The 65975-nt window shown below is 49.1% G+C and overlaps 1 long non-coding RNA gene across 1 annotated transcript; it reads left to right on the top strand.

The window, feature by feature from the left end:
- Positions 1-21462: 21462 nt before the first annotated feature.
- Positions 21463-38438, top strand: LOC142828940 (uncharacterized). The gene is made up of 3 exons (XR_012903112.2): positions 21463-21522; positions 36120-36225; positions 38330-38438. It is a non-coding gene; the product is annotated as an uncharacterized LOC142828940 (long non-coding RNA).
- Positions 38439-65975: the final 27537 nt, after the last annotated feature.

Below are 65975 nucleotides of genomic sequence, written 5' to 3'. Positions count from 1 at the left end.
AGGTTCCAGAAATCAAAGGCAGTCTTTCCACTGATTTTGGGGGGCTCAGATCTTCTGTAAATGCTGGTCAATTATTTGTGGGTGAATGGTTATTTATTTGAACAGGGACAATTTTTCCTCTGCTCCTCTCTGTGAGTACGGAGGGCCATGCCTGCCAGGACACGAATGGGATTCCCTTGAATGTGGTAGGGATCCTAGGAGCCGGGACTCAGGGTCCCTGTATCCCAGGCAGCCTGCAACAAAGAGCAGAGCCTTTGGGTCTTTGCCTGAATTGCTGGCTCCTACAGCCAAGTATTGCAGCTGCGTGGCACTGGGGGAAGTAGAAAGAAAATCATAACACCAGCGCTGGTTCTAACCAATCGGCAGCCCTGGGCCAAGCAAACAAAAAACAGAAAACCCCACCGAGCAAAAAAAAAAAAAAGGGCCCGGCTGAAATGCGGTCGGGCCTGCTGGTAAGACCGGCTCTGTTGGCTGCCCCTTGAAAACGGTGGCCCTGGGCAGCCGCCCGGCTCACCTGCCCATAAGACCGTCTCTGCATAACACATTTTTAGGGTCATAAGACAGACTTTACAAGGGCTGTAATTATTTTGGGTCTGGCAGTGCCGGGGGGGAAAATCGGTGATGTAGAAACTTTGCGGTTGAGGCCCACTTCTAATCTTTGCCTTCTAAGCAGCTACAAAGTTGTAAAGTGCAACATTCAGGGGAATTAACTTGTTAAAAATGACTTTTAAATCCAAACCAACCATTCCCAGCCTTTTTAGCTCCATGGGACCGCCTTGTTCTCTGCCCACGGAATGTCTCTCTTCCGCTCTAGCTACACAGCAGACACAGAAAGGTCTCCTAACATCTACAGGGAATAAAATAGATTGATTTATGATTTTAACAAGCATGACTGAGTAGGGAATCATGCCTATATAGTTTCAAAGTCACGAAAAGATATTAATCATAATTAAAGCGGCTCAAAAAGGCATCTGAACTAGTGGTCCGATGCTGGGCTAATTGATTACACAACGAAAGCGTAGTGGTCCCTACAGAGACGGGCAAAGGACAGTTTGGATGTGGCTTCTAAATATTTAATGCCAGATGGGAAGCACAGAATTGGAACAAAGGGCGTAATGAGGAATAATAGAAATCAGTTAGAAGGACTATGGACTTGTCCCCATTGATTATGTGGTGTGTAAAGAGAGAAAGTGATTAATAGAAACAAGTAAATGAGAATCAGCGGTGACATTTTTCGAGCTGCTGGCTGAAGTCATGCATCTGCAAAGGTCAGAGCTGCTCAGCTAGAAATAAAATATGCAGCAGAGAGGAGTAACGTCGCTTACACTAAAGCACAGGGCGAGAGGCCTTGTATGGCCACTGATTCCAAATGGTTGAGGAGGAAACAAGGCTAAGAAGCGATGTTCAGTGTAAAGGAGAGGGAGCCAATCTGCGAACCTGGTCCTTATCAGAATCTGCAGCTAGGAGCAACCGATTTTTCGTTTTCTTGGTGGTTAGGTGTTGGAGCGTCTGCCTTTCCCAGCAAGCGGAATTCAGTTAGCAGCAGCACTGCAAAAGCAGAGTCACTTCTCAGACTGGAGGACAGGTACTTTGGACTGTTGTTAACAGCTGGTCATCCAGGATGTCTTGCCCTGGGTAGGCATCCATTCCTTAGCCAGATGTTACAGAGGCAAAGTATCTCTGCCCGTTAAAGAGCCTTGCCGTACACATTCAGCATGCGCCTACCTCTGCTTACGACTCATTACAAATGGATCCATTGACTTTTCTCCTTTGTCAACTGCAAAGTGAAATACAATCAACAGTTACATTCCTGATGGGAATGATTTTTCCTGGGGCACCCACTTTATATACATGGCTTATTCATCAGGAACTGAGAAAGGAATGAATTCCTAAGTTGCAAAATACTTTTAGGCTACGTCTACACTACCGGTTTTGCTGAAAGAGACAATGCAAATGCAGTGCCGATTAGCATTTTCTTGCACTTCATTTGCATAATCTCTTCCGATCCGTTTTTGTGCAAAAACAAGCAGTGTGGACAACCCGTTTTTGGGCAAGATCCTTCTGTCTCTCCCAGAGATTTTGCGCAAAAAAAGGGGGTTTTGCACAAAAAGGAAAGGTCCACACTGCATGGTTTTGTGCAAAAATGGATCGGAAGAGATTATGCAAATGAAGCATGAGAAAATGCTAATCAGTGCTTCATTTGCATTGCCTCTTCCAGCAAAACCCATAGGCTATGTCTAGACTGCATCCCTTTTCTGTAAAAGGGATGCAAATTAGACACATCGCAATTGCAAATCTAAATCTCCCCGCTTCATTTGCATAAACATGGCTGCCGCTTTTTTCTGGCTCGGGGCTTTGCTGGCAAAACGCGCCAGTCTAGACGGGGATCTTTTGGAAAATAAAGCCTTTTCCAAAAGATCCCTTATTCCTCTTAAAATCAGGAATAAGGGATCTTTCGGAAAAGGCTTTATTTTCCGAAAGATTCCCATCTAGACTGGCGCTTTTTGCCGGCAAAGCCCCCAGGCAGAAAAAAGCAGCAGCCATGTTTATGCAAATGAAGCGGGGAAGATTTAAATCCCCGCTTCATTTGCAATTGCGATGTGTCTAATCTGCATCCCTTTTACGGAAAAGGGATGCAGCCTAGACACAGCCGTAGTGTATTGGTAGCCTTAATGTATTGTGACAGAGTCAAGCCAGCGGGCTACAGGAGAGTAGCGGAGGGGTAATCCATTAGCCCCAGATTAACTAGGTCTCTGTTCCCAGGATAGACTAACAAGGGCTAATCCAGAACCAGCCGGAACCTGCTAGAATCAATCAGGACAATCAGCCCAGCTAAAACCCGTGGAACCAATGAGAAGGCTTCCAGACTCAAGGGAGCCAGACTAATTAATACACTTGGGAGCCAATTAAAAACCAGCTGAGACTGGTTTAAAAAGGCTTCCCTTCGGTGTGTGAGGAAGGAGCAGAGGAGAGTGAGTGTGTGGTGGAGAGTCTGGGAGAAGAAAGTGCAAGCAGGTACCAGGGGGACGAACCTGTGGAAAGTCTGTGGGGAAGGGGCTTGGTGATTTGTAGCTGTCCTGTAGTTGTTACTAGAAGCGTGTATTTAAAGCAACTGCTGGCATGGCTTACATTAATACTACGCAGATGGTTCACCATGGCCACGAAGATATTTTCTGTCCGTATCCAAGCTCCAGGGTCTCCCGAGTATCCATCTCAGGGTTCTCTCAACTGTGCGCCTCATCCGTAATGACGGAGGAGTTCAGTTGGTAGAGCCTCGCGTTAGGGAAGCGCTGCAGCCTGTTCTGAGGAGAGGGGCTCTCCAGAGCCTGGGGTTAGGTAGACTCAGCTCTGGAGCGGTTAAACCAGCAACATTTCCCCAGCCTGTAACTCAGCATCATGCAGCCTTCACACGTCTTGGTTTCTACAGGGAGATCCTTTTACCCAGCCCACATCTTCCAGTCCACAATACCCTAATTTCCCCCTCATTCGGTCCTGCCTTCAGGAATGTCTCACAGGGTGAACTTAACCATACTAATCAGGCATGCCTAGGCCTGCAATTTAAAAACAGAGTCCGTCCATTTTCCCCTGAGAGTCCAGTGCAGGATAATTCATGTCGGTAGCTCCTTTCACAGGAATTGTTCAATGCCTTTCCTCTGCTCAAACATCTAAAACCTGCCTCAATGCTTATCCCCCTGCAGGGCAATAAGAAGCGAGTTAACACCGTCAGCCCATTTCTACTTTTTGAGCGTCCCAAAGACAAGAAAGGGAAATGTTGAAGGTTTTAGCAGCTGAGTGTGGAATAGATGGGAGAACTTTACTACTCGTCCAAAAGCCATTCAATCAGGTACGTATCAGGCCACGTCTATACTTACCCGCAGATCGATGCTCTAGAGTCGATCTTCTGGCGTTTGATTTAGCAGGTCTAGTAAGGACCCGCTAAGTCAAATGCAGAGGGAGCTCCCATTGGCGCTAGTACGCCTACATCTCATGAGGAGTAAAGGAAGTTGATGGCACCAAAGTTTGAATCAAGGAATGTCAACTCCAGCTATGCAATTAACACAGCTGGAGTTGTATTTCTTCATTTGGACTTTCCTCTAGTGTAGACCTGGCCTCAAGGTGTGGACATGCTAAGGTGAGCAGCTGCTTGGCTATGTTTGTATTAATCTGCTCACTGCAAAAGTACTAACTACTGGTGGACTGCGTTGGTGTGCGAGCTGGGAAGATACTCCCAGCTCCTAATTCTCATGCTCTCCTACATCCTGCAAGAGTTTAACCACCTGTCAAAGGCAGAGAAATAATTCCTCTGATTAGAATAAATGAGGAGGATCACAGCCGGCTGCTCGGTTAATGCTAAATTACCGGGAGAAGAGACTGACCACTTCAGTTCTCTCTGACCTTGAAAGCCGAGCTGGCTAACGCAACCCTCCGTTTCTTATTGCTCTCTGGGATTAGTGCGATGAGGTCAGCATCTCTCATTAATTCACTCTTTTCTATAACTCATTTTATTACATTATAAGAGAACATTGAACTTGGAAAGTGTAATCTGCAATGCTATTCTCCTCTTGTCTTTGCCTTGGTAATAAATTAAATAAGGCACTGTCTTTTTCCAGCTATAAAGATTGATTTTTTTGGTGAGGACTACAGAGGGGCATGTGGTGATAACTTATGTCTTAAAAGCTGCCCGTTTCTTGGTCTCCCTGGCAAGACAGCTGGTTTGTATGGCCCTGGAGCCGGCGGTCTTTTGAAGAACGTAAGTTCTGAAGGGGCAAACTGGTTTAACGCCTTTAGTTCTATCACCAAATGGGTCTAGAAGGAAAAGAGGCACAGGGTGGGTCAGCTCATTGGCTCTGTGGCGCTCTGAAAACTAACGTCGCATCGAAGGAGCTGTCCAGAAGACTTGCTCAAACGGGACAATATATGCATCGGTGGCACTTTCCAGACCCTTAGACGCCATCCTGGGACAAAGAGACCTGCCCCCTACAGGCTGGCAGGTGGTACTGTCCTGCTCAGCACTCAGACTAAGCTAAATGTCGAAGACCAGTATATGTGACACAGAAAGAGCTTCCCTTTCCCCCTGTGGGCACATTAGCCACAAAACCTGAGCCACTTCCAGCAGCCTGGCCCAGCCACACCGGTTGCTCCTCCGGCCTTTGTCCTGCTTCCCGGGCAAAAGGTGCCACCTGGTCGGATCCCCCACGTCGGGCTGAGAGTATGAAGGACATTGGCCGTTGTTGACATGCAGGAGGCTGGGCAACCTCACCGGCTCCAGGGGCCACACACCCAGTTCTCGTCACCGTCCGGGCATTGGTGCAATACCCGGGGAAACTGAGGCACACATCAAGTGAGTCTAGAACAGTAAGACTCACATGCAACATAACTAGGCAAATAACACCCCTCTTTGTCACATTGCGTCTGGTGCTCAGACGCCCCCAGTCTCTTGTTTGTTGTGGCCTATTCTACATGCCCTGATATTTTCACTTTTAAAAGTCCCGTGCCAGATAGGCAGGGTGGCCATAAGCAGGAGAGTCAGGAAGCCGGAGGCTGTCCAGCGCCCACCAGGAATGGATTCAAGCTATTTTCATCATTACAGCCCATCAAAGATCGTTTGTCGGTGATTCGTAACGTGCCAACCTCTGGTGGGGGGGCATGGCTCAGCGGTCACCTTGCACTCCTCGTCAGTACCCAGCCCAAGCCGGGGCAGCTAATGGGCCCTCCACTGGACTCAATTCGGTGATGAGTCCTGGTCACGTGCCAGCTAAAGCAGCGGTTCCTAACTGCTGGGCCACGGATCGGTGCTGGGCCGCACATTGCTGGCTGCCCAGCCGTGATGGCTGCCAGAGCTGAACCTGGCTGTTCGCAGTGGCTCAAGGGGCTGGGGAACATATTTTGGCAGACCCATAACACTTCATTTGCATATTGAAGGGGGGAGGGATAGCTCAGTGGTTTGAGTATTGTCCTGCTAAACCCAGGGTTGTGAGTTCAATCCTTGCAGAGGCCATTTGGGGCAAAAATTTGTCAGGGATAGTACTTAGTCCTGCTGTGAAGGCAGGGGACTGGACTCAATGACCTTTTAAGGTCTGTTCTAGGAGATAGGCAATCTCCATTAATTTTTTTTATTAATATGCAAATAAAATGTTGTCGTTCTGCCAAAGGTTTGTGAATGGATTTGCCGGTCCACGGCACAAAAGCGGTTGGGAGCCACTGGCCTAAGGCACGTGGCACACGCACTCAGAAGAAGAGCTGGTCAGAGGCCAGGGTGCTATTCATTCTTGGTGCAAGTTCCCTTGCACACAACAACAGACGGCCCATGGGTGATCCAGGGAAGGGTGGATAAAGGACCCTCCCATGGCTGAGGAGGACCCGTGGTGTGAGAAAACTGCAGAATGCAAGGCCCAGGAACCTCTGCTCACAAAAGCTACGTCTACATTGCATCCCTCTTGCGCAAAAGCTTATGCAAATGAAGCACGGATTAGCATATTGCCACACTTCATTTGCATAGTTAATTAGGGGCCGTTTCTGTGCAAAAAGGAGCCGTCTACACAGCTCCTTTTTGCACACAACCCCCCTCTTGCACAAGAGCCGTTCTTCCTGAAAAAACAAGGTGTGTAGACAGCTCCTTTTTGTGCAAAAGCCTCTTGCGCAAAAACGGTCCCTAATGTATTATGCAAATGAAGCACAGCAATATGCTAATCCGTGCTTCATTTGCATAGGCTTTTGCGCAAGAGGCATGCAAAGTAGACGTAGCCAGAGAGACAATGGGAGTTTCTTGGGGATGACTGAGAGAGCCACCATACCTCTTGGCGCTCCTTGGGCGAGGTTCCTCCCCACTCTTGCACAGCTGTTCAAGTAAGGGAGGGGCCAAGAGGCCCGTTTTCTTGTGCACACCTTGGCACGTCCCGCCCGCCAAGCCCACTCAAACAACGAGGAAGATTGTTAACTGCAGGCTGACGGGCAAAGTAGAGCGCCCTCTATGGCAGGTAGCGTGGCGGGTTGTAACGCAGCTCAGAGCAGCTGCTTTCTTTCGGTCCGGGCTACGTTTTCCTTTAAAAGCTAGATGGGAATTGCCGTTTCATGAAGTCCTGAATATAGACCAGGTAGGATCCTGCAGTGACCCACACAGGCAAAACGCCTAAGGTCTGTACTCAGCGTTCCCATGTCACAAAGGCTCCAGCCTCTTTAGATCTTGCAGGGAGGAAAGGACACGCCCCTCACAGACCTCTGCTTTCAGAGCCTGACCCCTTGCTCCCTACATAGGCAAAACTCCCATTAATTTCAATTTGTATTTGCTTAGCTCCACCATGATGCAAGCCGGTGCTGAGACTTGCCTTCCTGGGCTGGGTTTGACGAGAAAGCATACCTCTTGCCGCAGCCCACTAACAGATTCTTGCGCACGCCTGGCTGGCAGGGCGTAGGCGGGTATCCATGCTGTGGAATCCGTATGGATTAGCGCAGGGGTGGGGAACCTTTGTTGGGTTGGGGGCCCCTGACCCACAGAAAAATCAGTCGGGGGCCACACACAAGTGAGGAGCAAGCCCCCCCAAGCCCGCCCTGACGCGGCCCCCGACTGAGAAGGAGAAAGACACTCCGCACATTCCCCTTGCACACCAGAGCCTAGTAGACTTTCTGTGCTCCAGCCCCGTGAGGAGATGGGGGGAGGGGGGAGGGAACCAGGGAAACCGAGGCACAATTTAGTCCTTGGTCTGTTTCCAGGGCAGTGCAACTCCCTGCTAGCCCTTCCATGGGGCTGGTGGTACGTCCGCTGTCCCACACTTGCAGTGCCAGCATGAACGTTGCCCCGGGGGCGTGGATTGCCTGTGGCTCTGCCACGTGGATGCTCCCTGAGGGAGTCCACACCCCTGGGTTCCTATGTCTAGGAACTCAGATGCAGGCACACTCTGCCGGGTAGTCAGACCCTTAGTACCACGGTGCTATGGGGGCGTCTGGGATGACAGTCAGAATCAAGCCCACGTTACTGTACGGGTTGCTTGGTTACCTCTTTCCGTCCGTAACTGACCCTTTCTTGGAAGGGACCAGAGCCGTGGACGGGACTAGCTATTGTCTTTTATGAGTCCTAAAAGAGCTGTGAAAGAGGAGGGCTAGAGGACCAGCACATGGTCTATGCCCCACAAGGGGCCTTAATAGGGCTGTCAGGTTCATTGGTCCTGCCTGGATACAAATCTCTACTCTCGGATGCAGATATCCCTGGATAGACATCAGGATTTGCCAGGCTCTATTCCCAAGAGACACTGCGGCCAATGGAGAGGAGCGTGGTCCCTTGTCCTTTGGAGCCAGCACCCGCACTAGCAGCTTCTCCTGGGCATGCAGCTGATTGATCCCAGCGCTGCCACCAGCGGGGCTGTACAATCCCAGATACGAGACGTTGTGCTAGGGACAGGCCTGGGGATGGTACAACGGTGCTGCTGGCGTGGAGTGCTGGCTCCAAGGCACAACAGGACCACACTTCTGTTCGTGGGCTGTTGTGTCTCTTGGGAGCAGATCTGTAGACAGGGATGATTATCCATGGATATCCGCATCCGTGAGTAGACATTTCTATCCACACAGGGCTCTTTTGGTTATGTACCAGCCCTCTGCACATGGGTAAATTTCACCCAGGAAAGTCTGCCTGCATTGGGAATTTGACCCTAACTGTGTACTGTTAACATGAAAAATTTCAGCGGAGTAAGGAACAAGTATCCTCTGGAAGTTTGAGACTTCTCTCTCCTGCAATCTAAATGACCATCTACTGAGTGCAACTGTTCAACTTAGATATATGATGCGCTCTGACCTGGTGCCCAGTTCATCAGCTGTCTCTTTTAAATTTTATGGTGAACAAGGCATTAGAATGGCCATATATCTGTTGTAAGATTAAAAGCTGCTGGCTGATTCATTACTGGACCACATTAATTCTTTCCTGGCCTGGGGAGAAAACGGGACTAGAAAGATAGTTAGTTTGATGTACATTTTTGCCAAGAGTATAATTAATTTCACTTAGTATTAATAAGTAGAATTGGGCAAATATTGCAAAAGAATTCTTCATAGGAATTGAAAACTGAATGGGATCTGCCCCACAGTGCATGCCTTTTGATGGTCTTTGGGTTGCAAATTCTGGTCACTCAAAGGGTCATTAGAAGTGAATTTCCTACTCACCTACAGGGATATTTTGCCTTAGCAGTGTTATAGGGGATAGGGAATGGACACAGCAGAGAGAGGGTTCCCTAAATTCCCTGCCAGAGGCCTGATACAGACACAACCAAATGAGCCAGAAAAAGATGTTTGAATTCTTCCCATTAGGACCTTGCCTGCACAACACATACGTAAATACTCGATCATAAGCCGAATTTTTTGGATAAAACGCGCTGTGCAGAGCGGGGGTGGCTTATGAGCAGGTCATTGTGCGTCACATTTTTTTTCTACTGGAGGGAGAGGTCGGCAAACTTCAATTCCCAGCCCCGCAGGGCAAAGCACTGGTGCACCAGGACATTTTGTGACCCTGGCGTGTCTGCAGGCACCGAGCCTGTCAGCTCCTAGTCGCTCCCATTCACCCTTCCGGGTCAACGGGAGCAGTGGGAAGTGGTGGCCAGCATGTCCCTTGGCCTGCTCTGCTTCCTCAGCTCCCATTGGCTGCTGTTCACCGTTCCTAGCCAATGGGAGCTGCAGGAAGCAGCACTGGCCACGAGACGTACCGTGCTGCCACTTCCTGTCGCTCCTGTTGATCCGGAATGGTGAACACCAGCGACTGGGAGCTGAGAGGCTCCATGTCTGCAGCTAGCACATCCCTCAGCCTGCACTGCTTCCCGTGGCTCCCATTGGCTGGGAACAGTGAACAGCAGCCAATGGGAGCTGTGGGTTGAGGAACGGGCTGGCTGCCACTTCCCACCACTTCTGTTGGCCAGAAACAGCGAATCACAGACCCTGGGAACCTGCAGACGCTTCAGGCAAACAAAACATCCCGACGCGCCAGTGGCTTATGCGAACGAGCTGGGACCGGACGTTTGTACTCCGCCGACAGAGAGTCGGCTTAGAAACACTTTGAACATTTTTTTTCTGTAAGTTAGGAGGGTCGGCTTATGAACGAGCAGACTTGTGTTCGCGTGTATGCAGTAGATACATACGGTATATTGTGTGCAGGCCAAGTCCGAACGTCACATTTAAACAGGGCACCCAGGCTACGTCTACACTGTAACACTATTCCGAAATAACTTAGTCCGCATCCACACAGCAGGCCGTTATTTCGAAATTGTGTCGAAATACTGTCGAGCTGGAGGACTTCTTACTCCCACTCCTGTCACCCTCATTGCATGAGGAGTAAGGGAAGTTGGAGGATGAGTGCTCGATTTCGAAAGAAGTGCTGTGTCGACGTTCCCTCGCCGAGTATGCCAAAGAATGATTCACAGGAAAGGCTGGTTTGTCCCAGGCTACTAGTGTGAATAAGGATTGAAGGACGAGGCTCTGATTTTAAAGAGCACATGAACAGTAGCAGCTGTCATTGGCCAGGGATTTTTCTCGCTGTTTTTATTTCTGATTGCAGTGTTTGGTCTGGGGATGGAAGAAGGCACGAGAAGTTTTGTACACACACACACACACACACACACACACCTGATTTCCAGTATCTTGTTCCACACACACACACACACACACACACACACACACACACACACACACACCTGATTTCCAGTATCTTGTTCCACACACACACACACACACACACAGTACACACACACACACACACACACACACACACACACCTGATTTCCAGTATCTTGTTACACACACACACACCCCCACCCCCACACACCTGATTTCCAGTATCTTGTTACACACACACACACACCCACACACACACACCTGATTTCCAGTATCTTGTTACACACACACACACACACACACACACACACCACCTGATTTCCAGTATCTTGTCACACACACACACACACACACACACACACACACACACACACCTGATTTCCAGTATCTTGTTCCACACACACACACACACACCTGATTTCCAGTATCTTGTTCCACACACACACACACACCTGATTTCCAGTATCTTGTTACACACACACACACACACACACACACACACACACACACACACACACACCCCTGATTTCCAGTATCTTGTTACACACACACACACACACACACACACACACACACACCTGATTTCCAGTATCTTGTTCCACACACACACACACACACACACACACACACACACACACACACACACCTGATTTCCGGTATCTTGTTCCACACACACACACACACACACACACACACACACACACACACACACACACACCTGATTTCCGGTATCTTGTTCCACACACACACACACACACACACACACACACACACACACACACACAACTGATTTCCAGTATCTTGTTCTACCCACTAAACCATACTTTCTCCATTTCCCCTTGAAACAATGTCCCTTAAGGAATGCACTTTTGAAGGGTCTAATGAAAGGCCATGCTCTCTATACAATTTAAAGATTGCTTTTAGCTGTCTGGAGCAATAGAAAGGCTTGCTGCTACTCTGATTTTAAAACTCTGCTGTTTGTAAAAATGTCAGTCTCATTAAAAACAATCAGCGGCCGAGCAGCTCTGTGATCTAACTCTGAATGTGGGATTTCTTTCATTGAACAGCAGTAATATTCATGAAGGGAAGTTCTCTGTGGGTTGGTGCCCACTTCTCCCAGCCTGCAGGCTGCCCCGTACCCCACACCTTGCCCTGCTCCTAAGCTGGGTGCTGCAGGCTGGTGCCTTCCCAGCCCTGGGAGTGCAGCCTCCCCTGCTACAGCTGGCAGAGCGCCTTCCCCAGCTGGGGCCGCTGCTGCCTGACACCTGGCTTGCTCCAGCAACCCTGGCCCTGGAACAGCCTCGCTCTGCCACATGGCTCGCCCCCCAAGCAGTCTGGACCCCAGAGCAGCCCCGCTCCACTATAGCCAGTCTCCAGCTATGGCACGCAGGTCAGCCGCGTGGCGTTCCGATGGGCTGCGTGGCTTTCTGCCCGGCCGTGTGGTGTTCCGCCCAGCCGCGTGGTGTTCTGTTGTGTTGAGTGGTGTCCGATGGGCCACATGGCGTTACAATGGGCCGCATGGCGTTACAATGGGCCACATGGCGTTACAATGGGCCGCATGGCGTTACAATGGGCCGCATGGCGTTACAATGGGCCACATCGCTTTCTGCCCAGCTGCGTGGCATTCTGTTGTGTTGCATGGCATTCCACCGGGCCAAGTGGCGTTCTGATGGGCCGCATGGCTTTCCAATGGGCTGCGTGGTGTTCTGACGAGTCGTGTGGCATTCTGCCAGGCTATGTGGCATTCCAATGGGCTGTGTGGTGTTCCAATGGGCCGTGTGGCGTTCTTCCTGGCCGCGTGGCATTCTGTCGTGTTGCGTGGCATTCCGCTGGGCCGCATGGCATTCCGATACGCCATGTGGCATTCTGATGTGCCGTGTGGCATTCTGATGGGCCGTGTGGCATTCCACCAGGAGGCATAGCGTTCTGTTGTGCCGCGTGGCATTCCAATGGGCCGTGTGGTGTTCCGCCAGGCCGTGTGGTGTTCTGATGGGCCGTGTGGTGTTCTGTTGTGCCGCAGGGCGTTCCGATGGGCCGCGTGGTGTTCTGTTGTGCCGTGTGGCATTCTGATGGGCCGTGTAGTGTTCTGTTGTGCCGCATGGCATTCCGATGGGCTGCGTGGTTTTCTGTTGTGCCGCGTGGAGTTTCGATGGGTCGCATGGTGTTCTGTTGTGCCGCGTGGAGTTCCGATGGGTCGCATGGTGTTCTGTTGTGCCGCATGGCATTCCGATGGGCTGTGTGGTGTTCTGTTGTGCCGCGTGGCGTTCTGATGGGTCGCATGGTGTTCTGTTGTGCTGCGTGGCATTCCGATGGGCCGTGTGGTGTTCTGTTGTGCCGCGTGGCATTCTGATGGGCCGTGTGGTGTTCTGTTGTGCCGCGTGGCATTCCGATGGGCCGTGTGGTGTTCTGTAGTGTCACGTGGCATTCCGATGGGCCGTGTGGTGTTCTGTTGTGTCGCGTGGCATTCCGATGGGCCGTGTGGTGTTCTGTTGTGCCGCGTGGCATTCCGATGGGCCGTGTGGTGTTCTGTTGTGCCGCGTGGCATTCCGATGGGTCGCGTGGTGTTCTGTTGTGCCGCGTGACATTCTGATGGGCCGTGTGGTGTTCTGTTGTGCCGCGTGGCATTCCGATGGGCCGTGTGGTGTTCTGTTGTGCCGCGTGGCATTCCGATGGGTCGCGTGGCGTTCTGTTGTGCCGCGTGGCATTCCGAGGGGCTGTGTGGTGTTCTGTTGTGCCGCGTGGCATTCCGATGGGTCGCGTGGTGTTCTGTTGTGCCGTGTGGCATTCTGATGGGCCGTGTGGTGTTCTGTTGTGCCGCGTGGCATTCCGATGGGTCACGTGGTGTTCTGTTGTGCCGTGTGGCATTCTGATGGGCCGTGTGGTGTTCTGTTGCGCCGCATGGCATTCTGATAGGCCGCTTGGCGTTCTGCCGAGCTGGAACCCACCACTCGCCTTCCAGCAGGAAAGTGAATGGTGAGCGCTGCTGTGTGGCTCTGCAAAGAAGGTGGGCAGGCCCAGAATTTTTGGTGCGCGGCCGCCCTGGCACAGGAACTATGCCCACAGCTGTACTTTGCCTCTTCCTAGGGGGCAGGCCCATTGCACCAGCTCTCTCTGGGCTGCTCAGCAGGGGCGGGCTCAGGGAGCATGTGCTGCCCCCTCTAATGGGGGGATGCTTCTAGGCGCTGCAGCAGTCAGTGTGCCCGCTCCAAGCGCAGTGTGGTCTGCAGCGCTCTGCGGGGCGGGGCACCTCCATTCCACCCAACCTCCACATGCCCATCCCACCGGGGGAGGAAATGTCTTTAGTCACGTCACAAGCAAAAGCCGAAAAGGGTTTATATGGGAGCCCTGCTGGGCTGAGATGAAACGGCACCCTGGCCCGGCTGTGACTGGCCAGTGAGAGCTTGTATTGATGATGTAATGTCCCCACGCTGGCCTTTCATTGGCTGCGTGTGCTGCCGCTTGACACGTTGCTGGAGAGCACTGGAGAAGCTCATCTCCAGCTGCAAGATGCCATTCACTCCATGTGCAGCCAGCAGGAGCCACTCAGCTCCTGTGGGGGTGAGAATCAGACCCTAGAAATGACTTTCCACTAGGAGCAGCTCAATTCTTCTCTTATTAACCTCCTTGGGCTTGATTGTGTTTTCGTAATTACTTCGGGTCTCTGGATGCCTATTGCTCCAAATGCAACAGTGGAGCAAATCCCAACGAACGTACCCTACTTTCTGTCCCCAAGGCACGGAAATCAACAGAAACGGAACCAGAGCAGCCCCACGAAGCTGATTTCTAATTCAAAATAGAGCAGGAAAGTGCCTTTCAATAGTATTTTTGTTCTATAAATCCAATGAGTATGTGGCCTAATTTCTCAAGAGTACTTTCCAATTAAACATGCCTGGCTATTCCAGGAAGAAGTCCATCAATTTAGTTCATTTGAATAAAATGTTTTACTGTATTGGGGGAGAAGGGGTGAGCGAGATAAATTTAATCTGCTTTGAGCAGCAATTAGCGAGATCCATCATCATTATCAACCCGCGCCCAGTCATCTGTCCCTTTGTGGAGATGAAAAAACCCCCCAAAAAAACGTACAACAGCAGTGCATTCCCTAATGGCTGGAGTTGAAATCTCTTTAAATTGTCTCATTTTTGTTGTCAGTACCCTGAATCCACAAGAGAGACCCTCGCAAGTGTGTTTGTTCCGTTGGCATTTGCGAGAAAACAGACACCACCAGGATTTTCCTGATTACACAGCCAATTATGCAGAAACTTGATAAGAGTCTGAAATGGAACTGCAGCTGTGGCTTTACACCCTGGGCTTCCCAAGGCATGCAAACTGTTTAGGGGTTTGCAATTTACGTTAACGGGGGAATGCCATATTGCTCCAGAGCTGCTTAATTCCACTTGTGTAGCGGGAGGCTGCCAGGCCACGGACTGGGAGAGCCATCTGCCCTAGAGCGAAAGGACGGCGTGAGATTGAGAGTCTAGCATGCGGCCGGCTTGTAGACTGATGTGGCAAGCAGCCAGCACGGCACACTCTTAGCTTCCACCCGGTTGGAGAGATTATATGTAAAACAGAAGGGAGGGCAAACAAATTAAAATATTCCTCCCTCCCCCACCTTTTGCAAAGAGCTGTGTTATTCCTGGGGGCTGGATTCTGCCACGCTGACGTGCCTTGGGCCATACTTCCTTAGAATCGCAGAACACTGGAACCCAAAGGGACCTCGAGAGGTCAAGTCCAGGCCCCTGCTCTCAAGGCAGGACCAAGCACTGTCGGGATCAGGGGTCGGCAAGGGAGCCTCCGGGGGCTGGATGCGCCCTGCCAAGCCGGTTGATCCAGCCCGCAGATGCCCTTCTGCTCCCTCGCCCCTAGGCCAGTCGAGACCTGGGGTGTCTCTTCCGGAGCGTGGCACCTACAGTGACTCCAGGCACCCCTTGCAGGGCAGGACCAGGGGACGAGAGACTTCACCCGCTCCCCCACCCCTAGGTCAATCAGGGTCTGTGGGCGGGGAAGCACGGGAAATGTCCTGGCCCCTTCCTTCCTTCCTTCCTTCCTTCCTTCCTTCCTTCCTTCCTTCCTTCCTTCCAAGGCCCCGCCCCTTTAGGGGTGGCCCGTGGCCACTTACATTTTTTTTAAGTGGCCCCCCTTCTAAAATTATTGCCCCCCCCCCAGATGTAGACCATCCCTGACAGGTGTCTGCCAACCTGCTCTTCAATATCTCCAGTGATGGGGATTCCACAACCTCCCTGGGCAACGTATTCCCGTGTTTCACCACCCTGACAGGTAGGACGTTTTCCCCAATGTCCAGCCTGAACCTCCGTCTGTGAGTTAGCCCCACTGAGATCGGGGGGGGGGGGAGGTGCTGCTTATTTGGGCTTAATTAACGAATCGTTGCAACGTCTTGTGAGGTAGGAAGAGGCACCTGCAGCCCACACTGGATCACACCGGTAACCTTTGTGAACAGGGCCTGACCCTGGGCCGGGGTGCAAGGAGGGGCAGTGGGGGCGGCCCAGCCCTGACCTCCCTGCTCTCTGAACAGAGCTGAGCGGTGTCACAGCGGAGCCCCGTCCTGGCTGGCGGGCCGGGGGCATCCAGGTCAAATGTGAGAGGCATGGTGCCCCGTGCTCCTTTGCCCCCCCGACAGTGGGGCAGCCCCCAGGAGCGCAGGGTGACGGGATCGGGGCTTTTGGGGCTGTCCGGGGAAGTAGAGACCCTGGAGGAGGCTGGGGGGTGGGGCTCCCAGCGCTGGTGGGGGCGCAGGTGGTGAGTAATGTAGCTAGGGAAGGCATCGCCTTCTCAAAATTGCCTACACTGCCCGGCCACCCCCGCAGCCAAGCCCCACCCAACCCTGGCCCAGAGCTGGGGTTGGGTGGGGCTTGGCTGTGAGGGGGAAGGGGCGTGGTCTCGGAGAAAGGGGCGTGGTTTTGGGCAGAAGGGGCGGGGCTTCAGCTGCCTTCCCCAGCTGGGACTTCACTTGCTGCCCATGGGTGGGGGGATGGTCTAGACTGTCTCTGTGGGGCTGAGGATGGGGCGGGGAGAGCCCAGGTTTGGGGATGGGGCAGTTTGGGGGGAAGCATTCAGGGCTGGGGGAAGGGGATGGGGAGTGTGGGGCACGGTGCAGGAGGAAGTGTGGGGCGAGGTGGGGGGCAGAGGGAGAACTCAGGGCAATGCTGGTTGTGCTGTTGACCCTGGGAGGTGCTGAACGCCCCCGGGGCCTGGGGAAGCTGAGGGCAGCTGGCACGGCCTGCCGTGGGCCGCGGTGTCGGCACCGCCCAGCTGCAGTCATGCAGGACCCTGGGGTAGGAAGGGTTCAGCCCCTAGGAGACGCGAGCTGGTCCAGAGCTCTGCAGCGCATCTCCTCAGGGACACTGGCTCCCGCCAGCACAGCGCCCGCTTCTCTGCTGGCTTCCCATGGGACACAGTCGAGCTCAAGGCCGCAGTCCTTACCCTCAAGGCCCTCAATGGCCGTGGCCCAGGGTCAGCAACAAACCCTGCTTGAAAACCCTGCTGCTTTGACCCAACGGGATTTTCTACCGCCACAGCTCAGGATCCTGGATAGTCCCTAAGGTGCCCCAGGACGGCTCCTTGTTTTTACAGGACACGTTGTTCCGACGAGCTGCCCTCCCCCCAAAGCAGCACCTCTTCGCAGAGGAGTGAAGAAGCAGAACGGTTTCCAATCCAGCCCCAACGTCTCAGGGAAAGCAGAGGCAGGCTTCTCGCGAGGAGAGGCGTGTTTTTTCTTCATGCAAATGCTGGCGAGGCCCGAATTTCTCAGCCATTTGACACTGGCTCCTCTGCTGACTAGACATCTCTCAGTCCTTGCATACAAATGAGAGCAATTCCCCATCTCCAACCAACCTGAGCTAGGAAAAGAGGATCTGGCAACCACAGGCTTTTTGCAGGAGACCAAAGCAGAGACCCCTTGCAGGCTGGCACACACACCAAAGGGAATTTTCATTAAAGCCCTTTTTGCTCCCATATGGTTGAGCATAGAATCATCGAAATATAGGGCTGGAAGGGACCTTGGGAGGTTATAAATAAAGTGGCAAATAACATAGGAACATATGAACTGCTGTAGCGGGTCAGAGCAGAGGCCGGTCTAGCTCCATGTCCTGTCTGCTCACAGTGGCCAATGCCTGGTGCCCCAGAGGGATAGAACAGAACTGAAAATCATGACGTGGTCCCTCTCCTGTCACCCATTCCCAGCTTTTGGCAAATAGGACAGCATTCCTACCCATCCTGGCTAATAGCTACTGAGGGACCTAGCTTCCATGAATTTATCTAGTTCTTTATTGAATCCTGTTATAGTCTTGGCCTTCCCTACATCCTCTGGCAAGTAGTTCCACAGGTTAACTGTCCACGGTGTGAAGAAACACTTCCTTTTGTCTGTTTTAATTCATTTCATTTCATTTGGTGTTATGAGATTGCAAGTTGCTGAGTTTTGGGGCTTTTCCATGTAGTGGAGCGGGGTGGGGTACTTTATATATCTGTCAGAGTCCTGAAGAGCCCTCATTTCTGCACGTCTAGTATCCCTCCACATCCCTCTCATTTATGGTCCTAGCCTTCATCCTAGCCAGCCACATCAAACTGAGCCCAGAGACTAGTGAATAACGTCATTCTTTTATCCTTCAAACGCCATGTGCTTAAATGCTATAGACTTTGTGGGACGGATTCTCCGTTGGTGTACATGAGCCTAGCTCCATTGAAGTAAACTGATTTAGATCAAATGTCTGGAAGGAGTAATCTATGGACAGCAAAGTTAAGGACAATAAGGAGTTTTATAAAGTATATTAGGAGTATAAAGGCTTCTATCAATAGCATTGTTTCCCCGGAAGGAAGGGGTGCGTTAGCCCAGAATTTACGCTAATTGCAACCATATTGTGTGCATTTTGCCACCATAAATTAACAAAATGAAACACCACCGAGTTAAGGGTTAATTTAAACAAAGAGAGCTTCTGAAGGTAAAGTTAAATACTAGCTACAAGCTTGCAGTTTCTGTTAATTAAATTAAAATAAAAAAGCACATTAAGACTAAAATAACAAGTGAATAAGCTCATTATGTTTGGGTGCCTTTAATAGAAAAGATTATTATAATTATAATTGTTAAAATATTTTGTTTATTAAATATTTAGCTTATTAAAGTTTAAAAAAGTAATGACCCAATAGGGGTCACTATAAGCCATGTAGTTTGTATAAGTTGGTTTTAAAAATACTAAAGAATAAAATCTTCTTTGAAGCAATTCTCTAGAGTTCTCCTAAAAACTTTCTTAACATTACACTCCTTGGTGTGGGAAGCTACCCGCCGTCACTGGCCAGCTGCTCATTACTCAATATAATCTCAAATTCCAGGTAATTATTTGGAATGTTCTAAACCTACTGTTTATATCTGTGTGTGCTTAAATCTAATACACTGTAATGTTAAACAGAAGCACACGTACTTGCATTAATGTGTCACCGGCAGAAAGCGTTGTGTTCCCATTAATTTATTCCTGACACTGCCTGAAGTAAAACAGTGAAGTTGCTATTGCTTTGGATTTTAAAAACCCTGGATTACAGCATTGGTCCATTGCTAAGTGGAAATGGGAGAATTAATAATGTAGAAAAGACAGAAATTTTCGATAATTTTTTCTGTTCTGTATTTAGGGGGGAAATGATGCTGTTGTCATCTGTTAATACTCTTTCCATTTTACTAGCATCTCCAGAGGAGGATAAAAAAAAAACACAACTAAAATTAGGCATTTTTAAAGCAGCAGGTTTGGAGAACTTGCATACAAGAGTTTTAAAAGAGCTGGCTAAGGAAATTTCTGGATCATTAATATTAATTTTCCAGTAAGTCTTAGAACACTGGTGAAGTTCCTAAAGATTGGCCAAAAGCTGATGCTCTGCTGCTATTTTAAAAGGGTAAACGGGATGATTTGGGTAATTATAAACCTGTCAGCCTGACATCAATCCCAGGCAATATAATGGAGCAACTGATATGGCACTCCATTAATAAAGAATTAAAGGAGGCTAATATTATTGTCAATCAACATTGGTTTATGGAAGATAGATACTGTCAAATAACTTGAGATTTTTTATTGATGTGATTACAAATTTGGTTGACAATGATAAGAGTGTGGGATAATATACTTCTAAAAGTCTTTGCTGCAATATTGCACGATGTTTTCATTAGAAAACTAGAATGATATAAAATTAATATGGAACATATTAAACAGATTAATAACTGGCTAATAGATAGGTCTCTCCATGTCCTTGTAATCTGGAAATCCTGACTAAGAGGGTGTATTTCTGGTGCGGTTCCCAGAGGATTGGTTCTTGGCCTTACACTATGTAACATTTTTTAAAATCAAAATCATGGAGGAAAAAAGACAGTCATCCCTGACAGGGATGAGGCCTTGCCTGGACTAAGCGTGCCTCTCCACTGCAGCTGGGAGGGTGACTCCCCGTAGGAACAGACAGACAGGGGCTAGCTTTGATTGAGCAATCACAATACGATAGCCTGGCTGCGGGGGCACGGGAAGCAGCTCGGCTAGCCACCCGAATGCAGTCCTGGGTACTCGGGCAGCTAGCCCAAGTCGCCATGGCTACAGCATGCAGAGCTTCCCCACCCTCCTAGGGAAATAGTTTTTCCTAATATCCAACCTAGACCTCCCCTACTGTAACTTGAGCCCATTGCTCCTTGTTCTGCCACCTGCCACCACTGAGAACAGCCTCTCTCCATCCTCTTTGGAACCTCCCTTCAGGGAGTTGAAGGCTGCTCTTAAATCCCCCCTCGCTCTTCTCTTCTGCAGACTAAACAGACCCAAATCCCTCAGCCTCTCCTCATAAGTCATGTGCTCCAGCCCCCTCATCATTCTGGTTGCCCTCCGCTGGACTCTCTCCAATGCGTCCACATCTTTTCTGAAATGGGAGGCCCAGAACTGGATGCAATTCTCCAGAAATGGCCAGATTAGAACTCACTGAAGTTCTCATGCTCAAGGAGGTCATGCATAGTCCGCATGTAGCTACAGATGTGCTATGCCCAGTAAAAATAGATCCGGAAGGGCCTAGCTCTGCCCTCCAATACACAGACATAACTCCTGTTGGTGTCAGTGGTAGCTGCTTGTTCAGCGTCCAGAAACTGGCTCTGTGGTTGTGTGGCTGGAGGTATAGGAAGGCCTGTGAGATGGGGACAAGCGCTCGCTGGTTGGCAAGTGGTGAGTATGCAGAAGAGAAAAAGGGGAAGCAAAATCAGCAATCCAAACACTGGAGTTTACTTCTTGGAAAAACCAGTGTTGATGACACTGACAATTTTGGTTGAGCTGAAAACCTGCTAGGACAGAAAGTTTTGGATGAGAAACGTTTAGCCAGTGGTGGAGGTTTTCCTGCTCCAGCAGTGACATGTTGCTAGACTTTGAGAAGGGCAGGTGTTTGAGGCGGAAAAGACATAGTGGGTCCCTGCCTGCTGACACAGACCCTTGTCCTAAGTGATGGGTCTTTTGCTCTTCCCCTTAAAGAGTCTTCTGCTGTCTACGATGCACCAGCAGCATGATTTCATGCTCTTGCTTTGATAGTCTCTCATGAGGCCTCATCTTGTCTCCTTGTACCACTCTGTATAAGTCCTCTCATCTCTGCTGCTTGCATCGTTCAGCTATCGGTAGACGTTAGTGAGGATTGCCAGCCTGCCGGAGGGAGGGGGCCGGATTGCTCTAAGTAGGAAGAGTGGGAACTTTGTGGGAACTCCGGTGTGAGGGAGTGAAGAGAGGAGGTGCTGGCAGTGCAGGGGTTAAACAAAGCCTTTGGGCCCAGCTAGCCCCGCCCTGCTTCACCTGCAGCCAATAGCAGGCCTGGGGGGAGGATAAAAGGAAGGCACCTGGCTCAGTTAGGGGCTGACCCAGCTAGGAAACAGAATTGTGGTGCTGCAGGACATAAACCAAAGGCTATTTACTTGGCCAGCTGCAGGAGCAGGTAAGCCTTCACCCACCCCTCCGGGAGGAACCTGTTAGCAACCCTAAATAAGGGGGAGAAATCTGGACTCTTGGGGCCATGCCCCAAACTTAAGGACTAGACTAATATAGAGGGCTGGAGTTCCTAGGCTGGAGGCACCAGTGGTGGTGTTCTGCACCCCACTTCTGCCAGCTAATTCTGGGTCCTAACCACTAGGCCCCCCTGCCTTCAGGGAGACCTGGCTTACCTGCTTTGTGCTCAGCCTCTGTGCCACCAGCTAGCATACCCCAGCACCCTCAGGCTATGTCTACACTGGTGGCTTCTTGCACAAGAACATCTTGTGCAAGGGTTCTTGTGCAAGAACATGTCCACACTGCCATGTGCTTTTGCACAAGAGCATCCATGGCAGTGTGGACACTCTCTTGTGCAAGAACGTGCAGATGGCCATTTTAGACATAGGGATTTCTTGCACAAGAAACCCCTTCCATGTGTCCACACTGCCCTCTTGTGGAAGAGCTCTTGTGCAAGAGGGCCTATTCCTTGTGGGGAGAGGAATAACTCTTGTGCAAGAAGCCCTGTTTTCTGACGCTTTACTGTAAATTTACTTGCGCAAGAACACGCATGCAGTGTAGACGCTCTGCAGTGCAGTGCAGACATAGCCTAAATGATTGTGCTACAAAATGGCAAATGAAATTGAACGTTGATAAATGTAAAGTAATGCACATTGGAAAAAATAATCCCAACTATATATACAATGTGATGGGGGATAATTTAGCTACAATTAATCAGGAAAGAGATCTTGGAGTCATTGTGGATAGTTCTCTGAAGGCATCCATGCAGTGTGCAGTGGCAGTCAAAAAACAATGTTAGGAATCATTAAAAAAGGGATAGAGAATAAGACAGAGAACATCTTCTTGCCTCTACATAAATCCATGGTACGCTCACATCTTGAATACTGCGTACATATGTGGTTGCCTCATCTCAAAAAAGATATATTGGCATTGGAAAAGGTTCAGAAAAGGGCAACAAAAATGATGAGGGGTTTGGAATGGGTCCCATATGAAGAGAGATTAAAAAGATTTCGATTTTTCAGCTCAGAAAAGCGGAGACTAAGGGGGGCTAGGCTAGAGGTCTATAAAATTGTGACTGGTGTGCAAAAAGCGAATAAAGAAATGTTATTTACGTATTCCCAAAATATAAGAACTAGGGGGTCACCCAATGAAATTAATAGGCGGCAGGTTTAAACCAAACAAAAGGAAGTTTTTCTTCACTCAGCGCACAGTCGACCTGTGGAACTCCTCGCCAGAGGATGTGGTGAAGACTAGGACTTTAATAGGGTTAACAAAGAGCTAGATAGATTCATGGAGGTTAGGTCCATCAATGGCTATTAGCCAAGATGGGTGGGAATGGTGTCCCTAGCCTCTGTTTGTCTGGAAGTGGGTGATGGGGGAGGGATAATGTGAGGATTCCCTCTTGTCCCCTCCCTCTGGGGCATCTGGCACTGGCTACTGGGCAGCCAGGACACGGGGCTGGATGGACTGTTGGTCTGACCCAGTCTGGCCGTTCGTATGTTCACCCTTCTCCTACAGGAGCAGCCGTGGGGAGCTCTGGTGTGGGTGTTGGAAATGTTCAGTGGCATCCTCACAGCCATGCTGCATGGGGCTCTGTTGAAGGGGCCCCATTGCGCTAGGCCGCGGTGTGGGAGCTGAAGGGGTTAAAGGCCATTCTTGGCTCTGGGCTGGTGGCGGCATCCCACCTGGAACATGCCCCCCCTTTAATGGGGGAGCCCCTGGCTTCCTATTTGTACTGGAGAATTGGGGAGGGGGTGAGAGGTGGCGGGGGGGGGGGGGGGGGGGGGGGCTGAGCCTTCCAAAGCTGCTGATCTGGGCTCCGGGGCCTGGAGCTGGCTGACTGCCCAAGCCAGGGCAGCGGGCTCCGCAGCGGCCTCGTTTCGCCAGTATTCACACGTGTGCCGCGGCGTCTGGCGTGTCACAGCGGTGCCGCTGCCCGAGGGGAGTGGGCCCTGGGACCCTGCCGGGAGGTTATTTAAAGCTGAGGTAGAGAAATCTCCTGTAAACAAACCGGGAGCCCTCCGCAGCTGAGCGGGGGGGGGCAGCTGTGTGGATGCTGGCCCTGCCGCTGTCGCGCTGGCGGCTGGAGGGGGAGGGAAACAGATGGACCTGGCGAGGGAGGGGGATCTCTGGGCTCAGGGAGAAAACTGGCGCTTGTGGGGCCTGCCGGGGACCAGGCGCGCCAAGGCACGGTGCAGAATAAATGATCGTGGGACTGAGTGCGGGGGGGCGGGCGCCAAATGAAGCCAAGAAAAGAGAGAAGGCAGCAGCCGTGAGGGACTGTGGAGACTGGGAACGAGGGCAAACCATTGTGTATGGCGGGGGGGGGGGGGGACTGGGAGCCACTGCTGTAGCCTGGGTCCCCCGAATCATTCCTTGGTCGGGCTGTGCATGGTTAGCGCCTTTAACGGTCCCCAAGGGGCTGGGGCGAACGTGTACGAGTCAGCGCACGGCTCCCGTTCCCACCGGGCAGCGCCCAGCGCAAACGGAAGGCAGCACGTTCGGAACGGCCCCCAGGGAAGCCTTTATAAGGCAGCCGGGGGGAATTTATTGCTGGAAGGAATTGGTCCAGGGCCTGGTATGGACAGGAGGTCAGATGGGGCGGGCACGCTGGTCCGGACTCTGTGGGGCGCCGAGGCCAAGAGGCTAGTGAGACTGTCAGGACTGGACGTTGGCGCAAGATGAGAATGGATTATTTGAATCGTAAAACCATAGGAAATGTTGGGAGGGAGTCTAAAGCCCAGGGCGGCAGTGAACAAGCAACCTCTAACCAGCAGGGGGTGTAAAGGAGCGAGAGGAGGGCCTGGCAGTGCAGGGGCTAGACAAGGCCTTTTTGCCCAGCTAGCCCCGCCCCGTTTTATCAGCTAGCCCTGCCCTGCTTTATCTGCAGCCAATGCCAGGCCTGGAGGGAGGATAAAAGGAAGGGGCCTGGCTCAGTTAGGGGCTGACCAGCGAGGAGACAGGAGCTGGTTCTGCTGTCTGCAGAGTCAGAACCCATCTAGTGGGCCAGCGCCGGGGTATGTTAACCTCCAGCCCTGCCCCTGGGGCAAAGGAGGGGGAACCTACGAGGAACCCTCGTGAAGGAGGGGGAAACTAGGACTCTTGGGGCCATGCCTCAAACTTAAGAACTATGTCCAGATAAAAGGCCAGAGTTCCCAGGCCTGGGGCAACAGCGGCAGGGGGCTGCACCCCTTTCTGCCCCCCTGCTAAATTGTATCTCACCAGAAACTCCTGTCTGCCTCGCTACCCAGCATCCTCCTCTGGCCTCTTCCAGCGCTTCGGCTTTCCCTGTTTCTTCTTCCTAGCGATCCTCTGTGCGCCAGGCGATTTATCATCCAAACTTGTCGCCTGCATTTTTCTAACATAATTTTATTTGGTTGGTCTCCATCCATCTCTTTTGTATTGTTCTGTCCTTAGTGTCTGCAGTTCCTTCTAGTTTATTATCCTCATCTGTTAATTTCATTGAGTTGGGTAGCAGTCCTCGGAGTGGAACGGACCGTCTGCGGCACAGTGGAATGGGCCACCCAGTTCAATCTCCCACAACTGCAAGGGCTCCCCTTCTAATGGTAGGACACATTAAAATTCACCCAGTTACTGAAATCAAAAGCAGCAGGGAGTGACTCAAAGTGTGTTTCCCACTGCCCTGCAGATGCACATAAAAACCCTGCCCCTAGACAGAAGATAATGTATCAGAATGGGAGGAATGAAGGGGAGGTGGAAAAACTGGAGAAAGGACTAACTGGAAAGGAAGAGAAAGAAAAAGGAGGTAGATGAGACGAATTGAAAGGGAAGAAGTGACTTCAGGTAAGTCTAGACTGCAGGGGGTTTTTTGGAGGGAAAGAAAATCCGCTACATTATTTTCAGTGTTGTCTTCAAGTCGTCATTGTCAAGTCCAAATCGAGTCTTAAGTCACTACAGTTCAAGTCCCAAGTCGAGTCTCAAGTCTTAATTTAAAAAATGTCAAGTCACTTTTGTACAAGCCATTGATATCGGCATTTTCGGACAATTTTTTCACCAAGTCGAGTTAAGAAAATTAGCAAGTCTCAAGTCGAGTCTCAAGTCACAAACAATGAACCTGAGTCGAGTCTCAAGTCAAGTCCCCTAGGAGACTTAAGTCGGACTCGAGTTCAAGTTATGTCGACAGAACTTGGCGATAGTGTAGACACAGGTATAGTTTTGTCGACAAAAGCCACTTTTATCAACAAAACCCTGTAGTCTAGACACACGCTAGGGGAAAAGTTGAGGCACACAAAAAAAAAAGCTGGTGGGAGGGGAGCGGGGGCCAGCATTGCCCTTTTAATAGACGATAGACCCGGCCAAGGTGCCAGTACGCGCCGTTCTTTCCAGGTAAGCCTCTGACTGGAGGTGCTGGTACTGCGTACCAGGCAGTACCATCACACAAAGCACTGGAAGTATGTATTTGTCCTCCAGGTTTTGGGATCCGCCACCCGGCCCAGTTTCCTTTCGGCTGCTTGTTGCTGACCAATGGAGGCCTTTGTTCTCTGCAGCGCTGGGTGCACGGCGGTTCATTTCACGTCTCTAAAAGCCCCATTATTATAGCTATCCCACTAGGATTCCCTTTTAAAGGTTTGTATGGGGCCCATTACAGCGTCAGCAGCTGCTCCAGGCTAGAATGGGAACCACAACACTGCATTTCAGTGAGCTCAGTCTGTACCCCTAGCATGGGGGAGGCTTAATCTTGACTTTATCTTCTAGCGCTGTTGTATTCAGAGCGGGGCGGGTTGTTTCTCTGTCATTATTCTGCTATTTGCTTGCGAGGCAGGCAGCCGTTTCCTCCAAATGCCAGGTGACTGCAGCCACTGGAGGAATACCCAGCGATTTGCTTTCCAAAAGCCCTTATTAAAAGTTGGTGGTAGCCATGCAGGTGCGGATAATTCTACCAACAATCGCTGTGCATTCAGCAGGAACGCAAAGCCATCCATCGCTCCCCTGCACCGATATAAAACACGGAGGAAATATGTTACTAGGATTTTAAGGATCATCTCTTTTAAATCTACCCCCTGTAGCAGGGCAGCTGCCCTGTACTGGCCCTTTAGGAGCCAAACCCCAGCCTGGAGCAGGCCCGGGGAGTTCAGCCCAGCTGGGCGGCGTTGGCCAATTAAGGCCCAGCTGGGAGCTATAAAAGGGAAGGGCTGCTTCAGCAAAGCCAGTGTGAGCCTGGCTGCCGAGGGAGCAGGCCGCTCCCTGGAGCTAGGGCAGGGGTAGAGAGCCAGGCTGGGCCAGGGCGCTCGGACAGCCAACCGGCCAGCCTGCTAGGCCTGCGGCAAGGCCTGCTGGAGAGACACCAAACCCCCGGAAGGGGGGCTCAGAGCGAGTGACTTGGGCACTGCCGGAGGGCAGTGTGGCGAAGAGAACGACGTGACCGGAGGATTCCAGAGGGGAAACGCCACGTGAGCGGAGGCCCGTGCGGGCGGAATGGACTGATTCCGGGGACAGACGACGGACCCCCGCTACGGTGGTGAGTGACCCCCTCACACCTCCGTAAAGCCAACTAGGCAAGCCAGTACTTCAGGAGCCAGTTGACGGCAGCGTCTGCTGGCAGCCCGGTGTTGGGTAACTATTTAAGCTGTTTAATTGACAAGTGCCAAGTGCAGGCTCCGGTGTAACCCCTTGAAGTGGTTCCTGGGGGAACCCAACCTCACTCTGCGTAGGAGGCACTGCCTCCTGGCTGGTAGGAGGCACTACGACCTGGCTGGTTGTAACAGAGGTTTGTGATGTTGGCATCCATTTATAATAGGCTGGACTTGCCAGCTGCGAGGACCAGCTCCGTGCCCAACAATGGAAGGGTTTGAAAGAGGCCAGGTCACGAAAAGGTGGCCGTGCCACGCTGAAGCGTTCCCGTGGTCCGTGTGATGTGCACATCACGTCTTAACGGCCTCTGGAAAGGGGCACGTTTTTACACTTGCAATCTGTCAGCTTATTGCAAGAGTAAATCAAGTTCTTTCCAGCTATTTATCCCAGACTGAAGTTGGCAACGGCGGTAAACAATCCGTCGCACTCATTCCAAGCAGGGCAGCACCTCCCCAAGAGATCTGTGGAGCGCATTAAAATATCAGCCAGATGCTATGGGGGTGACAAATACACAGGTGGAGCATTGTTATCCTTTGTTGGCTTGAGCTATTCAAGGCCCTGGGGGTGGGTTCTTTAGGAGGAGAAATTGGAGATGGAGCCAGGTGTGTGTTGGATGCAATTGTTGGCTTACAAAGAATGTACAAAGTCCTAGGTTCCTAAACACAGTCAGAATCAAACAAGCGTCGAGAAGCTGTCTCTTCGTTCCAAGCCTCTTTCAGCCAGCACGCTGCCCAAAAAGCTCTCCAGGAACTCTCTCGGGCGCCTCTTGCTGTGTCCAGAGCTTCTTTGCTCCTCCTTTGGACACGTCTGTGGTGTTTTTTGTCTCTTCCCCCCCCTCCCCCCAGCTGCAGTCCTCTGCCTTGGCTTTACATTCAGCCCAGAGTCAACCCTCTTTGCCCATCTAGTTCAGCTTCCTGGGCTGCCTTACCTGGTCTGTGCTTTGGGCGGTGGCTCCTATTTCAGCTATCCCTCTGCACCGCAGAAGTGTACTTCTTCCCGCCTGCCTGATTGACTTTCCGCCACCTGGGAAAAGCCTCTTTCAGTGGGCCCCTGAGCAGTGACTATTGCTTCTGGGAAAGCTGCTGGTTGGGACAGATCCTGCCCATGCTGTTGTAATACCGGGGTCATCCGTTACATCCTTTCCAGCCTCAGCTGTCCTCTCAGTTGCTGGGGGGGGGGAAGGGAGGAGACCTGCAGTTGTCTTCATGAGACCTCCTCACAGTTCTCGATGGATAGTTTTGAGTTTAGGCGCGGGCCTTGTGTACCCCTGTGTTTCTTTGGGTCAGTGCTGCTTAGAGACCCTCCCAAGGGACTTCGGTCCTCCTTCCTCCTCGCCGCCTCTGACGCTTCCTCTGGGGCTCTCCCATCAGCCCCGTCGCAAAGTTAACCTTTGTCACCTCTCTTGACATCCCTGGAGAAAAGGCCTGGATTGCTCCCTTGCTGGATTTGTGACACTGCTCTGCGGGGAAAGGCTTCCCCTCCTGCTTGGCTTGCTGCTCGTTGTGTGCGTTGGGGCTTAGCAAAGCCTGTCGGCAGTTTTCTTTCTTCCCTGTGACCTGGAAGGGCGAGCGAGCGAGGGACACAGGAGGGCTGGAGAGAGACGAACACATGAACATCTTGGGAGCTCTTCCTCATGAATATGGCAGCGGGGGCATATTCTCGGAATGGGGCTGAGAGCAGGAAAAAAAATACTGAAAATGGCAAATCTGGGTGATTTTTTTTCCCCTCTCCCTTCCCCCCCACAAGTGATGCTGTTGCTTAGCCACACAAGCAGTTAATTTTGTATTGAATGATCAGATCAAAAGCTTGGACTTTTGCTTCGGAGCAGAGGGAGGCTCTGTGCACTGGTGTGCGGCTGCCCATCTTGAGGAGGTGTCTTTCTGATTGCTCCCGTAAGACATTAGCTACAGGGAGGCTGACAGCCCGGGCGGGAGAGGTTAGCATCAGCTCCTGCCCCCAAACAGGCAGGAGGGCAGAGCCTCGCGAATCTGGAAGAGCAAGATGTCCAAGGAGGCCGGGAGAGGTTCCTTGAGCAGCTTCATGTTGGGAAGACGGATTCAGCCTTTCCCTGACGTGGAAGGTCTAACCGAGCGCCTTTCCTTTGGCCTCGCTGGACACTGAAACGGGCAGGAACCTTGTAGGGAACCAGCGAACCTCAGAAGGAGGAGGCATTAGGGAACCGAAGTGATTGTGGTGGCTGTTGGCTCCGATGGGGAGGATGGTGCATCTGGCTCACCACGCTGCTGGATCGGGATCGCAGCCCAGCAGGAACCTCAGTCTGGCTCCCTGCCGGCCCCGGCCCCAAGACTCCTCAGAGCAGCTGTCTGCAGGGGCCATGTACTGGGATCCTGGGGATGGTGGGGGGTGTTTGACACTGCCCCTACCCCCAGCACAACCTTACAGCTCCCGTTGTCTGGAAATCTCCCTCCCTTCCCCTCCCAGATCCCACACCCCAAGCTCCCTTCTGCACCCCGTCCTCACACCTCCTTGAATATCATGGAAGAGTGCAGCCCTTGACCACTTACCAAATTCTTGGAGCGCTCCCCCTGCTCTAGGGGAATAAACCATTTTGTTACAGCTACGGCGGAATAACCATTCTCCGGCTGCTCTGGAATGAAAGTGCCGGAATCGCTCCCCTGCTTGCAAGCCCCCCTCATTCCAGAATGGCGTGTGCCCTGCGGGAATGTTTTCAGCCGCGCCATAGTGGAAAGGTGTTGTCTTCTCTAGCGATAACGGTGGCTTCCCCCTGTCAACTCGGCACCCGCTGGCATGTGATGGGAAGGGCCGAGACAGGCCAGGCAGCAAGGGGCAGTGAGCACAGAGGGGACAGGCCTGTGTATTGGCAGCTGTCAAGCCCAAATTTTCAACCAGGCTTCAGCTTTGCCGCCTTTTGTGGGTGCGGCTCGGGCTGCATCTACTCTGCTTGCCGGGGTGCTCCGGGATACGTTCTCACGCTCACTGAGCGAGCCTGGGTTTAAATAGCCGCGTGGCTGTGGGAACGCGGGAGCGGACGCACGACTCTGAGCCGTGCCAAGAACGTACCCACCCCCAGGGGCTGACTTCTGCTTTTGTTAGTGGTCGGGGTGGGGGTGGTGGTGGTAGGGGGGTTCCTCGCCATCCTTCCCCCTCTTGAGAATGGCCAGTAGGGGGCAGGCCCTGAAGGGGAAGAGGGTAAATGGGGCAGGAGCTTGGGGAGGGGCAGGAGAGGGAGATTCCTGCTGGCTCCCAGAGCTGGAGAGCTGAAGCCACGGGTATGGTGGAGCAGTGGGCCTGCTGGTGTCTGCATCAGAGCTAGAACCACCCTTGAGAAGGAAATAGGGTGGAGACGGAGCTGGGGAGAGGTGTTGGGGGAAGATGAGGTGCCGGTGACAGGCCCCAGAGCTGTACTCAATGTGCCGATTGACCGTTTGGGTGCAGGCGCTGACTGCGGGGGAATTCTGGGTTATGGTTGTGGGGCTTGATGACTTACATGTTTGTGGCTCTTGTGGAATAGGGGAGAGCTCCTCACACTTGGAAATCTGGAGGGGAAGAGGCAAATGACCTGGGAGACAGCCTGCAAGGTGGCCCGGAGGTCAAAGAGGGCGGTTTGGAGGCAGCCTCCCACTTACAGCCCCCTTGTCCCTCCCTCGCCCCAGGAAACTCGCCATGGGACCCATGAGGAAGGGCTGCAGCTTCAGTCCTGTTGGCAAGGAAGCCAGAGATGCTCTGTGCTCAGATGGGACTCCCAGCGCATGGACTCTTACGGCCATACGTGCAGTGTGAGTGCTCAGACTGGGCACAATTCTTGCTGTTTCCCCAGGCTTAGAATTGGGGCGCTTTTCATTCGGCAGGGCAGTGTTTGGAGCTACCAATGGCCCCGCTCATTGGACGTTGGAAGGTCTCCAGAATCCGTCGGGAAGTAACCTCTTCCTTGCCAGAGTGGTGCACAAACTCCTTTGTGGCCGTCTGCCCCAGAAGAGCCGGAAAACTGTGGGCCTCAGGCACGTAGTTAATAATATGCCAGACCCGAATCCAAAGCTAAGTACCAGGAGAGTCTGCTGAGAACGGCATGTGTCCAGGCTGGAAAGAGATTTGCATGTATGAAAGCATCTCATCCGCGTGGTCCTCTTCCCACATCTGCTCATAACGATCTTGTGTCGGAGACTTCGTTTACGCTGCACGTTCCTCATTAAAACCCCCCCTTGAACAACAAAAGTTTGAATGACAAAAAGCCCCGGTGTGGACAACACTTCACTGGCAGAAGGTGTTGTCTTGTGGGTGACACAACTGCCTCTCATTGGAGGGGGTTTTATTTTTGTCACCGGGAGAACTGTCCTGGCAACAAGGAACAGCTACACTGGGCACCTTAAAATGGCAGCCGTAGCGGTACAGCCGTGCTGTTGGAAGGTGCGCCGTGTAGAACTAGTCTTAGTGTGGAAGAGTAGAACGATGTTAAGGGAGCCGGGGACAGACTTTTGTAGCTAAACTTTTATCTATGCTCTCCAGGCACTTGCCTCGCCGTGACAACGGAGCATCTCACATACGATACACTTCTCCTTAACGTCACCCTGAGAGAGAACGTCTTCCAAAGCTGTCTGAAGGGGGAAACTGTCGATGAGCCAAATGCACAGCTCTGAATGGGCCAATATCGAATCTCTACGACCTCCCCCAGGAATGCCATTTAACCCTCTGAAATGGCTGAGTTTTGCACCACTTTCTCTTGAATAGACAGGTTCCGCCGCTGGTTCTTAGCTCGTTGTTTGGATTCCCGATGTCTTGCGGACCTTGCTCTCTCTAACGCTTCCATGTCTGCATTAGAGCGGGATCCGTTCTTATGCTGATTATTTCAGGTTGTGCCCCCATGGGCCCTAAAATAAAGTGTGTGCTGGTGTTCAGATGACAAATTGTTCTACTGTTAGAGCAGGCAGCGGGTTATGCTCTGAGAAGCTGTCAGGTCAGACAGTGCGAGCAATAAGTGCGTATTTTAATTATGCTGGAATCTCGGTGCTTTATCTTTCCTTGGGACCTAGGAAGGTGCAAAGATTTCTGGCTTTCTTAGATGCTATAAAATAAACCTTGTTTTTTAGCCCCCCCACCCAACTCCACACTTTCAGGTGTTTTAACTGAGCACCAGGTTGCTATCGTTGACTTTGGATAAGGTCCCAGCCAAGGTGTTGTTCCTGGTCAGGAGACAGGGTGCTGTGACAATCTGCATCCAAATAACCCAAGGGGAAAACAGAAGTTTCAACCTCCCAAAATGAAGCAGTGGGCAAATGCAGTTCGCTAGGGTTTGCAGGCCACCAGATATGTTATTGAATCCTAGAATACTAGGACTGGAAGGAACCTTGAGAGGTCATCAAGTCCAGTCCCTTGCCCTCATGGCAGGACCAAATACTGTCTAGACCATCCCTGATACATTTATCTAACCTGCTCTTAAATATCTCCAGAGATGGGGATTCCACAACCTCCCTGGGCAATTTATTCCAGTGTTTGACCACCCTGACATTGAGGAACTTTTTCCTAATGTCCAACCTAAACCTCCCTTGCTGCAGTTTAAGCCCATTGCTTCTTGTCCTATCCTCAGAGGCCAAGATGAACAAGTTGTCTCCCTCCTCATGACACCCTTTTAGATACCTGAAAACGGCTATCATGTTCCCCCTCAGTCTTCTCTTTTCTAAACTAAACAAACCCAGTTTTCAGCCTTCCATCATAGGTTATGTTCTCTAGACCTTTAATCATTCTTATTGCTCTTCTCTGGACCCTCTCCAATTTCTCCATCTTTCTTGAAATGCGATGCCCAGAACTGGACACAATACTCCAACTGAGGCCTAACCAGCACAGAGTAGAACAGAAGAATGACTTCTCGTGTCTTGCTCACAACACCTGTTAATGCATCCCAGAACCATGTTTGCTTTTTTTTGCAACAGCATCACACTGCTGACTCTCATTCAGCTTGTGGTCCACTATAACCCCTAGATCCCTTTCTGCCATACTCCTTCCTAGACAGTCACTTCCCATTCCATATGTGTGAAACTGATTGTTCCTTCCTAAGTGGAGCACTTTGCATTTGTCTTTATTAATCTTCATCCTGTTTACTTCAGACCATTTCTCCAATTTGTCCAGATCATTTTGAATTATGACCCTATCCCCATTTACCCATCAATCCCTTAGCAGAATTTACAGACTGTCACTTTTCTCTATTTGGGAGACAAAATTCTATTTACATAGTATTTTTGCTGTTTGTGTTGAGCTTTTATTTATTTCCATTTTTTAAAATTGAATGATGCTTATTGGGTGAAGGGGCTGTGGGTGTCTTTCCTACAGTGGAAAGGATTTTTCAAAGAGGAAGTTTTTGAAGCCTGAAAATGGAGAGCTGGGAGTGATGTAGCCTTGTTTTTGCATGCCTTAACAATAGGGGGTGCTGGTACTTCTGCTATAAGCCCCATCTCTCTGCTGGCAGTATTCCATGCGAGCATGGGGATGGCTTGCGGGGAGTGGCAGGCGATCCGTTGCTGAAGGGTGGCTTAAGTATGACAAATAGAAAAAGACACCAAGTTAAGCCAACAGTTAGAGAGTTGAACCAAAATTCATCACCCATATCCATCTGTCACCACCAGAAACCCTTCACTGCCATCTTCTAATGATCATGCTGGAGGAGTGCTTTCAAGCCGAGCGGGAAGCAGATCTGTATGAATTCATTTTGCACACATGCCGCGCTGTGCAGAACTAGTTGTAAAGCCTCCAGCCAAAGCAGAAACAAAAGCTGGGAAGTCTAGTCGTCCTTGGCAAACTAGAGATGTGATAGCAAGGTTCTTAAACAGATTTAGGGCTAAATTCTGCTCCTGTTTACACAGAAGCCAATCCAAGATAGCCCCATTGATACCAATAATTACTTCAGTTTTATCTTGGAGTGAAATTCTGTTCTCCTGTGTACCGCCTGTCTCCTCTCGGAGGCATGCCTGGGCACCCTTCACAAGAGCAATGGCTGAGTCGTCATGTGTGGGTTTTGGCAAAGTGGCCTCAAGGCACGTGGGTGACTGGAAGTTTCTAGTTTCCCGCCCAAAGGTCAAAAGAGCGGGAAAGTGCTCTCAGGAGAGGAAGGAGATGGGCAGCCAAGATGGAGTCCAGGTGGTTGTTTAGGCATTCCAAGATGGCGTACCCATGCTGTTGTGCATCAGAGTTTCCCCCCATGCTGGAGGCTAGAGATCACCAAAGGATCTACAGTTGCTGTGCTTTTTGCTCAGATTGCGGGCCAGTAGGGGTAGTTATGTCCTAATCAGACCTAAAAAAAGAAGGTTAAAGACATGGTGCGAGGCACGAGAGAGCTGGTACATTTGAAGCACGCCGTGGATGAAATCCTGGCCCATTGAGGTCGAGAATTTTATCACTGACTTCACTGATGTCAGGATTTCAAGCTCTACTCTTCGGGGGCATACAATTGCTTTTTCCCATGTCCAAAGAGAAGGCATGCTGCTGTACTCCCGAACTGGGGACAGCGTCGCTCTGGCGAGGTTAGGGATAGAATATCCTCTGTGAACGGTGCCTTTATTCCCGCCTGCTGGGCATGTGTTTTTGCTAGAAGCAAATGTTAGTCATGCACAGTTGGTGTTCTGCGGCTTCTCTCAGATACATCACACACATACTTTTGTTTATCTTTTAAACCCACCTAAAATCTAATGTTCCTATAGTTTTAGGTGCTAGTATTTAGCTTTTGTGTGCCAAGCGCCCCAAGGTAAATCAGTCCAGTCCCCTACACTTGTGGCAGGACCAAGCACTGTCTAGACCATCCCTGACAGATGTTTGTCTAACCCGGTCTTAAACATTTCCAATGATAGAGATTTCACAACCTCCCTAGGCAACTTATTCCAGTGCTTAACCACCCTGACAAGAACATTTTTCTTCCGTTCAACCTATTTTTGCAATTTAAGCCCATTGCTTCTTGTCCTACCCTCAGAGGTTAAGGAGAACAATTCTTCTCCCTTTTCCTTGTAACAATCTTCTTTTGTACTTGAAAATGGTTATGTCCTCTGTCTTCTCTTTTCCAAACTAAACAAACCCAATTTTTTCCATCTTGCTTCATAGGTCATGTTTGCTAGACTTTGAATTGTTTGTTGTTGCTCTCCTCTGAACTTTCTCCAATTTGTCCACATCATTACTGAAATGTGGCACCCAGAACTGGACACACTACTCTAGTTGAGGTCTAATCAGCAGTGTAGAATGGAAGGATTATATCTTGTGTCTTGCATACAACACTGCTTTTAATGCATCCCAGAATGAGTTTCCCTTTTTTGGAACAATGTTATACTGTTGACTTGTATCTAACTTGTGATCCACTATGACTCCTTCTCTCCAATCCCTTTCTGCAGTGCTCCCTTCCTAGGGAATCATCTTCCATTTTGTGTTCATGCAACTGATGGTTCCTTCCTAAGTAGAACATTTTTCATTTGTCCTTACGGACTTCCATCCTATTTACCTCAGACCATTTCTCCAGTCTGTCTAGATCATTTAATTCCATCCTCCAATGCCCTTGCAACCCCGCATAGCCTGGTATCTCATGCAAGCTTATAAGCGTTCTCTGCATGCTGTTTTCTAAATAATCAATGAAGGAATTGAACCGAATCAGACCCAGAACTGATCCCGGCAGGCCCCTGCTCATTATGCTCTTCCAGCATGACTATGAAATATGGACAACTACTCTCTGGGAATCCAACTAGTCATGCACTTACCTAATAGTAGCTCCATCTGTGTTGCATTTCCCTGGTTTGTTTGAGAGAGTCATGTGAGACGGTATCAAAAGCCTTACTAAAGTCAAGATATACCTCATCTACCCCTTCCCCATCCAGAAGGCTTGTTACCCTGTCAAAGAAAACTATTAAGTTGGTCTGATGCAATTTGGTCTTGTGAAAATCCATGCTGACTGTTGCTTATCACCTTACTAGCCTGCTTGCTCAATTATTTGCCCCATTATCTTTCCAGGTACAGACGTTAAATTAGTGGCTTTCCTGGCAGAATCCAAACCAAGTAGTGATCCTTTATGGGCTGGAATCCAGAATGCTGAAAATGCCAGAGTGGAAAAATGCAGGTAAATGTTTATCTTAAATCGACGACTGATGTAATGGCAAGATCAAAGACTGGCTGTCCATTACTTTTATTGTAACGGGGAAGCTTGCTCCACAGGAAGAGACTTCACATAAAGAATTGTTTTTTATAGCAATTTCCATCATCTGCCATCCACTGGCCTTGTCACTTTTGTCAGCACTGGCATTTCTTCCTGTTCAAGGGGACGGGTGTGTTTGCTCTGTTAACGATCAGCTGGGGAAACGCAAAGTGCTAAGCAAGCACGGCAAATATTGATTTGCTTGGATTGCTCTTCAAAACCTGAGGGTGTGTGAGAGCTGGTTGGCCATGTGGCAGCCTTTCTAGGCTTCATCAGTTCAAGTTGTTCCGGCTGGGGTTTAGCGATGGCTTCGCCATCCTCTGAAAGAAACAAACATAACGTGTGATGACATGATCGTATCAATAGGATACACGTTAGTGGCATTTTCTTTACTTTCAAGAGTCCTTATCTCCTTGCAGTATCAGAGAAAGATCGGGGTGGGGGGGGGAAATGCTTTAAGAAAATGACTAGCATTCCAAATAGGTATATTTTGGGCCAGATCCCCAACTAATGTAAATTGGATAGTTCCACTAACTGACTATAATGCTATACCAGTTTGCACCAGCTCAGGGTCTGCTTTTAAGCATCTGAACACAGGAACGGGAAGGGAAGGGAAGGGAAGTAAACTATATTGATGTAAGCCCCTTTAAAACCAGTATAACTGCATCCACACCAGGGGTTGTACAGATACGCTTATATGGTGCAAGCTCTTGCCCCTAACTAACACGGGTGCAAAACCTGTGGGTAGCCCAGATTTTGGGATGTCTGTCTTGATTTATAGCACTTGTTGCTTGTGGCAACATTCCTGATATATGGGTGCGAAGAGAATGTAAGCCCAGGTTCTTCATTCCTCCATTGCCGTGCTTAGTGGAGGGACAGGGTATGTGTATGTGTGTAGGATGACTTTAAAGCCACCTTTGTGCCCTCCCCCATTCTTGACAAGGGTAGGGGGGAGGGGTCTACTGAGCTATTGAGGCAATTGAGAACAGCCTAAGGGTTGCTCTAAATTGTGCCAGATGGTAATGGCATTTCATGGGGCATTATGGTGAGAGGCTGTTCTCAGTAGTGACACATGGAAGAACAAGGAGCAATGGTCTTAAGTTGCACTGAGGGAGGTCTAGGTTGGATGTTAGGAAAAACTATTTCCCTAGGTCGGTGGGAAGCACTGGGATGGGTTCCCTAGGGAGGGGGTGGATTCTCCATCCCTAGAGGTTTTTAATTCCCGACTTGACACAGCCCTGGCTGGGATGCTTGAGTTGGGGTTGGTCCTGCTTTGGGGTAGGGAGTTGCACTCAGTGACTCCTGAGGTCTCTTCCAGCCCTAGGATTCTATAGGTACGTCTACACAGCACGCTTATTTTGAAATAAGCTAATTTTGATTTTTTTCCGAAATAGTTTACTTCGAAATAGCACGTCTACACTACAGGGAAGCCTCAAAATGAGTCCAAGTCAGGCTTCCCTAATGAGGACGTGCTACCTCAATTTAGAGCCCCAGGATGCACTGGGGAGTAATTACTTTGCATGGCCATGGGAGGAGTTATTTTGAAATAGCAGCAGTGGAGCATCCTCACTCCTGCTACTCCGAAATCGCTACTTCGGAAGAGGCATTATTCTTCATGGAATGAGATTTATAGATTTCGAAAAGCCGTCTGTTTCAAAATTTCGAAATAACAGAATTGCTGTGTAGACTGTTCACGTTGTTTTTTTTTAAATAACTGTGCTGTGTTGACGCACCCTATGATTCTATGCTGGCACAAATTTGCCGAATCACGGTGTGCTCTGGTTTAGTCCTCAACCCACCCCGACACGCATGCAAAGATGGGGCCATGGAGGCAGGCTGGTGACATCATTAAGATGGCTCTGCTGGCCGGAGCCTTCCCCTCCCCAACTCTTACTAGGTGTGTTTTTCCTGGGAGTATTTTAAGCTCTGTATGGCTCATCTATCCCATCAGAGCAGAGTAAAGGACATGGGATTATACCTCACTCGTCGAGCAATAAGTGCCGATAACGCATGTCTTTGTTTTAAAAAGGTCCAATGGATGGAGTTAACTTAAGGGCAACCGACTTCCCTGGATGACATTTCAGTGCTATTGACAATTCCACTAGCAACTCGACCTGGGACTTATAACTACCTTGCAGGTTGGTCTGCCCTTTGGTGGTTCGGGGGTGGAGGGAGGAAGAGACTGATTCTCTGCTGCCTTGTGCCGGGTGGAGTCCCGTAGCCCTGTGCAAAGTGGAAGTGACACGTTCCCGGGTCAGAAGAGGGGGCATTTTGGGAGAGGCGCAGGTGATTGCGTAAGGGGCAGGGGAAAGGGAGAATCAGGCCCTTGATATCCAATTCCTAATGAATCTCTCAAATTGTTGCCACCAAACTGGCGACTAGAGTTTCAGATGGTCTCACTCAGTCTCCTCCTTCCATTAGACTCAGAGGTGAGGTGGCTTTTTTAGACAAGTTGCCCGAATGTGTAAATAGTAACAACCATCGCCTGCCAGAGTTCCTGAGACTAAGGTGGGTTTTGCCAGCATTTGCTCTAGCAGAGTCCTCTCAGCCACTTGCATTAATTTGGTCCATGATCAGCGTTTCATGTTTCCGGAGCGCTGCTCCTCCTCTCCTTTCACCTTTCCAGTTTCGGATTGAGACGCAACTGACGTGGCTGGACAAGTCGGGTTTGTGCTCTGCTTTGAGGCTAGAGGACATCTCAGGAGGTTTATTTCTTTTTTCTCTGTGGCTACGTCTAGACTGCAAGCCTCTTTTGAAAGAGCATCTAGACTGCAACCGCTGCTTTTGAAAAAGTGACAGTCTGGATGCTCTATTTCGAAAACCCCCTGTTTGCATTCAAGAATTTTTTTTAAGAGAGCACTTTCGAAAAAAGGCATTATTCCTTGTAAAATGAGGTTTACCACAGTCCAAAATAAGCCACGTTCTTTTGATTTAATTTCGAAAGAACGCAGCAGCAGTCTACACGCAGGGGAAGTTTTTTTTGAAAAAAGGCCACTTTTTCGAAAAAAAACCCCTGTAGTCTAGACACACCCTGTGTGGTGTGGCAAAGCTCTGGCCATGCCCCATGGGTCTTGCGCTACTGGTGGACAATATTAAGACCACAGCGAGTCTCTGAGGCTATACACAACCCCCTTTCTCTTTACAGGGTTCATAGCTTAGTGAGCCATACTCATCACAGGGCTTGGGGGGAACCTGGGCTCGCCCACAACTCCAGGTTCCGGCCCAGGGGCCCCTAAAGTAGCAGCAGTCAAGGTTGTTTTTCCTCTCAACATGGCAGCTTTTTCCCTGGGTCACTTCCCCAAACAACCCCTCCAGAATGTCTCCTCCTGGTACCTCTTAACCAGCTCTCAGCTCACACACAGCTTCTTCTGGTTCCTCCCTTTCTCCTTCTGGTCCGTGTCTCTTTGTCTTCCCCCTCTCCTTAGCTGGGGGAGGCCTTTTAAAGTACTCCACTGGCTGTCATTGGCTGCAGGTGTTGAGTGACTTGTTCTGAGGGAGCGTTCTGGTTAATTAGCCCCAAGTGTTTTCCTGCCTTCATTTTATTGCAGCAGACTCTAGGGTTATGTCTACACTCACCGCTTCTTGTGCAAAAACTCTTTTGCGGAAGAGTTCTTGTGCAAAACCACTTCCAGAAGAGAGCGTCTACACGGGCATGTGCTCTTGCACAAGAGCATCCATGCCAGTGTGGACACTCCCTTGCGCAAGAAAGCTCTGATGTCCATTTTAGCCTTAGGGCTTTCTTGCGCAAGAAATTCATGTTGCCTGTCTACACTGGCCTCTTGCGCAAGAACACTTGCACATGAGGGCTTATTCCTGAGCGGGAGCATCAGAGTTCTGGTGCAAGAAGCCCTGATTTCATACATTAGAATGTCAGTTTACTTGTGCAAGAACACGCGGCCAGTGTAGACAGGCAGCAAGTTTTTGCACAAGAGCGGCCACTTTTGCACAAGATTGCACCAGTGTAGAGACAGCCTAGTGGTTTTGTTCTGGAAAGAGAAAACCATGTATCCAGTGCCCTGTATACCTGGCTTCCCCCAGAGTGGCAGGCTGCTGGCTTAGGTCTGTCACAGTGGAAAGCAGTCAAAACATCTTGGCTCCCCATCTATTTGATTTCGATTTGGGAAGTGTCCTGTTTCTGTCTCTAAGAGCCCCAGAGGCAGCTGCACGGAGACTTTTTACACCTCTGGCCTAGGACCGTGTGGCTCATATGAAATCCGAAATCGAGATCCTCTGCGTGGGGCTGTGCTTTTTCTATACGGACAGTTTAAGAAACTAGGTAATAAACATCACTCTAATGGGCATAGCAGCAAAGAAATGCACCAGAGGTATTTTTTTCCCCTCCAGTGACAGCAGCCTAACTTTACCACGTACTGCGATTCCCCTGCAGCCTTTAATGACTGAAAGAGACACTTGCTCTAATTAGATTTTAGGAGGTGAATTGAATTTAGGCAGGATCTGGTGAGTGATTATGAAACTTAATGACACTCTCGAGCTCTGCCTGTGAGGAAGCAGGGGAAAGCTGCATCTTGAGTTATCCTCTGTAATAGACAGCTACAGCGTAATTGGTCCCATTCGTCTGCAGTATGGAAATGGACTTCCAATAGGTGTGTAATACCTCCCAGCCCTTCAGGGTATAAGGGAACAGTGATATAGCATGAAAGTAAAATGAGATGATACTGGAAAAACTGTACTATGTTCCATGTCACTTTCATACCTCTGTGTGTGTGTGTGTGTGTGTGTGTGTGTGTGTGTGTGTGTGTGTGTGTGAGCTCACAGACTTATCCCAATTAGCATGAGTTTTCTTAGCAATGCACTTCTCCGATTTCTTCTCTCCTCTCCTGTGCCACAGGTTGAAAATAGCTGCAGGAACACACTTTGAGAAAAATTACCATGTACCGTGTGCAGCTTCAAAGTACACGATGTTTTTTTCCTTTCTCCCTCTGGATATTCTGGGCTGTGTTGTGTGCAAGCTTGAATCTGTCCATAGTAAGTTGCAATTGATGGGCTGGTGTCTTTCTTTAAGGGTTTCTGTCTACACGAGAATCACAAAACAGTGAATTGTGATCACGCGGCTGCAAGCATCTTCTGCAGCTCGGATCCCTGTGGCTTGCAGCCATTGTAGGGTTAATATTCCTTTTAACATAGGCCTTGGACGTAAAAGTCTCATTTGTCAATCCGGCGAGCGCCCCAGGCGAAGAAAGCTAATACTGCTGTTGCTTTTATTGAACCAGCTGGGTCTTCTAGGTCAACAAATTCCCTGCCTTACATTGTGACACAAACCAGCTTGACCTAGCATAACCCACCCACTTTCTGGGGGTGGGGCACTGTGCCATCTAGTCGCATGGAGGCCACTTACAGAGAGAATGAGTCTGCTCTACAGCTTTAGGGAATAGGCAGATGGCTTTTATCTCATGTGGTAGAGCAAGCAGGGAGGGAGGGGGGCAAACACAGACCCAGAGGCCAGATCTGGCCCATCCAGCTGACTAGCAGAGCATGCATACTTGCAGCCTGCTCCCCCTTACTCCGTCCTGCCACCCAGCTGCTCACAGAATTCTCCTGAGAGCCATGCAGAGCATGGAGAAGGGGAGAGAGGGGAAGGCTGAAGTCAGGGTGTCCCCCTGCCCCTGTACCCATCTCTACAGAGCAGGAGTTGGGGAGAGGGAGACGCATAGGGGAGCTGCTCCAGTGGGAAGCATGGCTGGTGAGTGACTCGAAGTGCAGAACAGGGGAGGAGGGAGACAACAGAGCAGGACAGATTTCCCTTAAAGCGACAGCGCCTGGCTTCTCTCAGAAACCTACCCCGCAGCATCCAGCACACACCCTCTGTGTCACTGTCACCCACCTAGTCTGTGCCACACTGTTTCTGTGCCACTCACAACAACACTGTACCACACTGCCACGCACACTCAATCTGTGTCAGTCTATCTCTTTTACACATTCTCTTTCACAATCACACACTGTTTCTTTCTAGCTCCCAGCCTGACCGCTTCTTCCTGAGCCCCCCCTTCCTTCATCTTCCAGGGAGTGGAGAGCCCCCTGTGGAAATGATTGCCCACCCCTGCAGTAGAGGCTCATGTACGAAGCTCTAGAGGTCCCAGGTTCAGTTCTGCATGTGGGAGCTATGCTAGGAAACTCAGTGATATGACCGGTCACCTAGGATTATGATTGGCTTTGCTAGCACCCATAATGCTGCCTTCCTTTTACAGACTCCTAGGGTTGGAAGAGACCTCAGGAGGTAGAGTCCAGCCCCCTGCCCAAAGCAGGACCAACTTCAACTCAATCAACCCAGCCAGGGCTTTGTCAAGCTGGGACTTAAAAACCTCTAGGGATGGAGATTCCATCCCCTCCCTAGGGAACCCATCCCAGTGCTTCACCACTCTCCTAGGGAAATCGTTTTTCCTAAGATCCAACTTAGGCCTCTCCCACTGCAACTTGAGCCCATTGCTCCTTGTTCTGCCATGCGCCACCACTGAGAACAGCCTCTCTTGTCTCTTTGGAACCCCCCTTTGTTAGTTGAAGGCTGCTCTCAAATCCCCCCTCACTTTTCTGTAGACTAAATAAGCCCAAATCCATCATCCTCTCCTTGTGAGTCATGTGCTCCAGCCCCCTAATGACTTTGGTTGCTCTCTGCTCGACTTTCTCCAATGCATCCACAACCTTTTTATAATGGGGGGGGGGGGAGGGAACGGGGCACACTATTCCAGATGTGGCCTTCCCAGCGCTGAATAAAGGGGAATAATCACTTCTCTGGATCTGCTGGCAATGCTCCTCCTAATGCCCCCCAATATGCCATTAGTCTTCTTGGCTACAAGGGCGCCCTGTTGACTCCTATCCAGCTTCTCATCATTTATTTCACTGTGGAAGGCAAGCTCTAATAAAATGTTAAATACAGGCTATAAACCTTGAAATGTTCCCACCTTCCTATAAGGCTCTGAACAGTCCCGGTGGGAATCTGATACAGCTTTGCAGTGTCTCGATTCAGTTCCTTTCCTGCCCTCTCCCCCCCCCCCCCCACAGGCACCAAGCAACTCTCCTTGGGCCATGCCCTCTTGTATCTGTGAATGTGTTTCATTGTGAGCGGGGAAGCACGTTGTCTGCTTATGGGACTTACGCCTTTTTACATTTCGCCCCATAATCCATAGTTTCTGCACTTTCCCCTGTACTCCTTGGACATGGGGGAGATTGTGATGCTTCAGGGGTGCCCTTGTAGCCAAGAAGGCTAATGGCATATTAGGGTGCATTCGGAGGAGCATTGCCAGCAGATCCAGAGAAGTGATTATTCCTCTTTATTTGGCTCTGGTGAGGCCATAACTGGAGTATTGTGTCCAGTTCTGGACCCCCTCACTATAGAAAGGATGTGGACGCATTGGCAATACAACCAGAATGATTCGGGGGCTGGAGCTCATGACCTATGAGGAGAGGCTCATGGATCTGGGTTTGTTTAGTCTACAGAAGAGAAGAGTGAGGGGGGATTTGAGAGCAGCCTTCAGCTTCCTGAAGGGGGGTCCAAAGAGGATGGAGAGAGGCTGTTCTCAGTAGTGACAGATGGCAGAACAAGGAGCAACGGTGTCAAGTGGCAGCGGTGGAGGTCTAGGTTGGATATTAGGACAAATTATTTCCCTAGGCGGGTGGGGAAGCACTGGGATGGGTTCCCTACGGAGGGGGTGGAATCTCCATCCCTAGAGGTGTTTAAGTCCCGGCTTGACAAAGCCCTGGCTGGGATGATTGAGTTGGGATTGGTCCTGCCTAGGGTAGGGAGCTGGACTCTGACTCCTGAGGTCTCTTCCAGCTCCAGGATTCTATGGGGTACCCAGGACGGCTTGTGCTTATCAGCTCCCTGCCTGCCCCAGTCTGATGACCCCCAAAACAATCCAAGCCCTCCACCATGCAATGCCAGTGAACAGTCTGTGGACCCCACTCCATGACGAGCCTTTGAAGAGCTCCCCTGGGATACACAGCCCCTGTCCCTGGCTGCTCACCCACGTACCCGGTTTGCTGTCCCCAAGGGGTCTAGCTTGTCTGATGGAACGCAAGATCTGTTCTCATGCAGCATCGCAGCACTGAGCTAGCGTCGCAGTGAAAACCATCATCCGCTTTGTCTCCAAGAGTGATGTTTAAGAGCGACTGTGCGCAAGGACGGGGATTGCAGGTTTGCACTAGGCCCGTGCTGGAGTCGCTGCCGCTTGAAGTCTTTAAACCATGAGTTGAGGATTTCAGTTCCTCCGTGGGAGGCCAGGGGCCTGTTATAGGAGCAGGTGGGAGAGGGACTGTGGCTTACAATGTGCAGAAAGTCAGACTAGATGGTTGCTTCCCACCTTGAGAGCTACGATTCTGAGTTGCATCTAAAACAAAATGGCACCTCTCCCTCTAGAGATCAAATTGAAACATAGCCGGCTAACCTCCTGTCCACAGCAGCCTCGCCTCCCCCAAAGCGCTTCCAACCCAGGCTGCGTAAGATCCCATTTTCATGTATGAAACTGCACTGTTCCATGTCTTCATCAAGGATTTAGATGACGGCATAGAGAGTACGATTTTGTTTGCAGATGATACCAAGCTGGGAGGGGTTGCAATTTCTTTGGAGGAGAGGGTCAGAATTCAAAATGACCTGGACAAACTGGAGAAATGGTCCGAGAGAAACAGTACTGCAGAAAGGGATCTAGGGGTCAGAGTGGATCACAAGCTAAATGGGTCAACAGTGTGACGCTGTTGCAGAAAAAGCAAACGTGATTCTGGGATGCATTAACAGATATGTTGGGAGCAAGACACGCGAAGTCATTCTTCCGCTCTACTCTGCACTGCTGAAGCCTCTATTGGAGTATTGTGTCCAGTTCTGGGCACCGCATTTCAAGAAAGATGTGGAGAAATTGGAGAAGGTCCAGAAAAGAGCAACAAAAACAATGAAAGGTCTAGAGAACATGACCTGTGAGGGAAGATGAAAGAATTGGGCTGCTTTAGTTTAGAACAAAGACTGAGAGGGGACATGAGAGCAGTTTTCAATTATCTAAGAAAGTGTTACAAGGAGGAGAGAGAAAAATTGTTCTCCTTGGCCTCTGAGGATAGAACAAGAAGCAATGGGCTAAAATTTCAGCAAGGGAGGTTTAGGTTGGACATTAAGAAAAACTTCCTGCCTGTCAGGGTGGTGAAACACTGGAATAAATTGCCGAGGGAGGTGGTGGAATCTCCCTCTCTGGAGATATTTAAGAGCAGGTTGGACAGACGCCTGTCAGGGTTGGTCTAGATGGGGCTTGGTCCTGCCGTGAGGGCAGGGGCTTGGATTCAATGACCTCTCGAGGTCCCTTCCAATTCGAGTGTTCTATGATTCTAGTCATGCTGAGCGCTCGCAGTGGAAGATTTGGCTTTTCATTCTCATCTGCTACTTTCCCTGAAACAATACCGTGTAAAACCGCACTCCGGCTGAGGTGTGGATTTTTAAGCCCCCGATTGATTTTTGTGAATGGGTATTTACCTCCATTTGCTCTTCTGAAACGCAAGAGCTTGCCTGGCGGAGACGTGCCCTCCAGCGTGGAGGCTGCAGAATGGTTTCGCTCCCCCCGAAATCCTTCTTTTCAGCCACCCAGAGCAAACACGCAGAGCTTCAAATCACAGGCAGGGCCAATATTCAGCCTCTCATTGTCTTGAAGGTTTCATTTACAAAAAAAGGCTGCCTGCTGGAAAAGGTACTTGTGAGTAATAGAGGGCACGGATTAGACTTGGGTCTCAAAAGCAATTAATTGCATTTAAGCTGCTGTACCATGAAATAACACTGACATCCTCCCATCATTTCAGCGCCTTCTGGAATAATCTCCTGCATTCAGCGACAGTGGTGGAGGATGTGATTTTAATCAGCATAATCTTAGAATCATAAAGTACTAGGACTGGAAGGGACCTCGAGAGTCATCGAGTCCAGTCCCCTGCCCTCACGGCAGGACCAAGCACCGTCTAGATCATCCCTGACAGACATTTATCTAACCTACTCCTAAATATCTCCAGAGATGGGGATTCCACAACCTCCCTGGGCAATTTATTCCAGTGTTTAACCACCCTGACAGTTAGGAACTTTTTCCTAATGTCCAACCTAAACCTCCCTTGCTGCAGTTTAAGCCCATTGCTTCTTGTCCTATCCCCAAAGGCCAAGATGAACAAGTTTTCTCTCTCCTCCTTAAGACAACCTTTTAGATACTGAAAACGGCTCTCATGTCCCCCCTCAGTCTTCTCTTTTCTAAACTAAACAAACCCAATTTTTCAGCCTTCCCTCATAGCTCATGTTCTCTAGACCTTTCATCATTCTTGTTGCTCTTCTCTGGACCCTCTCCAATTTCTCCACATCTTTCTTGAAATGCGGTGCCCAGAACTGGACACAATACTCCAACTGAGGCCTAATCAGCGCAGAGTAGAGCGGAAGAATGACTTCTCGTGTCTTGCTCACAACACACCTGTTGATACAACCTAGAATCACATTTGCTTTTTTTCAACAGCATCACACTGCTGACTCATATTCAGCTTGTGGTCCACTATAACCCCTAGATCCCTTTCTGCTGTACTCCTTCCCAGACAGTCGCTTCCCATTCTGTATGTGTGAAACTGATTGTTCCTTCCTAAGTGGAGCACTTTGCATTGTCTTTATTAAACTTCATCCTGTTTACCTCAGACCATTTCTCCAATTTGCACAGCCCTTATCTGGGCATTCAAGGGAGAAGGGCCCAGCAGGATTGCAGGTCCCGTACTCAAGGACTCAGTAAACAGATGGATCGAGTCCTGCAAATCTGCAAGCATCCGCACCCACGGATACAGGTTGAACCTCTCTAACTCGGCACCCTCGGCACTTGACCAGTGTGGAACCAGAGAATTTGCCAAACCATGGGAGGTCACTATAGTCTAGCAGGATCACCGATCCTTCTACTGCTTATTGGGCTCTTAGAAAACAGTTAGGGGTCAGTTAGAGCTAAATAACAGCACTGAACACTGAGAGCCAGGACTGGTGGCTGTAAACAAACTTTATGGGAATGAGGGAAACTTGGCCACACCCATGATAATTGGACATCCAGCCAACTCAAATCAAGCCGGACCACGGATGTTGCCGGACCAGGAAATGCCGGACTAGAGAGGTTCAACCTGTATTTGCAACTCTTTTGTGGGTACAGATGTGAATGCAGATACGGATTTTGTGGCTGAGCAGGGCTCTGCAGATGGACTGCTTCCTTGGTGTATTGTCCCAGGGTGCATGGTCCCCAGAAGTGGGTGGATCATGGGGCGAGCCATGATTCGCTCTACAAAGCTAGCTAGGCTAGGTGAGCTGCAGGGATACTTCCCCTTCATTTACATTTGTTTCGGAAGGGAATAAAAAATTGAAGATTACAAGCAAAAATGAGCATTCTAGATTCTTTTATGGGGTGGGGAAAGGAAAAAAAGTCACTTTTCACAAGCCAATCTATCGACGGGCACTGTGAATCCTCATGTCCGATTGCTCTCGTAACTCTGTTCCTAGGCAGCTGGCTCTGTTGTAGTTTGGGGTGACCGAATTAACGTTGGAATCTTGTGCTGGTGGATGGGAAATGCCATACATTGTGGAACAGAGCTCCATAAGGTGCCACCCTCCCCGTCTCTCTGCCCACTTCCGCAAGCTGGAGACGTGCCGTTCCTCGCTGCTGACGTCCTTCAGTCGAAGGAAGATTTTCTTAACAGGCTCCACGATGGCTTTCAGGCCTGGTGCCGAGAGGGGTTGCTGTTCCCACGGGGCCAGAAGCTCAAACCTTGCCTGAGGAACCTCACTGATGTGGGCAATCCCATGGAGAAAGAGACGGCTCGGATGAATAGAGGTGCCGGGAACAGCGTCCCAAAGCAAAGGATTTGCAATGATAATTCAGTCTTCCCTTTGAGTTGTTGTTCCACGGGCGACCACAAACTCGCCGCCTCGTCTCATTCCTGCGGCGCACTTGGTTGCACTCATTCCAGATAGCAGAGCAGTAGCCAGCGGCGGATTTGGGGCAGGGCGAGTGGGGCGGCTGCCCCGGGTCCCGCGCTTGCAGAAGTCCCGTGGCGCCATGGCGCATGCGCCGTGTCAAATGGGGGGACCCTGCGATATTGTGCTGCCCGTGGCCCCGCAGCGCTCTCCTCTGCCCCTGGCAGTAGCACTTAAGATCCTCTGAGCAGCACGAGATCAAAACTGGGTCTGGTGAATAATCTTCCTTTGCCTTTTGGCTGCTATACCCCACCCACCTAGTGGATGAGGTTCACTGTCCCATGCAGTGGCACTTGCAGGGAGGAAGAAAGACTTTGCTCTGCTGCCTTAGAAGTAGACGTGCATGCACTGAGGACCCAGGTTCAGTTCCATCTTTCGACGTTGCACAGCCTCGTTCCGTGTCATGCTTTTCATTTTGGAAACAGACGGGTGTCTCTTCTCAGAAAGCTACAGGAGCGTTAGTGCTAACTCACTTTCTAACAAGCGCGCATCGAGTGATGTACAAATGGCATTTCTCTGCAAATGAAACATCCTTCCTTTGGCACCCAGAGCACGCCGAGAATAATGAAGCTGACAATGAAGAGTGAGCACAGAAATATGAAACGGGAGCACAATAAGTCAGGGCAGGATGAAACCCAGAAATGTAGCATTCTGAAGCGTCGTTTTATTAAATTAAGTTATTTTTCTTGTCTGGTTGCGAAAAATTCTTTGCATCCCTCCATATCCTGAAATAGAGAGCTGTTAATATAGATCATTCCCAGCAAGGGACGCTCCAGTTTAATCAAAATAATATATTGCCATATTATTCTATTCATTTTTATTCTGGTCCTTTATTTCCCATTCACAAAACTAAGGCATCTGTGCTACCCTGAAAGTTTGGCTCAAGAATCAATCTTTGGAGCTAGTGAGGATAAGGGTCATAATTCAAAGTGATCTGGACAAACCGGAAGAAATGGTCTGAGGTAAATAGGATGAAGTTTAATTAGCACAAATACAAAGTGCTCCACTTAAGAAGGAACAATCCATTTCATGCATACAGAATGGGAAGTGACTATCTAGGAAAGAGTCCTGCAGAAAGGGATCTAGGGATCATGGTGGACCAGAAGCTTAATATGAGTCAATAGTGTGCAAAAAAGCAAACATGATTCTGGGATGCATTAACAGGAGTATTGTGAGCAAGACACGAGAAGTCATTCTTCCGCTTTACTCTGCGCTGATTAGGCCTCAGTTGTAGTACTGTGCCCGGTTCTGGGCACCGCATTTCAAGAATAATGTGGAGAAATTGAAGAAGGTCCAGAGATGATCAACAACAAATTATTAAAGGTCTAGGAAACATGAGCGATGAGGGAAGACTGAAAGAAATGGGCTTGTTTAGTTTCGAAAAAGAGAAGACTGAGAGGGGACACAATAGCAGTTTTCAAGTAACCAAACGGGTATTACAAGGAGGAGGGAGAAAAATGTAAATCAGCTTCTGTACCTAATATACGTGACACCAATATTTAAAAAGGGTTCTGGAGGTGATCTGGGCAATTAAGTCTAACGTCAGTACCGGGCAAATTAGTTGAAACTATAGTAAAGAATAAAATTGTTAGACACATGGATGAATATAATTTGTTGGAGGAAACTCTGCATTGTTTCTTTAAAGGGAAATCATGTTTTACTAATCTTCTAGAGTCCTTTGAGTGGGTCAACAAACATGTGGACAAGGGGGATCCAGTATAGTGTAGTTAGATTTCCAGAAAGCCTTTGACAAGGTCCCTCACCAAAGGCTCTTGTGTAAAGTAAGTTGTCATGGGATAAGAGGGAAGGTCCTTTCATGGATTGATAACTGGTTAAAAGACAGGAAACAAAGGGTAGGAATAAATGGTTGGTTTTCCGAGTGGAGAGAGGTAACTAGTGGTGTCCCCCAAGGGTCTGTCCTGGGACCAATCCTATTCAACTCTTTATAAATGATCTAGAGAAAGGGGTAAATAGCGAAATGGTGAAATTTGCAGATAATTCCAAACTGCTCAAGATAGTTAAGACCAAAGCAGATTGTGAAGAGCTTCAAGAAGATCTCACCAAACTAAGTGATTGGGCAACAAAATGGGAAATGAAATTGAATGTTGATAAATGTAAAGTAATGCCCATTGGAAAACATTATCACAACTATATATACAATATGATGGGGACTAATTTGGTTACAACTACTCAAGAGAGAGATCTTGGAGTCATTGTGGATAGTTCTCTGAAAACATCCAGTCAGTGTGCCGCGGCAGTCAAAAAAGCAAACAGAATGTTAGGCATCATCAAAAAAGGGATAGAGAATAAGACAGAATTTCATCTTGCCTCTATATAAAACCATGGTATGGCCACATCTTGATGCGTACAGATGTGGTCACCTCATCTCAAAAAAGATATTTTGGCATTGGAAAAGATTCAGAAAAGGGCAACAAAAAGGATGAGGGGTTTGGAATGGGTCCATATGAAGAGAGATTAAAAAGACTTGGACTTTTCAGCTTAGAAAAGAGGAGACTAAGGGGGGATATGATAGAGGTCTATAAAATCATGACTAGTGTGGAAAAAGTGAATGAGGAAAAGTTATTTACATATTCCCATAATATAAGAACTAGGGGTCACCCAATGAAATTACTAGGCAGCAGGTTTAAAACAAACAAAAGGAAGTTTTTCTTCGCTCAGTGCACTGTTAACCTGTGGAACTCCTTGCCAGAGGATGCGGTGAAGGCTAGAACTTTAACAGGGTTCAAAAGAGAGCTAGATAGATTCATGGAGGTTATGTCCACCATTGGCTATTAGCCAGGATGGGTAGGAATGGTGTCCCTAGCCTCTGTTTCTCTGGAAGTGGGAGACGGGGAGGGATCACGTGAGGATTCCCTGTTGTGTTCCCTCCCTCTGGGGCATCTGGTATTGGACACTGTCAGCTGACAGGATACTGGGCTGGATGGACCTTTGGTCTGACCCAGTCTGGCCGTTCTTATATTATAATTGTTCTGCTTGATCTCTGATGATGGGACAAGAAGCAATGGGCTTAACATGTAGCAAGGGAGGTTTAGGTTGGACATTAGGAAAAACTTCCTCACTGTCAGGGTGGTTAAATGCTGGAATAAGTTGCCTAGGGAGGTTGTGGAGTCTTCACCTCTGGAGGTATTCAAGAGCAGGTTGGATAGACATAGACATCTATCAGGGATGGTCTAGATGGTGCTTGGTCCTGCCGTGAGGGCAGGGGACTGGACTTGATGACCTCTCGAGGTCCCTTCCCATTCTCGTGTTCTATGATTGCCTGCTAACTGCTGCTTCCTTCTCTAGTTCTATACTACTTTGTTCCTGTGCACCTTCAGCCCAGGAAGCTGCCTGAGCATTCACTGTAAGAAACGCTTAGTCCTGGGGCTGCAGTATTAAAATATTAGGTTTTTGGAACATTGTATCTGAAATGAATGCGGAAGTTAATCTGTTCAGGGAACTGAAGGGAAACAAATGATTTTTGCTTAAACATTTTTTCCCCCGGAATGCAGCCTATACGGGTGAGTGCTCAAACTAATTACTGTTACTGAGCAATTGGTAATGAAATTCCAGATTCAGCCATGCAGCCAGCGCAGGGCCTTAGCAGCAGCAAAAAGCAAAGCAGTGTTACCAAGGAGCCGCGAAATAAATCGTCGCCGGGCAGTAGGCTCCGCGGCCTGACGTGCTGTAGGCCTAGGGGCGGGCCCTTCTAAAGTCATAGAGTGAGCAAGCTGCCCAGAGACTTGCAAGGGGTAGGGTTAGACTGCACGGGGGTGGGGACCCTCTGGCCGGGCGGCTGGATCCGGCCCTGGAGAATCGGGGTTCCATGGGGCAGCGGATGCGTCTCCAACCCTGACACCCCACTTCCAGCCCGCTCCTGCACCCTCCCACCCTCCCTGTTTCACCAACTCCCCACACTCCGAGCCTGCTGCCCCTCAGACACTGAACCCCTCATTTTTGGCCCCACCCCTGAGCCTAACAGGGCCCACAACATCTACTAGCCCCGGTGCCCCTAGGCTGCTGTGTGAGGGGAATACGGGGAGCGTCTTTCAGCTTCTCAGTTGGGGGCCACGTCAATGAGGGTTTTTTGTTTTTTGGGGAGTTTTGCTTCTCGCTTGGGTGCAGCCCCCGACCCAAAAAGGGTTCCCCCCCTGCATTAGTGACAGGCCTTGCAGGGCAGGGGTTCTGAGGGCGAGGTCAGAAGCTGTCTGCTCTCTGGTTCCCTTAGGCCTGTAGCAGTGGCCGGGCTGGAGCCCTCCATGGATGATTAGGGTGTTTTAAGTGCTGGGGGTAAAAGGAGGCAAGCCCAAAGCACAGGGAAAGCCGGGGAAATCCTTCCCGTGAGGCTTGGGACCAGATCCTGACCCCACACACCAGCTTAACTTTATCAGCCTGAGTCATTCAGCTGGTTTTCTAGGTCCTACTACTTACCGATGTAGAGGGGAGAGAAGTCAATTTACTTACCCGCGCGGCGCATTAGAGTTTCTCTCTCTGACAGTGTTTGTACAGCCCATGAATTCCTAGCTGTGCAAAAGACTGTTGCTGGATTTTTTATAAGATCTTCCCAAATCCTCAAAGTGGAAATTATAATAGGATTCTATTTAGGAAACGATTTCCCTAGGAGGGTGGGAAGCACTGGGATGGGTTCCCTAGGGAGGGGGCGGAATCTCCATCCCTAGAGGTTTTTAAGTCCCACCTTAGCAAAGCCCTGGCTGGGATGATTGAGTTGCGATTGGTCCTGCTTTGGGCAGGGGACTGGACTCGATGACTCCTGAGGTCTCTTCCAGCCCTGGGGTTCTATAATTCTGTAATGAGTCTAGGACAGCAACATGACCTCCCTCTGACCCAGAAGAGGAAGGGCGCTCTAAGACCCCTTGGTGGGCGGATCCAGGCTCACCTCGCCCCGCCCACAGGAAGCAGGAAGGCAGGACCAGGACTATAAGAGCTCAGTTGGAGCCCAGCAGCCGAACAGGCCAGACACTTTGTCCCCGAGAATCAATAATGTACATGGTACTAGGTGAAATACTAATAGGTTATTAGAAATGCATGGAAGCTTATTAACTATGGTGTGGAGATCCCTGGTGACTTTTGGAAATCAATTAAGACTGAGAAGTCCGGTCTTGCAAATCCAGTGGCCCACGCAGAATAAATCAGAATATTGTGCCCTTTAATCCATGCCCACAATAACTCATGATACCTCAATTTGAGTATGCCCACATTACATATCGAGCAAGGAGTCGACTTCTAACGCTGTTATTCACTGGAGGATTAATTTGCTATATTAGAGTTTCCTGCAGAATTGTCAGTTTCTTCGTTTGCGTCTGAATTTTCTGTGCTAGCAGTAACTAAAAGAAGATAAAAGCAGATGTATAGTCAAAGACTGGAAATGCAAATCAAAAATGAAAGATGAACTGTGAGGAGCGTTAAAACAATGTTGACAGGAGATTTTTCTTTCAGGAGCAGATGAAACTGTAAAAAGTGGGTTTGAGAGTAAATGAAAAATTAATAAAACATAACAGCCAGCAAATCACTGCATACTGAGGTTTGTAGTCTCCTGCAAATCTCTCTAGGAATAAATGGCTGTGTCTAGACTGGCCAGTTTTTCCGGAAAATCAGCCGCTTTTTTGGAAAAACTCGCCAGCTGTCTACACTGGCCGCTTGAATTTCCGCAAAAGCACTGACTTCCTACTGTAAGAAATCAGTGCTTCTTGCGGAAATACTATGCTGCTCCCATTCGGGCAAAAGTCCCTTTTGCGCGAAAGGGCCAGTGTAGACAGCTGAGATTTGTTTTGCGCAAAAAAGCCCCGATGGCGAAAATGGCGATCGGGGCTTTTTTGCGCAAAAGCGTGTCTAGATTGGCACGGACGCTTTTCTGCAAAAAGTGCTTTTACAGAAAAGCGTCTGTGCCAATCTAGATGCTCTGTTCCGAAAATGCTTTTAACGGAAAACTTTGCCTTTAAAAGCATTTCTGGAAAATCATGCCAGTCTAGACGTAGCCCCTGTATTTCTGTAGCCCCTATGTTTGTGTCTGGATGAGACTCATGAGTTCTTCAGGAGTGGTTGGGTGTGTATCTCCGCGTTTGCCTCTTTGTTTCCATTTTAAGCCCTATAAACCCGACGGGGGGCTATTAATCATCACGTCTGAAGCCCAGACTTATGGTTGCCATTGAATGGGAGAACCTACTCAATGTTCATCAAAGGACTCAGTCGTCTAATTGCCCAGGAAGCCTCACTTCTAAGAATGAAACGTTGAGAGGCAGGCAGCTGGGGACCAAGTCCGACTTGGCCTACGCAGGTGAAACCCATTTGGGGTTCGGCGCCACGTGTGGGTGCAGAATTGGTCTCTGAGTTAGTTTCTGCTGAGGATAAGTGAGGGGAACTCTTCCCTCTTCCTGTCACAGGCCTAACATGGTCCTCTGCTGTCTGAAGTGACTTTGAGTGGTAATTATTAAGCCTTCCGAAGACAGGCAGAGGAGCACTAGAAAACTTTTCTTTCCCTCGAGCGAGGAATATAGAGAGCTGAGTGCTAAGACTTATAGGACGGGAGTCAAGTGGGGAGGACGGGGGGACGGAGAATGAGAAGTCCTGCGGCACCTTATAGACTAACAAATATATTGGACCATAAGCTTTTGTGGGCAAAGACCCACATCTGCATCTGCCTGGGGGGAGGGATAGCTCAGTGGCTTGAACGTTAGTCTGCTAAACCCAGGGTTGTGAATTCAATCCTTGAAGGGCCCATCTGGGGTAAACCTGTCAGGGAAGATACTTGGTCCTGCCATGAGAGCAGAAGACTGGACTTGATACCCTTTCAAGGTCCCTTCCAGTTCTGTAAGATAGGTATATCTCCATATATTCTATTCTAAAAATATTCATTTTGCTGATTCATCAACAGCTAACTAGCCCCAATATTATTAAAGGTAAGATAGGGAAGATATAACTTAGCATGCTACAGTGTCCTTCTGTCTGCCCCCTGGCTGGGGGACATGTATCCCTCCCCGGCTATGTCTGCTGCAGCTGCGGCAACCATAGATAGACACGTCTCACCTGGCCCCTGTGAGAGAGGGCTGGGGCTGTCCTGTCATCCTGGGGCAGCCTGTATACTGAACCCCCCATCCCCAGCCCCACCCCCACCCCAGAGCCATGATTTAAATGAAAAAACACAAACCTTATTTGAGCTAAGAACTTGAGCAACACTGGGTAAATCCTCTAGTCTAAGGGTGACCAAGATAGTAGTGGATCCAGTGTGAAGAGCCGGGGCAAAGTAGTCGAGCAAAAAAAAAAAAAAAGACAGCCCCTTTCAAAGGAGCCCCCAGTCGCATTTAGTTGAGCAAAAAAAAGCTCTGCCCCTTTGAGAAAACGCTATTAAATGCATGCGGCTCAGAGCACCCGACTGTGAGAGCAGCTGATCTGAGCAATTCCGGATTCCATCCCGGTTCTGTCAGGAGCTGCAATTTTTTTCTGCGGCTCGCGAGCCGTGGCTCGGCCACCCTGTACTAGAGCTAAACGCTCAGGTAAAAGCAGGGTGATAGTGAGGGGGATGAAATAAAAAGGAAAGTAGGAAAAAAACCTGAATAAGAAAAATTCTGTTTGTTCCTGCTTAAGTTTATTTCCAAAAAATGGTGAGTGATGTTGAGTGCCCGAGCTCTTAGGTGCCCAACCTGAAATACCTGCCTCTGTCCAAATGTCTTTTTTAAAAAAAACCAAAAACAATAAGTAGTCCTATGGCACCTTGGAGATTAACAAAAATATACAGAATCATGAGCTTTTGGGGGTAAAGCTCATTTCATACCCACGAATGCTCATGATTCTGTATGTTTTTGTTAGTCTCTAAGGGTATGTCTACACTACTCCGCTAGTTCGAACTAGCGGGGGTAATGTAGTCATCCGCACTTGAAAATGAAGCCCGGGATTTGAATTTCCCGGGCTTCATTTTCATGAAGCCGGCCGGCGCCATTTTTAAATGCCAGCTAGTTCGAACCCCGTGCCGCGCGGCTAAACGTGGCACGGAGTAGCTAGTTCGGATTAGGCTTCCTAATCTGAACTAGCTGTACACATCGAACTAGCTCATCCCTCTGAGCATGGCTACACTAGGAAATTATTTTGAAATAACTTCTTTATTATTATTAACTTATTTTGAAATAATAACTCCTGAAATAACTCTTTCAAAATAACATGTTCACACTACTGGGAAGCCTTGAAATTAGTCTGAGGCAGGCTCCCGGAACGTGGACACGCTACCTCGACTTAGAGCCCCAGGAAACGCTAGGGGGTAATTACTTTGAATCACTCTGGAGAGTAGTTATTTCGAAAGAGCAGCAGTGGAGTGTCCACATGACCGCTGTTTCGAAATAACTACTTTGAAAGAAGCATTATTCCTCATGGAAAGCAGAAATTATTTCGAAATAAGACTTGGTAGTGTGGATGTTCCGCTTGTTAGTTCAAACTAAGGGAGTTATTTTGAAATAACTCCCTTGTGTAGACCAGAGCTAAGATGCCACAGAACTACGTTGTTGTTTGTAAAGTTATAGACTAACACGGCTATCCCTTGAGCCTCTTTTTAAAGTTTACGAAAGCAAATAAACATGTCTGGTTGCTCCATTATCCCCTCTCCTCCTATGTGTAAGCCCTGGTTCTGTAACATCTCCAACGGTACGAGACGGTAATGCTGCCTGTCTTAGAATGCTGAATTGCTTATCTCTGCTTTGTTTTTATGAGCATCTTGCCAGTGTTATTGTAATGGCTGTTCTTTGGCAGGGCGTAGCACCGTGAATAGTTCAGCGGCCTCTGCCAGGATTGTCTCATTGTCCTGACCCGTCCTCTTGTATCTCATTATATGTCGCCAAAGTGGAAAACACGTTTTGACTGGGACTATGGTTGCCCCTGGCAATATTCATGACTAGCAAAACAGGACAGTTCCCCCCCTCCGCCTTCGATCATACCTGCTGTGTGGAGCACTTCTGATAAACATCAACGGGCTGACGGTGGCGTTAACACTGGCTTTGAGAGACTGCAGGGATGAGCGGAACCTGGAGAGTTTGACCTCTTTTCCGCAGCCGGGTTGGCCATCAGAACATGGAACCCGTTATAAAGCCCTGGTGATATGATGCTCTCATGGATCTGATGAGAGATGAAAAGGCCAGTCCTGGTGCGCTTACGTTGCTAGCTATTCCACTGAAGTCATGGAACTTATTCATGGGCGTAGGCGTTTCAGAGTCGAGTTGCCAGTTAGCAGGGCTAATATAGACTCCAAATAAGTATGGCCAAGAGGCTAAGGCTCAACTTTTTGCAGAGCATGATCGAATATTAAAAAGTGAAGCATGGCCCCTTCCCTGAATATGGAAAGCCAAGGAGAGGTGGGCATTCCAGAAAACTGCATATCTAAGCTGGACTAGCCTTATCATTTTTAGAAGAAGTCTGAGACCTCAGTTTCTTCTGTCTTGTACCCTGTCCTATTAGGAGGTTCATAGACTTCAAAGCCAGATGGGACCCATTAGATCACCTCATCTGACCTTCTGTAGAACACCAAGCCATGTATCAAGCCTATTAGCTTGTGTTTTTCTGGACCATCTGCTTTAGTTAGGCGTCCTGTCTGGGTCGGAAGATGTCAAGAGATGGATAATCCAGCACTTCCCTTGGTAGTTTGTTCCCGTGGTTAATTGCTTCCCTCGTTAACCATGCACACCGTATTTCGAATCTGGAATTTGTCTGGCTTTAATGTCTAGCCATTGATTCTCATGCCTTTCTCTGCTAAATTAGAGTCCTCTAGTCCCTGGTATTTTTCTGCGGGAAGGTACTTCTACACCATACTCAAGTAACCTGGGATCTTTTTATCCTCTGCCACCCGCTTACACCCTCTGGACTCCCATCTCTCTTTTCAAATGAATCAGGAGGGGACAGGTACAGGAAGGTGTTGTTCTAAAGTAATGAATCCTGTATCACTGTATCCTGTATCCTGTATGAATCCTGTATCACTGGGGACTTCCTAGTTCTTCTAGGCGGGGTCTCATTATGGGTCCTTGTGCTACACTTGGCAGGTTCGGCAGGAGGGGTAGAGCTAGGTATGGGAGTGGCTGGAGTGAATAATCCTGCAATGTCCTCTAGAGTGGATTCCCCCTAACTGGGTTAAATGGTTGCAAGAGAAAGGGTTCACATGAAAGGGTGATGCAGCTGCACGAGCCTTTTGTTTTGCTGTTTCATTAGACTCCTCTCAATAGAGCCAGCCACATGCAGTCGGCACGGGGGGGGGGGGGGGGGGGGGGATGAGAGAGAGACCTTTTGATGGCACTGTGCATGGAAAATTACAAGAGTGAGGCCTCGACCTGGCTCCCCAGATGGTCCAGCTGACCGGAGTCAGCCCTGCTAACGGGAATGCGTTCCAGGGTTAAACGGAGACTGACATGCAGATTTCCTGCTCTCTGGGGGAAAGTGCCAGCTAACAGCACAGCTGCAGCTCTCCTGGTCTGCTTGCATATGGGATGCACCATTGTACTACACAGGGAGGGCTCATGGAATTCAACACAATCACCGAAGAAGTTATACAAACCGGACCCTATTTTTGTCAGATGGGTGTTGTCAGGCAGAATGTCCTCCAGAAATAATCGGCAGTAGGTAGTCCTTAGACCCTGGCTATTGACCTGAGGTTGGAGAGGAAAAATATACCCTAAGCAGTTTTATAAGGAATATCTTCTAATAACAGAGATAAGTGATCCAGATAATGGTTAAACAGACATCTATCAGGGATGATCTAGACGGTGCATTGTCCTGCCACGAGGGCAGGGACTGGACTCGATGACCTCTCGAGATCCCTTCCAGTTCTAGTGTTCTAGGATTCTATAATGCCAGGATCACTTTGGATGGAGATCTCAGGATGTCACAAGCAACTGCACATGCCTGGAACTTCTGAGGTTAGCGTTCTGCAGCTAAGACTGTGCCCGTTATCAGAACTTTTCCAGACATGGTCCCGATAGGGAGCTATCCAGGAAACCAACAGGGCTTGTCATTCCCATTTCAGTTTTAATCTCCTTGGTACGTACGAGTCTGTTGTAAGAGGGGTGGGGGCTGAAATTACAGCTCAGAAGCTGCTTCTGGATGCTTGAAGATAAACTCCGCAGGCAGAACTGAGCAAAACAATTTTCAGGGATTTAATTTGGGGGCCCATTTTTTGCAACGCGAGAGAATAAAAAGGTTCCTCGAGTAAAGAGCAGGTGCTCTGAGTAAGCAGAAGGTGGGGTCGTCATAAGGTAAATATCACACAGTTTGTCTTCTGCTATCTTAGGTGCACATGGTCACTGTTCAAGGCAACCACCCTTGCATTTCTCCCCAACGGTCCTTTGAGGGCACCCACCTTAGATTTCCAGCTCCTCAGCTGGTACCGCCCCTGTGCTGAGACTCACATCTCGCTTCCTTCTGACTGGGGGTTTCCCAGGCTACACAGTGACCTTGTGACGTTTGCAGCAAGCTAGATCACCTCTGTGCTTTGCTATCTCTCCAAAGACCATGGAGGTTAGGTCCATTAATGGCTGTTAGCCAGTATGGGTAAGGAATGGTGTCCCCAGCCTCTGATTGTCAGGGGGTGGAGATGGATGGCAGGAGAGAGATGGCTTGATCACTACCTGTTTGGTTCACTCCCTCTGGGACACCTGGCACTGGCCACTGTGGGCAGACAGGACACTGGTCTGGATGGACCTTTGGTCTGACCCAGTACGGCCGTTCTTATGTTCTTATGAACAGTATAAATGCCCACAGTTGTAAATTACCGTGCAGCTGCATCAAAGCAAGCACACTTATTTTTAAGGCAAGAGCATTACAGAAATCGGAATCCCGTTTCACTGCTGCATGTAGACGCGGGCAGTTACTTCAGGCTAGTCAATTTCTAAAATGGTGACCGGCTGGGAACATGAAAATCAAGCGTAGGATATTTAAATCCCGGGCTTGATTTGCAATTCCGGTCGCCCTCATTAGCCTCCCTAGATCAATTTGGGGGCTAGTGTAGATGTACCCTGAGGGATTTGGGTTTGTTTAGTCTGCAGAAGTGAAGAGTGAGGGGGGATTTGTGAGCAGCCTTCAACTTCCTGCAGGGGGTTCCAAAGAGGATGGAAAGAGGCTGTTCTCAGTGGTGGCAGGTGGCAAAACAAGGAGCAATGGGCTCAAGTTGCAGTGGGGGAGGTCTAGGTTGGATATTAGGAAAAACTATTTCCCTAGGAGGGTGGGAAGCACGGGAATGGGTTCCCTAGGGAGGGGGTGGAATCTCCATCCCTAGAGGTTTTTAAGTCTCAGCTTGACAAAGCCCTTGCTGGGTTGATTGAGTTGGGATTGGTCCTGCCTTGGGCAGGGGGCTGGACTTGATGACTCCTGAGGTCTCTTCCAGCTCTAGGATTCTATGATTCTGTTTTCCTACATTTTGAAATCTACTGATTTCAATTACAACACAGGATACACTGTGCCCAGTGCGCTCTCTTCAAACATAATATAAAGTGAGCCCTGCATACTTTGTTGAAGTGTTTTTTTGTAAAAAAAAAAAAAAAAAGAAAAAAAGAAAAGGTGCAGGTACTAGGGTTCCAACGGTTTTGTCGAGCACAAAAAAACCAAACAAATAAAAAAAGGGGGCCGGGCAAAACTTGTCGAGTTAAAAAAAAAAAAGAAAGCGAGCAGCTGACATGTGGTCACAGCCCCTTTAATTGTTGAGTGGCCCGAGCGGGCTTGTGTCTGGCGTGGCGCCAGGGCTCCCAGGGTCGGCTGGGGCCTGTGCAGAGAAAAGCAGCGAGTGCTCCCGAAAAGGTGACGGTACATCGTAGCGGTACTGCTTTGTTGCAATTGGAATCAACAGATTTTAAAATACGGAAAACATCCAAAATCGTTATAACTGGATTTACGTGGCATTGCTCGGGTTCTTACCGCAAAGCATTTTAATTTTTCTTCATGTAAATCATTGTTCTGGGGTGGAGGTGGGATGTCTGTGGCAGGCTACCCTGGGGAGAGAAAGGACAACCCCAGACCTCTCCCATTGCAGTAGCTTGAGAAGTGCCGTTGCAGCAGGCACACCTGGAGGAGGGATGCATGTCTCCCAGCCGGGGGACAGACAAACTCAAATATATAGTCGGTAGCTATCCCTTTCTGCAACCTCTGCTTCTCCAATGGGCGTTATAGCTGTCCCGAGCCCCATCTCTGGCCCTTGCTGTTCCCCATATGGTCATTATACAGTATAACTGTCCCTGCTTTCCTTCCCATAGCAGCTGCTGCCCCCATGTGGTCATTATATAGAACATTCCTCCCTTCCCATTTTATGAGAAACAATCTCATTCCAGACACATCCCATTGTCCTGGCACAACCAAACTCTGACCTTGCTTTAAGTTATGATAAGAGGGATCTGCATACCAGATTTGGTGGTCCTAGCTTTTACAATATGGGAGTTCTTGAACACACACACACACACACACACACACACACACACACACACACACACTCTCTCAAATATATAGTAGGTAAATGTAAATATAAATAATACATTTCAAATGGTGTCTATCAGTGTTTAACAATGTGATTAAAACTGATTAATCACAGTTTAATTTTTTTATCTCATGATTAATCAAGATTCATTTTTTAAATTGTTTGACAGCCTTACAACTTACAGTGTAATAAATAATGAGATAGATTTCCCACTTGTTCAGAGCCACGTGGACAGAAGTAGTTATATTTACAAAGAACATAAGAACGGTCATCCTGGGTCAGATCAAAGGTCCATCTAGCTCAGTATTCTGTCTCCTGACAGTGGCCAATACCAGGTGCCCCAGAGGGAGGGAACAGAACAGGTAATCCTCACGTGATCCCTTTCCTGTCATCCATTTCCAGACAAACAGAGGCTAGGGACACCATTCCTACCCATCCTGGCTAATACCCATTGATGGACATCACCTCCATGAATCTATCCAGCTCTTTTTTGAACCCTATCAAAGTCTTAGCCTTCACCACATCCTCTGGCAAGGAGTTCCACAGGTTGACTGTGCGATGAGTGAAGAAAAACTTCCTTTTGTTTCTTTTAAGCCTGCTGCCTATTAATTTAGTTTGGGGACACCTACTTCTTATATTGTGGGAATAAGTAAATAACTTTTCCTTATTCACTTTTTCCACACCAGTCATGATTTTATAGACTGCTGTCATATCCCCCCTTATGTCCTCTTTTCTAAGCTGAAAAGTCCAAGTCTTTTTAATCTTTCTTCATATTACCGTTATATATTGGCTTGCCAAATAAGCTGTCTGCATAGATTGAAAGTGGAGAGCTGTAAAGGCCCTCCCTAACTCGTTAGAAAAACTGTCCAAATAGCTGGGATACCCAAAAGTCTTTTTAATAAGGGGAAACCAAGGTGACATATTTATTATGGAAACAGCTGGCAGGTAGAGTTGCTTATTAATGTCCTCTTATCTCAACTTGATTAGGGATTTCAGATTTTTAAACTGAAATGTAATAATTTTCAATTTTGAGATGCCTATAGAATGCAAGGAATTTAGAATATACTCTAATTACTTTGTACAAAAAAGTTCTACTGAGGTTTTCCTCTAAGCATAGGCTTGGCAAACATTGTGGATGCATGGTATGAATGCAAAACAACCAAAAATGATGTGACAGTATTGGACTTTGGACAGAATAATCTAAGAGAGGCATGAATTCTGAAGAAGATGATGGGGGTATAGTTTGGGAGACCAAGAATTGTGCTAAGAAATTTTTTCTGAATCTCTTCCAATCCCACAGAATCATTGTATCCCCATCTCTCTGTGATGTATCACATCTGAGGACCTACCTTGACTTCAAACACTCTAAGAACGAGTGAAATTAATTTGTCCCCATGAGTCCAGGTGAATCGCAACATAACTTATGCTTCATTGGAGGCCTTCTCTTTTGTTACCTTACCTGAATGTTTATCCCACAACCGATTTTGTGAGAACCATACCCATTGGTAGGTGAAGAACTAACTTGTTCCATATCTTGTCCATCAGTCCGCCATCTATGCAACTTCCTTCTTTGAGTAAAATCAATCACTTTGTGATAGGTCCTCTCATTGACAGTATAAATGAAATACATTCAATAAACGCTTCCGTTCCAGTGATGACCCACATCATCTGCATATAACTAGTCAGACACAGGGTCATTAGTAATTTGCGGGGGCAAAATATTGATCCCCTTTCAATACCAAAACAACATCATGCATATAAAAATTAAATAGAAAAGGGGTAAATAGACAGGTAATCTTGGCCTCCAAATGCCTGCAACAAGTTCTTAAAAGGAAAAGTTAATACAGCTTGTTTTTCAGCAAATATTTTTCCATTTTCTGCCCAGTCCTCTAGTCTCCCCACAAGATATTTAGTATCCATTTTTAAGACTATGTTCAATAAGATGACGGAGTGATAATTCCCTGGATCTTTATCTCTTTTTTTTAATATGGTGGGATAACAACAGTGGTAGCCCATCTTGATGAGAAAAATCCCTGTATTATTTATACTGGATAAATAATTAGACAAAAGAGGTGCCTACCAGTCAATACTCTCCTTAAAAACTAGCATAGGCTAAAATTCTCCTTGGGCACTTTATTATAACAGTGTCAGTCAATGTAAAAACGTAACCTATACCGCGGGCCAATGTGGAAGGGGACAAGGGATGGCCTCTACCAGGCTGGTCGTGAGGAAAAGTTAATAAATAGCATATCACCTGAAAGTGCAGAAAAATCGTTTCCCTATGTATTCTTGGGACTGAGTGGTTCAATATTATTCTCAGTCTTCTCGGACCATTGGTCTCCAGTTGCATTGGGGAGATCTAGGTTGGATATTAGGCAAAACTGTTTCCCTAGGAGGGTGGGAAGCGCTGGGATGGATTCCCAAGGGAGATGGTGGAATCTCTAACCCTAGAGGTTTTTAAGTCTTGGCCTGACACAGCCCTGGCTGGGATGATTGAGTTGGGTTGGTCCTGCTTTGGGCAGGGGGCTGGACTCGATGACTCCTGAGGTCTCTTCCCGCCCTGGGATTCTAGGATTCTGCGAGTCTCTGAATCTGTGAACTCCTGTTGGATCAATAGACTCCCACTGGCTTCTGTGGGAGTTGGATTGAGCACCACTGTCTGCTCATAGATTCCAGAGCTAGAAGCTCTGACACCCTCAGTAACGCAATCCGCAGAACTTCCCCCCAATAATTCATGGACCAGATCTCTTAGCACAGGGGTGGGCAATCATTTTTTATTGGGGGCCACTTCAGAAGTTTTTGAAGTGGCCCCTGGCTGCCCCCGGAAGAGGCGGGGCCTCAGGCGGAAGTGGCGGAGCTAGGATACTTCCCTGCCTCCCCATCCACAGATCATGATTAGTCGGGCGGTGGGGGAGTGCGTGAAGTCTTTGCCCCCCCAAAGGTTCCCCCTAGGTGCCCATAGCCCTGGCGGTGGGAGGAGACTTTGCATGTTCCTCTTCTGCCCCCAGGCCAATTAGGGTTGGGAGCGGGGGGAGTGCGCAAAGTCTCCTCCTGCCCTGCCAAGGGCGTGTGGCGCTTCTAAGCACCACATGCATCTTGCAGGGCGGGATCTGTGAGGAGGAAAGTTCGTGTGCTTCATCCTGCCCCCAGGTCCTGATTGGCCTGGGGGCGGGGGAGAGGCAGGGCCTCTGCAGGCCGGATCCAGCCTGCTGAGGCCCTTTTGCCCGCCGCCGTCTTAGAAAAACCTCCAAATTAAAAATGGTCAATTACGGAGACTCCACCACGACCACCTGTAAATTGTTCCAATGGTTAATTATGCTCTCTAATAAAAAAGTACTCCGTATTTCCAGCCTGAATTCGTCTAGCTTCAGAGTCCAGCCATGGGATTACGCTATGCCTTTCTCCCATTATTTAAACATTTTATGCCTTGCGTAGATACTTAGAGACTCTAATCAAGACACCCCTTTAACCTCCTCTTTGTTAAACAGAATAGACAGATCCCTTTGAGTCTGCCATTATAAGGCAGGTTCTAATCCTTTAATCATTTTTGTGTCTCTTCTCTGAGCCCTCTCCAATTTATTAACATACTTCTTGAATGGTGGACACCAGAACGGGACACAGTATTCCACACAGCTGTGCTATTTGTAGTTTTCATTGGTGGATATTTTGTGAATAGTTTTGGAAATTAGTGGATGAGGAATATAGTCGTGGGAACTTCGTCTATACCTGAGGGTTAGCTAGCAGCCTGGGGACTAAAGAGTAGAGTTGTTGACTTGAGTCCCACGACTTGAACTCGAGTCCGACTTAAGTTGCCTAGGTGATTCGACTTGAGACTCGACTCGAATTCATTGTTTGTGACTTGAGACTCGACTTGAGACTTGCTAATGTTGTTAAATCGACTTGGTGAAAAAATTGCCAGAAAATGCCGATATTGATGGCTTGTACAAAAGTGACTTGACGTTTTTTAAATTAAGATTTGAGACTCGACTTGGGACTTGACTCAAAAGTGGACGTGAGACTCGACTTGAGACTTGAACTGTAGAGACCTGAGACTCGAGTTGGACTTGACAATGACGACTTGAAGACAACACTGCTAAAGAGTTAACCATGTCCCTTACTTAACCAGGTACATTCAGACAATAGAAATGCAGATAGGAATTTCAAACTGGGACAAAGGAATTTTTGGGTTTTTCCCTCTTTTTTGGGGGGTAGTTTTTCTCCAGCTATTAAAGGGGACAGGATGTCTTCCTCTAAGAAAATACTCTTCAC

The sequence above is a fragment of the Pelodiscus sinensis genome, chromosome 5, assembly GCF_052426305.1.
Source record: "Pelodiscus sinensis isolate ZL-2025 chromosome 5, ASM5242630v1, whole genome shotgun sequence".
NCBI lineage: Eukaryota > Metazoa > Chordata > Testudines > Trionychidae > Pelodiscus > Pelodiscus sinensis.
This window is presented reverse-complemented; position numbering and strand designations above follow the sequence as displayed.